General features: G+C 33.5%; 1 protein-coding gene and 1 long non-coding RNA gene across 2 annotated transcripts; both read right to left on the reverse strand.

Moving 5' to 3' along the window:
- Positions 1 to 14965: 14965 nt before the first annotated feature.
- On the reverse strand, positions 14966 to 37046 carry LOC110640092 (uncharacterized). Its single transcript, XR_002492012.2, has 3 exons — positions 36717 to 37046; positions 36534 to 36633; positions 14966 to 15181 (listed from the first exon to the last, which is right to left on the reverse strand). It is a non-coding gene; the product is annotated as an uncharacterized LOC110640092 (long non-coding RNA).
- Positions 37047 to 45811: 8765 nt separating this feature from the next.
- LOC110640090 (anthocyanidin 3-O-glucosyltransferase 5) lies at positions 45812 to 47352 on the reverse strand. The gene has a single exon (XM_021791269.2). It carries the CDS (start codon positions 47209 to 47211, stop codon positions 45991 to 45993), a length of 1221 nt encoding a protein of 406 aa, XP_021646961.1. The 5' UTR covers positions 47212 to 47352; the 3' UTR covers positions 45812 to 45990.
- Between the last annotated feature and the right edge of the window lie 24737 nt (positions 47353 to 72089).

Raw genomic sequence — 72089 nt, forward strand, 5'->3', positions numbered from 1 at the left:
TATAGACTTTTTTTCAACATGGAAAGATAGTCCACTTTCCCTTTCTCTTTGAAACCCTATAGCTACTCCATGTATATTTTCAGCTTGCAAACATAGTCCTCTTTCCCTTTCTCTTTGAAACCTTATAGCTACTCCATGTATATTTCTTCTTCTAACTGACCAAGAAGGAAGGAAATGTTTACATCCATTTGCTTAACCTCTAGGTTAAGACTAGCCATTAATCCTAGCCATAAGAATGGATGTCATTTTCACCACCATTGAAAAAATATCATCAAAATCATACCCTTTCTTTGGCTAAATCCTTTAACAACTAGTCTTGCTTTAAATCGCAGATGAAGACTATGTCTTCATGTTTGATCTTGAATGCCCATATATTTTCTAAAGCTCCCTTGCCTTTTGGCAATCAGCTCAAATATTTTATTCTTAAGCAAGAATTTCATCTCATCTTGCATGACCCCAATCCATGTCTACCTGTATTCATCATCCATAGCTTTTTAAAAGCTTTCAAGTTCTCCCTCTTTAGTTAGCACCATATACTAATCACTAGGGTATTTGGTAAAACATTATCTAGTCCAATCAAATCTCCTTAATGGAGCTGGAAAAGCTACAGGCGTTAGTGGTTGAATGTGAACAACTTCATCATCTAGTTCATCCTCAATGAGAGCATCATCAGCATCAGGTTGATTTTCCTAAATGTCATCTCCAACTTCTCTTAGGACTATTATTGAAGGGATCAACTCTAATTTGTAAATTCACTATTAGATTTTGAAATAGCTTTTTGAACCTTGTCAATATCGTTAATGGTTTGATCTTTAACAAACACAACATCACAACTGTTAAAAAGCTTTTTCTGGACCAGATCATAAAATTTATAGCCAAATTGATCTTGGACATAGCCAGTGAATACACACTATCGTGTCTTAACATCAAGTTTGGATCTGTCATCCTTAGGAACATGCACAAATGCCTTGCATCTAAACACTCGCAAATGACCATAGGAAGCATTCTTTCTTGATCAAACCTTTTTTAGAGCTTCACATTGTAGAGGAACACATGATGAAAGATTCAACACATGTACTATTGTAAACAAAGCTTCACCCTAGAAAGTCTTAAGCAATTCTACATGTAAGAGTAAATACCTTACTTTCTCCATCAAACTCTTGTTCACCCTTTCAAGTAAGCCATTTAGTTGTGGTGTTCTTTGATGTTGAACACCACGTCTAAAGTCCTATGTATTCTCCACCATTGCTTATCTAAAAGAATTTAAGCTTCTCAATTTGTCTCTCAATTAAGGCTAAAAATTATTTGAAGATATCTAACACTTGATCTTTTGACTTTAAAATGTAAGCTTACCTCTTCCTAAAATAATCACCAATAAAAATCACAAAGTATTAAGCACCACTAAGTGACTTTGGCATTGGTCCACATAAGTCTGAGTGTATTAGATCAAACACCTTATTTGTCACGACCTAACCTATGGGCCGGATCGGCACTAGGACCTAGGCCAGTCTAAAGCCCTCGAGGCCCGTAGTAAGCCTAATTATTCCTTAACCCAATCCTAAGGCCTATTTTAAGCCCAATTTCAAGAATTCAACCGGACAGAGCCTGACAAAAATATGGACTATACAACGAGGAGTTTTTAACTCACTGGACCTATAAGCACAATATATTATAATTTGGGGAGCTCAGCTTACCCTCCACATACTCATAATGACATAAAATCAAATGGGAGCTCAGCTCCCTCATCTAGTCCAATCACACACCCACATACATGCATTTAAAATGCTTACAAATTCAATATAATATTATATTACAGTCCCAAATTAATTAAAATACTCCTAACACATGCGGAGTTCTAGAATTTAGCTAAATTATAAAAAATACATTAAATATTACTAATTGACATATGAAGAAGAGGAGCAGGTTAGTCACAACAAGGAATCCTCATGTAGCCTAGAAAAATAAGGTGAACAGGAGTCAACTCAGAGAGTAAAATACCGATTTTAACCATAATTTCTATAGCTATCTAAAGCTAATGTATCCTGAAGAGTGGAATGCAACACCATCAAAATTTTCATACAAATCACATCATAACAGCAAAAAGGCAATTTGGAGCACTCACTATAACGCCCTCACTTTAGGTAGTCCGTACATTCTCCTGTTCCGATAACTAATGTCTGTTCGGACGACTAGGATGTCTAGAACTACACTCAAACTAGAGTGAGGAGCCATAAATTGATTGAATAAAGACCAAGAAAAATTAAGGAAAAATAAAAGAAGTGAATTGCAAATGAGTTAAATGAGCTGGGGTCACAGTGTTGGGTGACCGTATGGGGAAGCGACTGTGAAGACAGTTGCTGACCCTAGACCTAAGAGGAACCCTAGGGAAATAATTTCTGAGACTCCGGTAAAGAGTTATTGAGGGTTTGATGACAATAAGTTGCTAAGAAAACACAAGGAAAATCAACATAATCGGTACAGACAATTTTAGTCTATTAAGCTAAATGGAGGACATTTTGGTTATTTCGCCTTCAGAGACGATTTTTTACTAACTTGTCCATTTAAGTAAGTGAATTATATGACATAAAATATGAATAAATATTGATAGAAAATTAATTAAAAATGAGTAAAAAGGGAAAGAAAAGAAAATGAAATAAAAAGGCTTAATTATGACAACATGCATGTGTAAGCATGATGCCATTAAAAAGTTTTACCCAATTACCATTTGACAAACAAATTAAAGCGATAAGAGAGATTATAAAAGACAAAAATTTGACTAAGAATTCAGCTCACCTTCTTCACTTTCTCTCCCTCATTTGGCCGGCCACCACTAGAGCACAAGTCCTCCATTTTCATCAAACTTTGAGCTTGATTTCTCTAAGTTTCTTACTCCAAAACCCTAAACACCCTTCACAAAAATTAACCCCCACACTAAGAGGAAGCTTTTGATTATCATAAAGTGAAGAAATTTCAAGGTTTATATAAGCCAAGAAAGAGATCAAAGAGGTTAGTGCACTAAACAACTTTCTCTTCTTCTTTAACTAGTAAAAGCATGCCAAACTAAGTGTAAATCTTATGAAGATTAAAAGAAATCTTGAGAATATGGGAACTTAAATTTTCAGCAGCCATGAGGATTGTGTGAAATTGATAACTTTAATGGTTTTAAATTGGTTAGTGAGGACATGTGATGAGATTGTATATGTTAGAAATTAAAGTGAATGGGAATTTTATGTGTTGTGAACCTTGAGTTAGGGTTTTGATCTAACTATTTGGGGCTTTTGTAAAATTTTTTGAAATTGAGATTTTTTGATGATGTTTAGAAGTATTATGAATGACAAATTGTAGTTGGGAGTAAGGAGGAATGAATATTGGGAGTGCTTCTCTTATGCAGGAATTCGAACCTATGAGTCCAGTATACTTTTTGAGTTATAACTGAAGTTGTGTGGCTCCAATTGGTATGAGGCTAATTGAAGGTGAAACTTGACCCAAAATAGCCCATTTTTCATGAAGACACCATGCCCAAATTTCGTCAAAATCTTGACCAAATTACTATCCAAATCCGGATGACCATATTGTGAACCCAGAAAAATGACCAAATGAACATTTTGGCCATAACTCTCTCTAGACAGGTCCAAATGACCTGAATTTTATACAATTAGAAAGCTTAGACATAGGAATAAAACTCTCATTGAGAACACCAAGCCCAGAAATGCCTCTAACCAAATGAAATTATTGGCCCAAGTGAGGTCACTAAACTGACCAGAATCCATTCTGCCCAGAATTTTCTGGACATGAGCCTACCCGATCAGTTTTGGGAAAATGGCCATAACTTGGTCTATAAAAACCCAAATCCAATGAAACCAGTGGGAAAATTTCCATAAGACATAGATCTACAACATTGATGATTTGACCAAAAAACCAAAGAAACTAGGTCAATTTACTAGGTTAAGTCAGTATATGAATTCTGGAAATTAACTAAGTGACCATTTGACCCCAGAACACTCATTTAGTCATATATACCACTAGAAAACTCCAATTAGGATGATCCATACTGATCTGGAACCCTAAGAAATAGGGCTCCAACTTTGTTTTAGGCATGTTTTCAAAATATGAACATAAGAACCCTAAATGGGAGGTCGAAGTTACTGACCTGAACCTGGACCCTGAGGACACAGGGTACTTGAGTCCAGGCCAGTGATTTGGCCATAATTAATTCTAAAAAATTTGCAAAATTGTAATTAAAATTTCTAAGTGACCATAAGACATAGGATAATAACTTTTATGAAGAATATTACGCCTAAAAATGACTATAATATGTCCAATTAATTAGACCAAGACAGATTCCAGAATCTGTCTAATTCTGGACCCAGAAAGAGATAATGAACCAGTTATGGTTATTTGACCATAACTTGAGTTTTAAAACTTCAAATGACATGATTCAAAAAGGAAAATAAAGAAAAGACATAGAGGGACAACTTCTATGAAGGGAGTATAGCCAAACAGTGGCCACATCTTGGCTAATTGGTTAGATGAATTGAAGACACTAAATCTGGACCTTGAGAAAGGTCCATAAAATAATTGAGTATATGAGATGAAATGAATTAGAATAAATTGTAAACGTAAAAATAACATGAATTAATGAAATTATAAATACTTAATAATATTATTTTGCCTAAAGTACACCAAGACTCATTTATATAGTTTGGATCAATTGGTACACCAATTAGGGATTACATATTGCAGTACTGCCCACAGGATAATCATTGACAGACAACATATATTTAAGATGATTGTTCTACTGGCTTTATGCTTGCCCGATAGCTATAATGCCAATTTTCATTATTATTGGCTTATGCCTGCCCGCTGGCCTTGTGCCTGATATGATCGTTGTATACTGGGTAGACATATAGATGTCTAACTAGTATACTCCCGTGTATCCAGTCTTTATAGTCTGTCATAGGTTATTTGGGCACAGTTATGAGATAAAATTTTAAATTCAAACAAGTATATGAGAGAACCATTAATATAAATTATATAAGATCGAATATAATATACATGAATAAAAAGATCTCGATTAACTTAATTGCTTCCAAAGTTTTATAAACATGCAAAAGACTATAAATTCATATAATTATATATTTCTTTATAATGTTATACGCAGGATAATTATTTCAATTATTTTGATATTTTTATTTCAATTTATGCACCACTAAGTAATATGCTTAGCGTGTTGATTCATACCACACGTAGGTACTGGAGAGCAACAGCAGCAGTAGGGCCTAGACTGGACTTGGACCAGATCTGCTACAATGTGGGTTGTCACCTCATAATTTATTTTTGGTAGGGCTCATGTACATATTAGATTTTGTATTTTGGCATTGTATGTAATTAAATGAGGTAAATAATTTTGGATTGTATATAAATTGTAAATATTGTACTTGACTCTATATGAATGAAATGAGTTATTTTATTTTCTTGAAAATTTATATGAGCAAATGAGACAAGATGTGATGAATGAATAGATGAAAAGAATATAAATTATTTTAACAGGTAACAGGAAATCCACCAAGCACTAAAAGAACAGAAGAGACTCTACCCGAGTCTCCATAAAAAAAAAAAAGAAATGGGATAAAAACAAAAATTTTTTCTATACGTAAGATAATATAATTAAATTACTATTGTACACGATAAAATAGGATAGGGTGCTCCGGCATCGAATGTAGTACACCATGCTCGGCTACACTGTAAACGGGTAAGGGGTGTTACACTCACACACCCAAAAATGTTCAAACAGTACATATATGGGAGTTGATCCCCTATACAGCTCTCTTAATCCAACCTCTATCAGTGAGTGTCTCTCAAGTCGGACTTTCACTTGATAAACCAAATGCGGGGGCCAGCAAGATCATCTCGAGCCGTGCCTACCGCGACTTATGCATAAAGGACTGAGTCTCAGCGAGTGTCTCTTAAGCCATGTCTATCCGTCCTATCCATATCCAATACTACACACCACACACATGCCAACGCACGCACACTGCTCTAAATTACCATAAACAATGTCCATAGTACTTCATCAATTAAGAATGCAATATAAAACATGTCTAGTGTTTAACTACATAGATACATATTTATAAGTGATGCATGGGTATGCTTGAATATATAATAATATTAAAATTATAATTAAAATTAATATTTTACTCACAGACTTGAACTGAGGTCACTAAGGCGGCTGGGAGGAGAAGGAAGGCTGTCTCGGCTCACCTGACAATTTGATTACAATTATTTAATATATTTGACTCAAAACAAGTTTAGAAAGGACTAAAGAAACCCTAAGTCGTGCCAAAAATTCGGTAGAGTCTGCCCTATACCTATGACCTACCCAACCTGCAAAAAGGCTCAAAATGCACTTCTATATCTATAAGTCACACATCCACAACTCAATCACATCACATAGACCCTCCTGGGCTCATCCAAACAGTCAACAACCAAAATTTGAAAAATTATAATTTAGTCCCTACAATTAACCCTTTTGCAAAAACTACCAAATAAGCTCTAAAAATTCTAAAATTTTACCCTGCGGTCCTTAGCAATATTATTAAGCTAATGCGAAAGGAATTATAATTTTTTAACCTACCATGAATGTTTTATAGATTTTTAATAGTAATCAAGCACTAGATAATTAAGAAAAAGTAAGGTTCAGGTATACCTATGCCAATTCTGACCTTGAGGACACGTCCGGAACATTTGAAAATAGTGGGGTAGTCTATAATTTTGACCCCATTCTAAAACTTTTTTAGTAGCCTGCCTGCCTAGCCCAAAATTGTAGACTCAAGCAACTATTGAATTTTCGCGAATTGAAGGTACCTACGCGAAGCCCACAATACTAGGGGTTAGACTAAAATATTTATATTTACATATAAAATAATTATTTAAAAATTAGGGGTGTTACATTCTCTCCCCCCTACAAAAAATTCATCCTCAAATTTTATACAAGGCAGAATAAGGAATTACAAGATTACATAGTGGACAAGTATGGGTACTTATTGTGCATGTCTTGCTCTGACTCCCAGGTACACTCTTCTACCAATTGGCTCGTTCACAAAACCTTAACCATAGGGATCTGTTTTGACTATAGCTGCCTCATCTGAAAGTACACTATGGCTATTAGCTGCTTCTCGAAGGTTAGGTTTTCCTTCAACTCCACTGTATCGGGTTGTAACACATGGGAAGGATCAGGTATGTACTTCCTAAGTATGAAAATGTGGAACACTGGGTGGACGTGAGAAAAGCTTGGTGGTAACTCCAATTGATAGGCCTCTGCTCCAACTCTATCAGTACTCTCAAAAGGCTCGATGTATCAAGATGCGAGCTTGCCCTTTTTCTCAAATCTCATAAGTCCCTTCAACAGAGAGACCTTCAGAAGTATATAATCGCCCACTACGAACTCTAAATCCTTTCGCCTAGGATCTACATAGCTTTTTGTCTGCTGTAGTGTCCTAGCTATCATCGTCATTTCATAGCGAAACTTGTACCTCAAATCACTCTTCAATCTTTTTCTAACATCTTCAGTACTCACTATGCCTCCACTGCGCTTGACTTGATATCTCATAACTTCAATCAGCTTTAGTGCTTACCTCTCCTTCATTGTGTCTTAATGTATCTCTTAGTCCCCATTCCTTTGTTTTAACAATCTCTACTTCTCAAACACATAACTTATGTTCCTTATCCTATAGTATTCTATGAGATGCTTTCCTGTAGCACCTGTCATAGGCATCTCATTCGAAATTTTTACTTATTCTATGACCTTAATGGTCAATACCTATGCATCTTCTCACTCCCATGATACTTTTAATTTCCAATCTCCTTTGTGTCATTACTAAGGTCCTTAGACCAACTCCTGTCCATCTTATGCAACTAGTCATGTAGAGTTCCATTGAAATTCCAAGTGTACCTACACCAGCTATGCTTCTTCTGTACTCTGATATGGTATCCTGTAGCACTAGCCTTTGTTCCCCTTTATTACCAATCTCTGTAGTGTAAGAATGTGACTCATATTGTCTGTTTTACAACGTCTCATGAAAAACCCTTCTGAAATAACTACTTTTGCATGCACCTTACCCAATCATTGCTAATTCTGTTGGCCATTGAAGCTTTAGCTAGATCCTTCCATACTAAAAACATTTTTACCTTCCTAATTCCATGATACTGCAAGCTTCTAACTTGCTTTGTCACCAAATAGTTCCTTGTAACAATTTCTACCTATCTTAGGTAATTAGTTATGTAGAGTTCCACCCAGTCAACACTACTTATCATAGCCTACTCATTTTTTGAAAAAAGAGTTCCTTGACTTCTACTTGAAACTTCTTACTATCTAACGTGCTTTTGGACACATTGGTACTTAAATTGAGGCTCCATCATTCGTTTAGTCTATTATCTCACCATAACTTGTTTTAAACATCTATTAGTGTGTCCCTAGCATACTTATTCCTTCTTATTCTCATCATTGTAACCAACTCTACCAAGCTTTTTTTCCTATCCTTTAGATCTTATCCACTTCCTTTTTCTGTTTCTGCTATTGTTGATATCTTTTCAACCTACTGTACTTATTCTTTAACCTTTGTCCTCTCTCATTCTTATACTTTTTCCTTCAAGGATGTCCATGCCGTCATCAATTTTAACCTTCCTTTTATTTCTTAGTCCTATCTTGATTAATAGTTCCATTACTTCTGGAATTCTAACCTTACAATTGGCTCCTACTAGCACTTCTTTCACATTATGTAATACTTATAATTGACCATAGAAAATTCTTCTTGTACCTCCTTCTCAGCTTGACCATTAGAACATTACCATTCCCTACTACCCTTAGTAGGAAATTACTCATCTTGGTTAGATAGGAGCCCTAGAAATTATAAGTTCCATCTGAACTAACATAGCTGTAGGGAATGTGTGCTATGCCTTAATTCCAAACAAAATACTTCACGTGTTCATTCTCCCTAATATAACCACATGTACTGCCTATAGATTTCCAAAGTTCAGCCTTAAATTTATCCACCCGCAACAATTTCATCCACTAAAACTTATCCACAGCTAGCACTTCCTCCAGCTTATAGTTCAGAAGGGTTGCAAGCCCTGGTAACTAACTCAACTTAATTCCTATCACTACTATGTTCGTCTTTCATACTTAACATCAGGTACACACTTACTGTTATTTTCTTTTTAAGAAGAATGTGAACAGACTGGTGCTTATCAAGTTCTTAAATACTAGGTCATCTCAACATTATTTCCCTTGCTTATGTACACTTCCAGAGCCAAAAGTATAATTTAAACTTGAAGAGAAGGAGAAATCTCCTCCTACTAACATCAGTACGCTATTCATGTCTTTTGGTCTTCTCCCTGAAATTTCATCGTCTCTCTATAAGATATCAACTACAACAATCCTTTTGTTGTACCATCGACTTGCCTGACATGTCATCTTAAAATTTTCTATCTCTAGTTGTACTCCATTCCTACCTTTTTATGCCTACCTTAACTCTTTTGCATCCCTATATCTTACTGTATTCAAGAAGATACCTCTCACTAATAGACTCTTCCAAAATGGATTCCAATCATGCTTACTATTATGACTCTCATCCTCGCGCTTCTCAGTGACTTGTGACTGTCACTCAAACATACTCTTCCCGCTTTATCTCTTACTGTCATTTTGTCACTTATTTTCATTCACGTTTCCTTTATGAAATGACCCTATTGGTCATACTAAAAATGTTCATCTAACCCTTAATCATAGACCTTATAATTACTATCTCACCATTTCTACTTGTGACCTAAGCCTATATACCATTTTCCACCATCCCTTTTACTTGTTATGTCTATTTGAACCATTAGGTTTACTTTGATTTAACTTACTACTTATTAATTCACTCCTTCGCTTGATAAGACAGTTTAAGACACCATTGCACATCCTATAACTTTTACGTGCTTTGGTTGCATTCCTCAACTAACTTTCTTCATACTGTTAGAAATTTAAATGGATTTTATCCCCTTGCTACCTACTCCATTCTGGGAATCGGAGTAGACAGTGATCCCTATCTTGCAACTCTGAACTCCATGTTTTGGCTCCTGATATTACCCAAACTATGACCTGCTCTAAGTCCTGCACTTCTGGATTCCATAACTTGGTAACTATCCTCACTCATATAATCTCGTTCTGGGGTTTCTAATATTACTTTTCAGTTCATCCTATTTACTTTGCTCAGGATAGCACTTTATATATTTTATATCTCACTTTGAACTTCCTAATCTTGTCCTATTCTTGGCTATTTGGTTTGCTATTTAATTCATCTCTTTTATCTTACTCAAAATTTGCTCTTTAATTCATCTCTTTTATGTTACTCAAAATAGAATCTTAATTACTTAATTCTCTAGCTTCATTCTTCTTTTTGATCTGACAGCTATGCTAGATAACTATACTTTTCAGTGTCTTCGCTAGGTCATCTTCACCTTTTCACTACTCAAAATTGGTTCTTCGACTAATCTGATTAGCACTTCCACTGTCGTTCAAACTTCTCTCCTGTCACATCTGAAACCGATTATCTAAAGTTTCATTCCTATATTTCCTTTTATCTAATGATATCCTATGACTTATTGTCACTGACTTATAGTCATTGTCCTTTCCTATGCGTAACTATAAACTACCCTCAAATACCTTAAAAGAAGAAATCTACAGGGATTCTATTTGCTTATATCCACTCGATTAGTCAAAACTTATGATACTGGGTACCATAAACTGTCCTTCAATTCACTAACTTTTCATCCATCATGATCCAATCACCTATGGTTTCCACACTGAAACTTATACCCTCTTTAGAATACTTAAGCCAACTACTCACTAACACACTCTATAATCTCATCTGGGACACCATTCTTTAGGTCACCATCACTAATAGCATTCTTCTATCTTTCCTGAAAGCATAAGATCATACCCTACATCATAACTGATTGCAACAGGGTTACTTTATCTACTACCTTACTAAAACCATGTCAGATCATTTACTCTCTTATCATGTCATAACTCTTTAAATTATCATTTCACAAACTATAAACTTTATTCCTAGCCTCCGGTATTCCCTAGGGAGAAAGGTTATACTTGACATCTTGCTAACACATGAGGGATATACTATTCTTATAAATCTTTAGGCAAAATATTTCTTGTAATGCCAAAACTGTCCAAAACCCCATATTAAAGACCAGATGATCCCACTAAGTAGGTGGCATCGCTACACTGCAACCATACTAAAAACCTCCAGTCTCGTGCCACTTATGCTATAACTCTGCACTCAAGTTAAGATAACCAAGTTACTGACTCTAGTTATCATCCAACTGTGACCTTTCGATATTCTAACTCTAGACCCCTAACTAGGAGTTCCAACTCCGCTGCAGATATAGAACTCTGTTCTGGCATAACTATACCAAAATAGAGGCCATCCGTAAATACCTTCATTATGGAGCACTAAGGGGATGCACGCAACTCTACATAATAATCTCATGTCAGTACTGTATTCTGCAGCTTACAACACAAATATCGAGAATATTGTATAGTTACTATAGTACGTCCCACATACGAGATTTTCCGATCCTCTTATCTCTCTTGAACTCACTAATACTATACACTTACTCTGATTGGGCTATCCACTGATGACTATTAGCAGTGGTACCCTCACTCCCATCTAAGGCAGTTATGCTATCATAACTCACCTTTAAATACTAGTACCTTGCGCTAGATGGGCACATCATTAGCTCCATGCTGATAAAAACACAACATTCTTTGGAGTACGTATTCCCATGGCAGACCTCAACACGTCTGCTAATTCTACTTCACATCTCTGTGTACTCCACGAAAATTAAGACACTAACTGAAGTAGGCAGAAGCTAGAAACAAGGAGATGCACAAGAAGACGAAATAGGATCCTATACTCTGCATGTGACCTTCTAACAAGACTCTTTTTACATTCCCAATTATACTCTTTCCCATGAATCTGGAGCCTAAGCTCTAATACCACATTTGTCATGACCCAACCTATGAGCTGGACTGGCACTAGGACCTGAGCCAGCCTAAAGCCCCCGAGGCCCGTAGTAAGCCTAACTATTCCTTAACCCAATCCTAAGGCCCATTTTAAGCCTAATTTCAAGAATTCAACCGGACAGAGTCCAGCCATAACATGGACTATACAATGGGGAGTTTTTGACTTGCCTGACCTGTAAGCACAATATATTATAATTTGGGGAGCTCAGCTCACCCTCCACATACTCATAATGACATAAAATCAAATGGAAGCTCAGCTTCCTCATCCAGTCCAATCACACACCCACATACATGCATTTAAAATGCTTACAAATTCAATATAATATTATATTATAGTCCCAAATTGATTAAAATACTCCTAACACATGCGGAGTTCTAGAATTTAGCTAAATTATATAAAATACATTAAATATTACTAATTGACCTGCAAAGAAGAGGAGCAGGTTAGTCACAATAAAGAATCCTCCTGTAGCCTGGAAAAATAAGGTGAACAGGAGTGAGCGTTCGACTCAGAGAGTAAAATACCAATTTTAATCATAATTTCTATAGCTATCTAAAGCTAATGAATCATGAAGAGTGAAATGCAATACCATTAAAATTTTCATACAAATCACATCATAATAGCAAAAAGGCAATTTAGAGCACTCACACACCCAATAATGTTCAAACAGTACATATATGGGAGCTGATCTCCTATACAGCTCTCTTAATCCAACCTCTGCCAGCAAGTGTCTCTCAAGCCGGACTTTCGCTTGATAAACCAAATACGAGGGCCAATGAGATCATCTCGAGCCGTGCTGACCCTAACTTATCCATAAAGGACCAGGTCCTAGTGAGTGTCTCTCAAGCCGCATCTACCCGTCCTATCCATATCCAAAATCACATAACGCACGCACGCCAATGCACGCACACTGCTTCAAATTACCATAAACAACATCCATGGCACTTTATCAATTACGAATGCAATGTAAAATATGCCTAGTGTTTAACTATATAGATACATATTTATAAGTGATGCATGGGCATACCTAAATATATAATAATAGTGAAATTATAATTAAAATTAATATTTTACTCACAGACTTGAACCGAGGTCACTGCGATAGTTGAGCAGAGGAGGAAGGTTGTCCCTACTCACCTGATAATTTCATTACAATTATTTAATATATTTGACTCAATACAAGTTTAGAAAGGATCAAAGACACCCTAAGTCGTGTTAAAAATCCGGCAAAGTCTCCCCTATACCTATGACCTGCCCAACCTGTAAAAGGGCTCAAAATGCACTTCTATATTCACAAGTCACACTTCCACAGCTCAATCACATCACATGGCCCCTCTTGGGCCCATCCAAACAGTCAATAACCATAATTTGAAAAATTACAATTTAGTCTCTACAATTAACTGTTTTGCAAAAACTACCCAAATGAGCTCTAAAAATTCTAAAATTTTGTCCCGCGGTTGTTAGCAATATTATTAAGCTAATGTGAAAGTAATTATAATTTTTTAACCTACCATAAATATTTTATAGATTTTTAATAGTAATCAAGCACTAGATAATTAAGAAAAGTAAGGTTCGGGTTTACCTATGTCAATTCCAACCTTGGGGACGCGTCCGAAACGTCTGAAAATAGTGGGGTAGCCTATAATTTCAACCTCATTCTGAAACTTTTTTTGTAACCTGCCTGCCCAGCTCGAAATTGCAGACCTGAGCAACTATTGAATTTTCGCAAATTAAAGGTATCTACACGAAGTCCACAATACTAAGGGTTAGACTAAATATTTATATTTATATATAACATAATTATTTAAAAATTAAAGGTGTTACATTATTCATTCTGGAAAGAGGGGAAATCTTGAAGGTAATTGTGTTATGCCTTATTCATTCTGCTTTACTTCAGATAACATATTCATCTTTAGTAATTATGTCATCCCTTTCTCACTCACAAGCCTGAGTTGTTTGCGCCAAAACCAATTGTGTTATCATTCTCCATTATACTCACAACATAATTGGAGAGCTTTGCCAGCATCACATAAAGCTTTGAGTGCTTTATGCCTTTAGCCACTACCAAGGAATCTTTAATTAGTTTTCATTATCCATTTATGAAGTGTTGCAGAAACCTTCATCATTGAGTTTGCCTCTAGATATCAAATTTAGTCCCCAATCTGGAATATGCCTAACATATTTTAAGACTAGCCTTATGTCATTCCCCATATCAAGCAAACATTTCCTTTGCCAATAAACTTTTACAAATTATCATTTCCACTTTTAGCGACACTAAAATCTCCTGGTGTGTAAGACAAGAATAACTCTTTTCAAGATGTGTGGTGTGGATGTTTGCACCATTGTCAATCACCCAATTGGTTTCATAGGTCATCAAATTGACTATATCATCATCATACACAACACCAAACTTAATGACAACATTTGATCATTCATCATCACTACTATCATCTTTTCTCACTTCCTTGCCTTTGTTCATTTCTTGATCAATATTTCTTGAACTTTCAGCAAAACTTTTTAATGTGTCCATTTTTCTTGCAATGATGGCATTCAACATTACATATTTTTTTGACTTTACTCTAGTATTATTTTTAGGCTTCGAACTCCTTAACTAGCTCCTTCCTCCAGAATTTATAATTAAAATGTCTAATTGTGATGAAGAGGTTGAATTTTGTGATCTCTATCTCATCTCTTTATTTAGAACACTGCTATTGATGCATTCCATACTTATTGCACCATTTAGTGCAGAATTTGTAAGTGATACTGTAGGGACCTTAATCCGGGGCCATTACTGATACTAGAACTTAGGTCAATATAAGGCTCCTTAAACCCGTAATAAGCCTAACTTACACTAAAATCTCATAATTCTCATTTAAGGCCCAATATTGCACATATAAATACTTTATTAAATATAAAATATAATTAAAATTCTTTTCTATTACAAAACACCAAGTGCAAAACACAGTAGCAAAATAACAAAATTACATGTCATCTCAAAAAGAAGTTCTACAAAATGCACATATATCTTTAAGCAAAATTGAGGCAATATCATCTGGGAATCAACTAGCAAAATTCGCTGACTATAACTTCTGTACCTGTCCCTAAAGGGAACACAAAGAAATGGGTGAACTGTGGGCTCAATAAGTAAAAGCCTACTTAAGAAAAATAAAACATTTAATAAAGAATTTAAGTGAAGCATATGAATATGCAGCAGTAACATATGATTCATAGCACAAACACATCAAGGTAATTCATGTCACCTATTAAACATAAAATATAATTAAAATTCTTTTCTATTACAAAACACTAAGTGCAAAACACAGTAGCAAAATAACAAAATTGCAAAACACAGTAGCAAAATAACAAAATTACATGTCATCCCAAAAAGGAGTTCTACAAAATGTACATATATCTTTAAGCAAAATCGAGGCAATATCCTTTGGGAATCATCTAGCAAAATTCGCTGACTATAACTTTTATACCTATCCCTGAAGGGAACACAAAGAAAGGGGGTGAACTGGGGGCTCAATAAGTAAAAGCCTACTTAAGAAAAATAAAACATTTAATAAAGCATTTAAGTGCAAGCATGTGAATATGCAGCAGTAACATATGATTCATAGCACAAACACATCAAGGTAATTCATGTCACCTATGGCTTCCCTACCATTTCATAGTCATCCTCATATGTCCAAGATGCCCAACCCATTATAAGTGCTCCTCAAGACTTCCTCTTACCATATCATATCAAACAATAGGGCTGAAAACACATAATTTCCTTACCCAGATTCCCTAGAGCCAGAGACATAGAATTGCCTTGTCCAGGCATACCATAGCATAAACATAGTGACCTTATAATGTATGCATGTCAAATTCTTTGCTTTACTTTACTTTCCTTTCCCAATGGAAACTACAACTAATTATGCATCATGTTCATGATATGCATTGCTAACCTATACAATTAACTATGCAATTATAATTAAGATACATTACATAACTACCTTGATGTATAGATGTGCATGGAATATGTCAAAGCAATTTAATAATTCAATTAAAAACATTTTAAGTAGGTTCTACTCACAGATTGGTTAACCCTTTACTATTATTGGATTTGCTAAGGCTGCTAATACTATTGGTTGCATTGACCTATGTTGAAATACTAACATGTTATTAGTCATTGATAATTAATTAACTTAATTATCCTATCAAAAATCCAGTAATCTTCGCTATAACTAGACCTACCTTTCCTGCAAAGTAAACTCAAACATAGGTTCTCAAGCTCGCAACAACAATATAATGCCCAGCCAAAAGCAATCCTAATCTAAGTCTAGTAGCTTAATTCTCTACTTAGGGTTCCTAACTACTCTATTGTCTAATTATCCTTGTTCTTTCTTTAGAAAATTATAAAAATATTCATGGAAGTCCTTTGCAATGTTCTCATGTTATTACAAATCATTTTACATAATTATTTTTTGCTAGGAATTTTATAAATTAATTAGAGAACCTTAACTTTAGTAAAACTGCCCAAGCTGAGATTGGGCTTACTAATTCCGATTTTGCTACCTAGAATATGTCCAAAATATCTAACAACCCTAGGATTGACTGTTAACACAACCGTGTTCAGGTTAACCCACCTGGTGTCCAAATTGGGTCGAAAAGTTAGTTCAAGTGTCGAAAGGGTATCGTCAACTCAATTGTATCTCAATGAAGCCCAAATGGTATTAATAATTATCATATATTTATATTTAATAAATAAGGATTGAAAAGTTTCAAAAATCTAGCTGCACAACCTGGACCATTCGATGATCGCTTTTCCAAACTGTGTCTGATTAGAGCCGGATTGGTTCCATCTCGAAGATGCGCTGAGTTCATTGTTGGGCTCAGGTCGTAGATCCAACGGTCGAATTGTCCGTCATCTTATCAAAAAAGTTATTGCTCAAATTTTCTCTTTTCTTCTTTGAAAAGCGTGTTTTTAGTAAGGATAATGATAACCATCACTCCAGGCTTACCATCCTCTAATGAGTTAGTTGGGCCAAGTATTTGACCATGTTGTGGCTAGTTGATGGGAATCTGATGGTGAGAATGCAACAACATCTTTCTCCCCCTTCCAAGGTCATTCCTCCCATTTTCAAGCTGCTAAACAGCTGCTTGACATTGCCGAAGCTTGCTTGATGTCACTGGTTCGCAGGTAGCTCGCCTTTGGTCTAGGCTTATGGCCAAAGAAGGAAGGCAGCAGGGTTGGGGGGTTCTTCTTTGTAGCTTTTGTGTTAAGGAGAGGGAAAAGTAAGGGTGTACAATGAAACTACTAAATCGATAAACCCAATCAACTCGAATGAATCTAAATTGAAATTAATAGTTTTATACATTTAAATATTAGTTATGGATTGAAAATAATTATAAATTGAATTTTCGATTTAGGTTATGAGTTAACAGGGTAAAAGTTTAACCCAAACCAAATGTGTGTGTGTGTGTGAGTTAGGGGTGTGCAGTTTTCGGTTTAAACCGAAAAACCGAACCGAACCGATTAATTCGGTTCAATCGGTTCGGTTTTAAAATTTAATCGGTTCGGTTCGATTTATAATTTTGATAATTTTGGTTAATCGGTTTGGTTCGGTTATTTTCATAAAAAAAACAAAAAAACCGAACCAAACCGAAATTATTAATATATATATAGGAAATAAAAAAAATCGAATCAAATTGAATCGAACCGAACCGAAATCAAAGAAAACCGAACCGAACCTAAAGATTTTTTAGTTTTGATTTCTAATTTTTTTTTTTTTTTTTTTATGTTTTTATTATTTAGATTTAATGTTAAAAATATGAAATTTTATAAATTTCGGTTTGATCGGTTTAAAACCGAATCGAACCGAAATTTATCGGTTCGATTCGATTCGATTTTCTATTATTAATCGGTTCGATTCGGTTTTTAAAATTTTCGATTTTCGATTTTCGGTTTTATCGGTTCGGTTCAGTTCGGAACCGAACCGACCGTTTGCACACCCCTAGTGTGAGTGTGAATAACCTTATTTCATTTTTTGTTCTTATTTACTGAATAATACATTTTGAATTATTTTTTTTTTTTAATAAGTGTATGATAATATTTATATGCTAAGGTTCAATAAGAGTTGAATTATAAAAGCCTAAAAATTATTAAAAGAAGTAGAAAGCGTGAAAACCTAACCCAACCCGCATAATGTCAAAACTGAACATATGTGCTTTTATAATGAATTTGTTGGTTTCAAATTAAATATTGTCAAAACTGACGTCAGTTTTGGTTTGGCAAAATACAGTGAACCTTCCCAAACTGATTCATGTGCAGCCTAAAATATATATATGTTTCTAAAATATTATAATAGTTGGGTTTAAATAAAATAACAACAACTATAATACAAGTTTTAATTTAACCTGTAATTTAAACTAAAACATTACTTAATCCAAAAACATCATAATATTATAAAAAGATGAAAATCTATTTTTTTTTCATTTATTATTTACTTATTAATCTTTAGTAGTCAGAAATATGTTAAATATTCCGTCTTTAGACGGATATTCTGAGAAGCTTCCAAGAAGGGTATTGCAGATACCTTCAAAGTCTCCCAAAACTTTAGTAAAGAAGCAAGCACCATAAGAGTGAGCACTTCATTGTCAAACTTTATAACCATTCTTGACAATTGATTCATGATCCGTTACTTTTCATTCAAGTGATTTGCTACAAAAGTACCTTCATAATATTTCACTTGCATAAATTTTGTGAAATAAAATAATTTGTTGTTTCTAGTGTTTCAAGCATACAACTTCTCAAGTTTGTTCCATAGCATCCAAACATGAGTCTTATTGCAAATTTAAATGTACACACTATCTTCGATAGTGTTGGATGAAGCCACACACTCGCTCATGCTTAAATGCTCATTTATCATTGTTTTGTCTTTAGGGTAAACATTGATAAATGCAATTTCATCACAAACAAGAGATCCTTCATCGTGTTTCTCCATATGTGGTAGTTTGTGCCATTTAAATTGATTATCTTATTTGTCTTTGCCTCTAATTCTGTAGTACTACAAGAACCAGTAGCTTTGATACTACTTGTTAGGGAAACACCATAATTTAAGTAGTGGAAATTAAATATTACTATAATAATTAATAAATGGCACACAAATCTTAATGTGGTTAACTTAAATTTAGGCTACATCCACGGGCCAAACACCTATTAATACTTTCACTGTTAAAAGTAGTAGGCACAAAGAAAGTCTTTACAAATGAGATCTACCCAAAATGTTTCCTAAAATATCCACAATAATTTCCTTACTATTTTTGCCACTACCATTTTTAGGAAAAAAAGGTTCTAAAAGCTCACAAAAAAGCTCTCCCTCAAAATTTAAAAGCTATAAGCTTTGGATTTCTCTCTATAAGAATTTGAACACAGAGGAAGAACCCCATGGTTGAGGAACCCACACTCAACAACCTATCATGAAATTAAGGGAAGAAAAAAAAGAAAAAGAAAAAGAAAAAGAAGAAGAATACAAGAGATAGAAGAGAAGTAGAAGAAAAACAAAAAGAGTAAGTTGATATAGAAGGAAAATGAAAATTTTGTTATATTATTCAATGAATGTAACAAGACAATGTATCTCATATATACTTTCTTTATATAATTTTTCTCTCATTTTCTGTTACAACTAATTATTCAACTAACTTCCCTTTAACTCATCTCAGCTCCACAATGAATTTAGTGTGCATACTATCATCATGAGAATAGGAATATATCAACTAAAAAAAAATAATTAATTAATTATTCTACACAATATCTAAAAATCAACTAAAAAAGCTTGAGATTTTTTTATAAAAAAATTTAAATATAAATCCCATTCAAAAGCAAAAAAAAATTACATTAAAAGAAAATTAATATTTTATCATTCAGAATCAAATGAATAAAAAAAATTAATTATATATCAATTAGATTTCAAAATACATAACAAAATATCACAAAAATAAATATTCTCAACGTAATTCTTCATAAGGTTTAAGAACTTTAAGGGCGAATTTTCTTGCCTTAGATATCCCTTCTCTGAATTTTAGTTTTGGATTGTCGTACAAATTTGGGATTAGCCTCTTTGGTATATAGTAAAAGATTGGAATGAGTCAAGACGTCTTCAGGGTGTATGCATGAAGTATACTAAGGCCCCATTTGTTTGATACATAGATATTTTTTGTAAAATAAATGAAGCCTTAGTTTAAAAATAATTTTATAGGAGTCTGGTCATTATTTTAATAGATTACCACATTTTTTTTTATCAAAATTTGCTAAAAATAAAATGTATATGTAACCCATTAATCAACATAACAATTCCACATATCTAATAATTAATTTATTCAATTATACAACCCATTTTATTTTTCAGAACTAAATATAATTCATGTTCCAAATTAGTGGCAAAACCTTATTTAAAAAAAATATTGATTTTTAATTAATATTCAACTCAACTAAGCCTTTATCCCAAAAATTTGGGGTCGGCTATATGGATTCGCTTTCTCCACTCTAAACGATTTTGGGTTAAATCCTCAGAAATGCGTGATGTTTCTAGGTCATGTTGTACTACTCTCCTCCAAGTCAATTGAGGTATACCCATTTTTTCTTTCTATCCTCTAACCTAATATGCTCTACTTGTCTAACTGGAGCCTCCATATGTCTACGCTTCAAATGACCAAACCACCTCAATCTCCCTTCTCTCAACTTATTCTCAATTGGTACCACTCTTACCTTTTCTCTAATACTCTCATTACGGACTTTATCTAGTATAGCATGGCCACTCATCCACCTTAACATTCTCATCTCTGCAACTCTTATCTTAAATGCATATGACTCCTTTAGTGCCTAACACTCACTACCATATAACATAGCCGGTCGTATGGTTGTATGGTAAAATTTTCCTTTCAACTTATTGGGAATCTTGCAATCACATAAAACTCCCGTGGCACGTCTCCACTTTAACCATCCGGCTTTAATCCTATGACTAACATTCTCCTCACATCCCCCATCTACGTAAAGGACTAAGCCGAGATATTAAAGTGATTACTTTGGGACAGTACCACTCCATCCAAACTAACTCCTTCCCTATCACCAGTTTGGCCTTCACTGAACTTGCAATGCATGTATTCTGTCTTCGTTCTACTTAACTTAAAGCCCTTTGACTCTAGAGTACTTCTCTAAAGCTCTAGTTTTCTATTAACTCCTTCTCGCGTCTCATCTATCAGAATAATATCATCCGCAAACATCATGCACCAAGGAATACTCTCTTATATATGTTTCGTCAATTCATCAAAAACTAATGTAAAAAGGTAAGGGTTTATAGCTGATCCTTGGTGTAATCCAATTGAGATCAGAAAATCTCTTGTGTCCCCTCCCACTGTGCGCACAATAGTAGTTGCTTCTTCATACATATCTTTCAACACTAGTATGTACCTAAAAGACATCCTCTTTTGTTCTAACACATTCCATAAGACATCTTTTGCAACACTATCATAAGCCTTCTCCAAATCAATAAAAACCATGTGTAGATCTTTCTTCACATCTCTATATTTCTCCATCAAGCTTCTAATGAGAAAGATCGCTTCCATAGTTGAACGACCGGGCATGAAGCCAAATTAATTGAGAGAGATAGAAGTATCATGATGTAGTCGATGCTTCACAACTCTCTCCCACAACTTCATAGTATGACTTATGAGTTTAATTCCTCTATAGTTTGAGCAACTCTATATGTCTCCTTTATTTTTAAAAATAGGTACTAAAATACTCCTCCATTCATCAGGCATTTTCTTTGAGTTTAGAATCTTATTAAATAATTTAGTTAACCAAGCCACTCCCATATCTCCCAAACACTTCCACACTTCAATTGGTATTCCATCTGGTTCACAGGCTTTACCTACTTTCATTCTCTTAAGTGCTTCCTTTACTTTTAAAGATCTAATCCTTCAAGTATAATTCACATTCTTTTTTATTATTCTATAGTCTATATTTACGTTATTACCATTTTGACTATTATTAAAGAGATCATTAAAATAATTTGCCCATCTTTCTTTAATGTCCTCATCTTTCGCCAAAACTTTTCCTTCTTTATTCTTAATGCGCCTAACTTGATTGAGATCTCGACATTTCCTTTCTCTCCTCCTTGCTAATCTATAAATATCTTTCTCTCCTTCTTTAGTTCCAAGTTTCTCATATAACTTTTCAAAGGCCTGTGCTCTTACTTGACTAATTGCCTTTTTTGCCTCTTTCTTTGCTATCTTGTACTGTTCATATGCTTCATTATTATCACATTTAGGTAATTTCTTATACCATTCCCTTTTTCTCTTCACTGCCTTTTGTACTTCCTCATTCCACCACCATCTCTCTTTTGAGGGTGGTCCATGTCCTTTAGACTCTCCAAGTACTTTTCTAGTTACTTCTCTAATCTTTGATGCCATTTGTATCCACATATCATTGGCCTCCATATCCAGCTTCCATGCTTTGGACTCGAGAAGTTCATTTTTGAACTTCACTTGCTTTACTCTTTTGAAGTCCCACCACTTTGTTCGAGCTACACTATTTCTTCTGACCTTACTTGAATTGTTCCTAAACTTGACATCCAAGACCACTAACCGATGTTGACTTGTTAAAGCCCTTCCTGGAATGACCTTGCAATCCTTGCATAGAGCTCTATTTGTTTTCCTAGTTAAGAGGAAGTCGATTTGGCTTCTTTATTGCCCACTTTTGAAAGTCACTAAATGTGACTATCTTTTTATAAAGTAGGTATTTGCTAGTATTAGGTCGTATGCCATAGCAAAATTCAGGATGCTTTTTCCCTCCTCATTTAGACTGCCAAAACCAAAACCTCCATGAACATTCTCATAACCTTGCCTATCACTTTCTACATGTCCATTCAAATCTCCACCAATGAAAATATTCTCTTTATTTGGTATGCTTTGTATTAAATCATTCATATCTTCCCAAAACCTTTGTTTATTCTCACTATCTAGTCCTATTTGTGGGGCATAAACACTAACTACATTTATTGTTTCTCCTTCTAGTACTAGCTTTACTAGTATAATTCTATCTCCTACTCTTTTCACAGCTATTACAGCGTTTTTCAATGTCCTGTCTATAATTATGCCCACTCCGTTCTTGTTTCTCTCCTTTCTAGTAAACCACAGTTTATATCCTAAATTACCCACTTCCTTACTTTTCTCTCCTAGCCATTTAGTCTCCTGAATGCAAGCAATATTCACTCTTCTCCTTTCCAAGGTATCCACAAGCTACATTAATTTTCCTGTAAGTGATCCAACATTCCAAGTACCGACCCTGATCCTCCTCCTATCCTGTTTCTTCCTAATTAGCCTCCTTCTATGATATCTTTTATTGTTTTTTATGTCTATCTTGTGTTCTGTTCCATTCTTTGTTCTACTATCTGTCCTATGGATTAACTTCTTTATCCACACGCATCCATGATGTGGGAACCCTTGCTCACTTAACATCACACCCGGGCGCCGATATGGTGCATCGCTTTCGGTGAATGCCCTACGCCCTACATATATTATATTTATAAGTAGGGAAGCTATTATTCAGATTCTACAACATTTTACAATGTGAGTTTCATAATCCTATCTAACACCTTACTTTGCAGTAGAAAAAAAAAACTTTTTAATGCACCATGGCAACAATTTAACCATTGCTAAAATGGTACAGTGGATATTAGAAACTGCCATAAGTCAGTGTCCAGAAGCTAACAGCTGCAGTACACATCCAATCCTTTCAAAGATAATGATTGATTGCTTGAAACCCAATTGTAGAAACTAATGATGTGAACTTATTTATAAGAAGCACTGAACTTATAAACCACTAAAGCGTCACTCAACATAAAATGATACCAGCTCCATAACAAAAAGCAAGCTTACCAAACAAACAAAAGTATTGCATATCACACTGATAGCATATGAGAACACTACTTTGGAATAAGATTTTGATGCAAATTTCAAAACATTTGAATAATAGTACTTAAAAATAATAGATAAGTTTATGACAACATAATTGAAAGTGTAACGCCCTCACTTTAGGTGGTCCATATATTCTACTATTCCGGTGACTAATGTCTGTCCGGACAGCCAGAATATCTGAAACTATATTTAAAGTAGAGTAAGGAGTTATAAATAACCTAAATCATGACTAAGAAAGATTAAGGAGAAATCAAAGAAGTGAAATGCAAAGAGGTTAAATAAGCCGAAACTCCGACGATGAGTAACCCTAATGGGAAGCGACTGTGAAGACAGTTGCCAACCCTAGATACGTGGAGAACCCTGTGAAATAATTATTTGGGACTTAAGTGAAGGATTATTGAGGTTTATATGGCAATAAAATGCCAAGAAAATGCAAGAAAATCCATGTCAATTGATACAGATAATTTTAACACGGTGAGCACTAAGAAGGGCATTTTGGTCATTTCACCCTTAGAGATGATTTTTGACCAACTTTTCCATTTAAGTAAGTGAGATTTATGTCATAAAATATGAATAAATATTGATGAAAATTTAATTAGAAATGAGTAAAAGAAAGAAGAAAGAAAAATAAAAACAAATGATAAGTAAAAGAAAGAAGAAAGAAAAATAAAAACAAATGAAATTTAATTCCAATTTATTACATAAGTATGATGTAAAAGTGATGCAATTAAAAATGTTAATCCAATCAAATTAGACAAGCCTAAGTATAAAAGATAAAAATGAAATAAATAAACCAAAATTAACATCATCTTCTACCTCCTTCCATGCTTGGCCGAAACCCCATTTGAAAGACCTCCACCATTTTTGATCTTGTGAGCTTAAATTTCTTCCTATTCTCACCCCAAAACTTATAATTTTCTTCACTAAAAATTCATACTACACCTTGAGGAAGCCTTAGGCAGCAAAAAATTTAAAGAGAAATTGAAGTTTTAACGAGCCAAAGATTGGTCAATTCAAGGTTAGTGCCAATTCTCACTCCCTTCTTTCTTTATTCTTTGTTAGGATCTTGATTTAAGGTAGAAATTGTTGAAAATGAAATAAAATAGACATGTAGAAGCACACATGAATTTTGGCAGCCATGAGTAGGGAAGTGTTTTGATGATTTTAATGGAATTAAAATTGCTTAGTGATGATCTTTGATGAGTACATATGGAGTAGAGCTTCAATTTCCATATGTGGTAGGAAATTGAGACATTAGGAATTAGGGTTTTAAATCAAAATTAGGGTTTTGTCAAATCGTTAATAAATTAGTGCTATTAGGGTCAATTAGTGACCATTTGATGTGGTTTGACCTTAAAATGGAATTGGTTATGGAATTGAATTGTGAATTGGATGAGTTGCCTTTATGCTAGAAATTCTGGACTTTGAGTCCAGTAGCTTTGGGCAGCCATAAGCAAAATTGTGTAGCTTCAATTGGTGTAAGGCTAATTAGAGATGAATCTAGGGACATAATGCCACATTTTTTTCATGAAGAGACACTGCCTAGAAAACCAACACAAAGTGACCTAAAATTGGCTTGAATCTGGATAACCAAAATCTAGACCTGGAAAAAACGACCATATGAATAGTGATTGTTCAAATGGGCATAAAATTACTAACCAAATGTTAGCTCATCAAAACTGCCAGAACCAAAACTGCCCAGAAAATTCTGGACATTGATTAATCCGGCCAGTTATGGTAAAAATGCCATAACTTGAGCTACAAAACTCCAAATGGAGTGATTCAAAAAGAGAATTAAAGTAGAGACATTAAGGAACACCTTTGATGGAGAAAAGTTAGTCAAAATCCCACTGTAAATTGGTCCAATGGAATAGTAAACTTAGATTGCAAAAATTAAAAATTTTGAAATGCTTCTAGGAAGACTTGAATTGTGGTTGACAATTAATTCCAACAACTTTATAAACCAAAATGTGGTTTTAGCATGTATTTGGAAATTGTGTTCCTATTATTTAGGGAATAATAAAAAATTAGTGTGAATAGTAACCATTATGATACAAAATGTAAAGAACAAATACCTAAGATACAAATATGCCCATGTATGCCTAGTTATGATTAGTTTGGATAGGTTAGCATGCCAATAGGGTTCTGACTATAGTACTGCTTATGGCTCTATGCCATTTCGTGATTTATAGTTTTTGGCCATATTATTATTCTTTGACATACATGGCTTTATGCCCGATTGATATTATGGCTTGTTAGCCATTCAGTTGCACACCTGGCAAACACTATGTGATCGATAGTGTAACGGTCCGAGGTACTTGGTACCCAATGCCAGTTTACCCATTTATCCAGTCCAGTCAACTAGTATAGGTTACTTGGGCAACTAAAATAAATCTTAAAATTTTACAAATAAGTAATAAAATGTAGAAACCAATAAATTAAATATAATCTAAATAATTATCAAAAAATACTTCCGGTATGGCATAATAATGTAATTTTTTTATTTTATATTTTATAGTTAGACATTAATTTTGTCATGTAAATTATGAACTCATATAATTATTTGCAAATTATATAAATTAATGAAATTTGAATATTTTATTTTTGAAATTGAGTATGATTTTATTTATGTATGGAATGAATGAATTAGTGAGTTTGAGATATTGAGATAAAGCATTGAAATTTTGAAAAATTTACATTATTGAGAATATTATTAAGATTTAAACAGGTGGAAAACTGTCAAATTGTGAATAAATTAGGGAAAACTCCATCGGTTTCTCTGATTGATTAATTTGACTTAAATTAATAAAAATTAACTGTGATTAGTAGGAAATGTAATAAGATAAGTTAAGGTGCTCCAGCACTGAGTGTGACATGCCTTGCTCTGTTACATTGTAGACGGGTGAGGGGTGTTACATTTAGTGGTATCAAAGCACCATTTAGACATTTTTGGACCTAGATAGAGTGCAAACCATGCATTGCATTTGTAAGAGTTGAGGTGACACTAATGCATATCTTTTTGTCTTTAGTTATTTTTGGTTAAGATATGGATTTGGCATCGCAGAGAGCCATTGAGGAAGAGGTGGAGAGTCATGCTCCACCCATGGCTAAAGCTAGAAGCAAGGGAGAACCTGCTCCACCAGTGCAAGAGGTACCTACACAGCCTCAGCAGGCACTATTCCAAAAAATGACAGAATTCTTTAGGTAGATGACTGGGGCTATTCCACAACCTCAGCAGCTACCACAAAAGTTTCATTTGGAGAAACTCAGAAAATACGAGGCTATAGATTTTATGGGTAAGAAAGAAGATGATCTTGCAATAGCCAAACATTGGTTAGAAAGGACAGAAAGGGTCCTTCATCAGCTTCACTGCACCCCGGAACATAATTTAGAGGGTGTTGTGTCCCTACTTCAGGAGGATGCTTATCAATGGTGGGACAAAGTATCAAGGGAGGTGCAACCAATTTAGATAACTTAGGATTTTTTCCTTGTGGAGTTCAGGAAGAAAAACATCAGTAATGTGTATCTGGAGGAAAGGAGGAGGGAATTTATCAGCTTGAGGTAGAGGCAGTTGTCTACAGCAGAGTATGAATGGAAATTTGTCAAATTGAGAAGATATGGAAGAGAAATAGTCCCCACTAAAGGTGAGAGATGCAGAAGATTTGAAGAGGGGCTAAATGACAATATTAAGCTACTCATCACAGCCCTGAGGATTACAGATTTTGCACAGTTGGTTGAGGCTGCACTGAAGGTTGAGAGGGTCAGAATAAATGAACAGAACAGAAGAGATAGGCAGCAAAAGAGAGGTTCAGGTCAGACTAGTTCCTCCTCTACACCTAGTAAGAAATTCAGAGGTCCTCCGGCTCAGGGCCATAGTCAGACACAGAGTTAGGGCCAGTCCCAAAGGCCCAATTCTCAATTTGCACCTAGGAGAGGTCAGTCCACACCATCAGTGGGCAACTCTCTAGGGACGATGTTTAGGGGACCAGCCCCAACAGTTTCTTCAGCGTGTCCACACTATCATAAGTGGCACAGAGGTAAGTGTTGGCGATTGACTGAGGGGTGTTTCTAGTATGGGTCTACTGAGCATCAAGTGAGAGATTGCCCATGGAGAAATATTATAGCTACTCCAGTACAAGCAGATAGACCTGCCCCTGCAGCTCAAAGGGATAGAAGACCGGGTAAATCTGAGGTAGCTGGTACTTCACAGAGGCCTACATCAAAATCAATTGAGAGGCCAGAGGCAAGGGCACTAGCCAGGGCCTATGCTATGAGAGCTCAAAAGGAGCAGGATGCTTTGGATGTCATTATGGGTACGTTTCTACTCTATAACATACCTATGCATGCATTGGTGGATCCAGGATCCACTCATTCTTACATTTGTATTAAGTTGCCCATAGAAAGGGGAATTCAAGTAAAGGAAAGTGACTAAGACATCCTAGTCACTAACCCACTAGGCCACAATATAGTGGTAAATAAAATGTACAGAGGTTGCCCATTGAGGATTCAGGGGTATGAGTTCTCGGCAGACCTAATTGAATTACCCTTCCACAAGTTTGATGTCATCCTTGGGATGGATTGGCTATCACATCATTAGGCAATAGTTGATTATAAATTGAAGAGAATTACTTTGAAAACTCGTAAGAATGAAGAGATTATAGTTGTGGGTGAAAGGACAGATTTCCTATCCAATGTCATTTCAGCTACTGCTGTAAGGAGACTGATCAGGAAGGATTGTGAAGCCTATCTGGCACATGTTGTTGATAACAGAAAGGCTGGGTTTAGTCTCCGTGACATCCCCACTGTATGCGTTTACCCTGATGTCTTTCTTGAAGAGTTGCCTAGTTTGCCACCAGAAAGGGAAGTAGAATTTGCCATAAAGGTAATGCTGAGTACAGCGCCGATCTCAATTGCTCCTTATAGGATGGCACCTACTAAATTAAAGAGTTGAAAATCCAGTTACTAGATAAGGGGTTTATACACCCCAATGTCTCATGGGGAGCTCCAGTGCTATTTGTGAAGAAGAAGGATGGGACCTTGAGACTGTATATAGATTACCGACAGTTAAATAAAGTAACTGTGAAGAATAAGTACCCATTACCCAAAATTAATGATATGTTTGATCAATTGAAGGGAGCAGGTATATTTTCTAAGATTGATCTCAAGTTAGGGTATCATCAGCTGAGGGTAAAGGATGCATATGTGCCTAAGACTGCATTCAGAACCCGGTATGGGCATTATGAATTTCTGGTGATGCCGTTTGGTTTGACAAATGCACCAGCAGCTTTCATGGACCTTATGAACCGTATCCTTCATCCATAATTAGATCAATTTATAGTGCTCTTTATTGATGACATTCTGGTGTATTATAAGAACAGAGAAGAATATGATGAACATTTGAGGATTGTTCTACAGATCCTCAGAGAAAAGAAACTATATGCTAAGCTGTCCAAGTGTGAATTCTGCCTGAATGAGATTGCTTTCTTTGGAAACATAGTATCAGCTGATGGGATTAGAGTAGATCCCAAAAAGATTAAAGCTATAATGGAATGGAAGCCTCCCAGGAATGCAACTGAATTTAGAAGTTTCTTAGGGCTAGCTGGGTATTATAAAAGGTTTGTGAAGGGATTTTCTCTGATAGCTGCTCCACTGACTAATTTACTGCATAAGAATGTAAAATTTGACTAGAATGACAGGAGTCAAGCTAGTTTTAAGAAGTTGAAGGCTATATTGACAAAGGCACCAGTGTTAACATAGCTAGTATCTAGGAAGAATTTTGTGGTCTACAGTGATGCTTCTCATAATGGGCTAAGGTGTGTTCTGATGCAAGAAGGAAAAGTGATCGCCTATGCTTCCAAACAACTAAGGCCACATGACAAGAACTACCCTACTCATGATCTGGAGTTAACAGTAATTATCTTTGCATTGAAGATATGGAGGCATTACTTGTATGGTGAAAAATGCTACATATACACAGACCACAAAAATTTGAAATACTTGCCAACCCAGAAGGAGCTTAACCTTAGACAGAAGCGATGGATTGAGATCCTGAAGGATTATAATTGTGTGATAGATTATCATCCTGGGAAGGTAAATGTAGTTGTTGATGCTTTGAGTAAGAAGTCTATTGCAGCTTTGAGATCATTGAATGCCTGTTTGTCCTTAGCTCAAGATGCAGCTATTTTGGCAGAGTTGCAAGTAAAGCCAAACCTGCTACAACAGATATAGGAGGCACAGAAACAAGATGAGAAATTGGTGAACATCATGGGCAGAATCAAAGAGGGGAGAATTAAATATAAGCTGAAAGAAGATGAGAGTTTGTACTACAAGGGAAGAATGTGTGTACCAGATGATGAAACATTGAAGAAGAATATTTTGGAAAAGGCACACAACAGTGTTTATGTTATGCACCCAGGAAGTACTAAAATGTACCATGACTTAAAGCCTCATTACTGGTGGCCTAGTATAAAGAAGGATATAGCTGACTATGTGACAAGATGCTTGACATGTCAGCAAGTCAAAGCAAAGCACCAAGTTCCATAAGGTTTGTTACAGCTTATAAACATACCTAAATGGAAATGGAATTGGGTCACCATAGATTTTGTTAGTGGTCTACCTCTCACCCAGAAGAAACATGATGCAGTATGGGTGATAGTAGATAGATTAACAAAATCAGCATATTTTCTGCTAGTCAGAACTGACTATTTACTGGAGAACCTAGCAGAGTTGTATATCAGTGAGATAGTTAGACTACATAGAATTTCAATTTCCATTATATCTGATAGAAACCCGAGATTCACATCTAGATTTTGGAAGAAGTTGCAAGAAGCCTTGGGTACACAACTCTATTATAGTACGGCTTTTCATCCTCAAATGAATGGACAGTCAGAATGGGTGATTCAGGTAAACCTTAAAACTTATTGAATTATTATAAATATTAAATATGTGATAGGTGCTTGAGGATATGCTGAGGAGTTGTGTCATAGAGTTTGAGGGAAGTTGGGACAGATACCTCCCATTTGCAGAATTTGCTTACAACAATAACTACCAAGTTAGTATTCAAATGGCTCCTTATGAAGCCTTATATGGGAGGAAGTGTAGAACACTGCTGTGTTAGATAGAACTTGGTGAGGACAAGCTTGTGGGGCCAGACCTAGTGAAATAGACTGAGGAGAAGGTGAAATTGATTAAAGCCAATTTGAAAGTTACCTCAGACAGACATAAGTCCTATGCTGACTTGAAGAGAAAAGATATAGAATATGAAGTTGACGACAAGGTATTTCTCAAAGTATCACCATGGAAGAAGGTATTGAGGTTTTGGAGAAAGGGTAAGTTAAGCCCTAGGGTCATTGGCCCATATGAAGTCATTGAACGTGTCGGCCCAGTAGCCTACAGGCTAGCTTTACCCCCAAAGCTGGACAAGATCCATAATGTGTTTCATGTGTCTATGTTGAGAAGATACCGATCAGACCCTTCACATGTCATATCAATGGAAGAAATTGAAATACAACCAGATTTAACAAATGAAGAGGAACCAATATGGATCCTGACTCAGGAAGTGAAAGAATTGAGAAATAAGCAGATTCCACTAGTGAAAGTGCTTTGGAGGTACCATAATACCAAAGAGGCAACCTGGGAAAGTGAAGAGACAATGAGGCAACAATTCCCTCAGCTGTTTACATCAGGTAAATTTTGAGGACGAAATTTTAATTAGAGGGGAAGAGCTGTAACGCCCTCACTTTAGGTAGTCCGTACATTTTACTGTTCCAGTGAATAATGTCTATCCGGACAGCCAGAATGTCTGAAACTATATTTAAAATAGAGTGCGGAGTTATAAATAACCAAAATCATGACTAAAAAAATTAAGGATAAATTAAAGAAGTGAAATGCAAATAGGTTAAATGAGCTGAAACTCTGGCGATGGGTAACCCTAACGGGAAGCGACTGTGAAGACAGTTGCTAACCCTAGACCCATGGGGAACCCTGTGAAATAATTATTTGGGACTTAAGTAAAGGATTATTGAGGTTTAGATGGAAATAAAATGCCAAGAAAATGTAAGAAAACCCATGTCAATCGATATAGACAATTTTAACTCGGTGAGCAGTAAGAAGGGTATTTTGGTCATTTCACCCTCAGAGATGATTTTTAACCAACTTATCCATTTAAGTAAGTGAGATTTATTTCATAAAATATGAATAAACATTGATGAAAATTTAATTAGAAATGAGTAAAAGAAAGAAGAAAGAAAAATAAAAATAAATGAAATTTAATTCCAATTATTACATAAGCATAATGTAAAAGTGATGCAATTAAAAATGTTTTGCCAATCAAAATTAGACAAGCCTAAGTATAAAAGATAAAAAGGAAATAAATAAACCAAAATTAACATCATCTTCTACCTCTTTCCATGCTTGGCTGAAACCCCATTTGAAAGACCTCTACCATTTTTGATCTTGTGAGCTTAAATTTTTTCCTATTCTCACCCCAAAACTTATAATTGTCTTCACTAAAAATTCATCCTACACCTTGAGGAAGCCTTAGGCAGCAAAAAATTTGAAGAGAAATTGAAGTTTTAACAAGCCAAAGATTGGTCAATTCAAGGTTAGTGCCAATTCTCACTCCCTTCTTTCTTTATTCTTTATTAGTATCTTGATTTAAGTTAGAAATTGTTGAAAATGAAATAAAATAGACATGTAGAAGCACACATGAATTTTGGCAACCATGAGTAGGGGAGTGTTTTGATGATTTTAATGGAATTAAAATTGCTTAGTGATGATCTTTGATGAGTACATATGGAGTAGAGCTTTAATTTCCATATGTGGTAGGATATTGAGACATTGGGAATTAGGGTTTTGAACCAAAATTAGGGTTTTGTCAAATTGTTAATGAATTAGTGCTATTAAGGTCAATTAGTGACCATTTGATGTGGTTTGACCTTAAAATGGAATTGGTTGTGGAATTGAATTGTGAATTGGATGAGTTGCCTTCATGCTAGAAATTCTAGACTTTGAGTCTAGTAGGTTTGAGCAGCCATAAGTAGAATTATGTAGCTTCAATTGGTGTAAGGCTAATTGGAGGTAAAACTACGGACATAATTCCACATTTTTCGTGGGGAGACTCTACCTAGAAAACTAACACATAGTGACCTAAAATTGGCTTAAATCTGGGTAACCAAAATCTGTACGTGGAAAAAATGATCATATGAATAGTGATTGTTCAAATGGGCATAACTTTGTGTAGAGAGGTCTAAATGACCTGATTCTTGAACCCATGGAAAGCTTAGACATAGTAGAACAACTTTCATGCAGAACAAAAACCCAAATTTTGACCATAACCTAATCAAATTGCTAACCAAATTTAGCCCATCAAAACTGCCAAAACCAAAACTGCCCAAAAAATTCTAGACATTGACCAATCCAGCCAGTTATGGTAAAAATGCCATAACTTGAGCTACAAAACTCCAAATGGAGTGATTCAAAAATAAAATTAAAGCAGAGACATTAAGGAACAACTTTGATGAAGAAAAGTTAGCCAAAATCTCACTGTAAATTGGTCCAATGGAATAGAAAACTTAGGTTGCAAAAATTGAAAATTTTGAAATGCTTCTAGGAAGACTTAAATTGTGGTTGGCAATTAATGCCAACAACTTTATAAACCATAATGTGCTTTTAGGATGAATTTGGAAATTGTGTTCCTATTATTTAGGGAATAATAAAAAATTAGTGTGAATAGTAATGTAAATAGTAACCACTATGATACAAAATGCAAAGAACAAATACCTAAGATGCAAATATGTCCATGTATGCCTAGTTATGATTAGTTTGGATAGGTTGGCATGCCAATAGAGTTCTGAATGCAGCAATGCTTATGGCTCTGTGCCATTTCATGATTTATGGCTTTTGGCCATATTATTATTCTTTAACATACACGGCTTTATGCCTGATTGATATTATGGCTTGTTAGCCATTTTGTTGCACACTTGGCAGACACTATATGACCGATGGTGTGACAGCTCGAGGTACTTGGTACCCAGTGTCAGTTTACCCGTTTATCTAGTCCAATCAACTGGTATAGGTTACTTAGGCAACTAAAATAAATCTTAAAATTTTACTAATAAATAATAAAATGTAGAAACCAATAAATTAAATATAATCTAAATAATTATCAAAAATACTTTCGGTATGACATAATAATATAATTTCTTTATTTTCAATTGTTTAGTTTATTTTTATATTATATTTGCATCACTAAGCTTTATGCTTAGCGCGTCGCTTTTTGCCATGCGTAGGTACTGGAGACCAGGAAAGAGAGCCCAATAGACCATAGACTAGGATTATTTTTTAGAGTCCAGATCTGCACATGAGTCTAGTGTCACCATCCTCTGCTGTGCATTTTGGTAGGACCGCTAGGCTTTATTAGTAATTTTGTATTTTGTAGTTAGACATTAATTTTGTTATGTAAATTATGAACTCATGTAATTATTTGCAAATTATGTAAACTAATGAAATTTGAATATTTTATTTATGAAATTGAGTGTAATTTTATTTATGTATGGAGTGAATGAATTAGTGAGTTTGAGATATTGAGATGAAGCATTGAAATTGTGAAAAATTTGCATTATTGAGAATAATATTAAGATTTAAACAGGTAGGAAACCGTCAAATTGTGAATAAATTAGGGAAAACTCCGTCAGTTTCTCTGATTGATTAATTAGACTTAAATTCATAAAAATTAACTGTGATTACTAGGAAATGTAATAAGATAAGTTAAGGCGCTCCGGCACCGAGTGTGACATGCCTTGCTCGGCTACACTGCAGACAGGTGAGGGGTGTTACAAAAAGTGTAACCAAGAAATTGATATTCTAAAAGGGTTTCAAAATTCAATGCATTAAAAATTTAAAACATTAGCAATTAATTAGAAACTTACATCTTTGTAAGAAGAGGCAAGAGTCATCATTATTGATTTGGGTAATCAAGCAATAGAACTTCAGGTCTATTAGGTGTGATAGTGTAACACCCCTTCCTAGCCCATGGATAGTATTGTCCGCTTTGGCCCACTGGACCTCACGGCTTTGTCCCTTGAACCCCTTCTTTAAGGCCCAAAAACACGCTATCCAGGTTAGAAGGCTTGCCACTTATATAGCTCATCACTTTCTGCTCTCTTTCTGATATGGGACTAAATTCATTCCTGCCCCCTTGCCAGCAAGCCATGTCCTACCGAAGGATCGCTCTCAGCTGGGTGCAGGATGTTGCAGGCCCACCAGCTTCTGCCTAGTTCATCCCTGAACCACATCGTACTGAGGGAGGTCAGCTCTAGTACCATATGTAACACCCCTTCCTGGCCCATAGATAGTATTATCCGCTTTGGTCCACTAGACCTCACGGCTTTGTCCCTTGGATTCCTTCTTTGAGGCCCAAAAATGCGCTATCCAGGTTAGAAGGTTTGCTACTTATATAGCCTATCACTTTCCTCTCTCTTTCCGATGTGGGACTCGGTTCATTCCTGTCCCCTCACCAGCGAGCCATGTCCTCCTAGAGGATCACTCTCAACTGGGTGCGGGATGTTACAGATAGAAAAGGCCTACCTAGTTAATGAGTACCTTATCGCAGTTTGCTAAACTTATATAATAGGAGAAGAAATGAATACTAAATTAATAAAAAAAAAACAAATTTTGGGAGTTAACATTGGGTTATGAAGCATGGATATAATGTGATGCACTATTAACACAGCACACAAAGGAGTTCCCAAATGTTCAAGTTGTGTTTATGCATGTATTAGAGAATCCAAAAAATTATTAAATAAATCCATACTCCATAATTATATATCCAGTGTTTCAATTCGTAAAAATTTCTAATTATCTTATTTAAAACAATAGGTAGCTCAAAAGCAATGATATATGGATGACGTTTAAATTGTTCAATTTGAAAATATATTGAATTAAGGGTATTTTGATTATTTTTATTATAATTAATAATTAAGTAGATAAAAATTAAGTTTTGTAAAATTTTAAGAACTAAATTATTGATTTTAAAAATATAAAAATTAAATTATAAATTTTACTAAATTTAAGGGACTAAATTTTACTACACACAAAGAATACAGTGTGTAGATGCATGAGGCTTCCTACATAGTGGGCTTTGAAGGCTGTCCAGAGCCTTCCTCTTGCACTGCAAGAAGGTTTTTATGCCCTTTGTTTTTAATTTGGGACCTCCAAAACATGTGCTCACACAAATGCAACATTAATATCTAAAATAGAGATGGGAAAATTGTTTCAATTCAATACCTTTGATGAGTAAATCGCATCAACAGCAATAGTTACACAACCAAATGTCAAAGGAGCTAAGAAAGCTAGAAATCTCTAGGGAAAAAAGAACATTAACTTGCTTGTTTGCCCAACAATTAAAAAGAGACCACAAATTAATAGAAGAAGAAGATGATGATGATGAGGATAAGGATGATGATAAATGTAATCTATCTTGAGAAAAAATACCTGATTCGAGTCTTTTATTGCACTCAGATATTTTCCATCTAATGAAACATTAGCAACTGAATTCAACAGATTCTCCCTGGGTATTCTCAGATAATTAAACCTAAGGGAAAAATAGATCTTGTAAATTGTCCTCATTTTCATTTGGGTAAAATAACAACTAACAAGAAAATGTGCGGAAAGTACCAGATTCGAGGATTATCAACACCAACAAGGGCAATTTTATGACCACAGTCAGCTATACGGATGTTAGGGCATATGTTTCCATCTGCATCCTTGACCTGAGCTATAAATGCATGGACTCCTTGAATCGTTTTTTAGAGGTAGATGAGAATGAATGTTTGCTAGAGGGTTTCATTTGCCATCGTCAGACAGAAAAAGGGGAAATAGAAATAGGAGGACAGTTATGTAATTTTACATATAAGCATCCCACTGTCCTCTGTGCACTCTTATTTTCTCTCTAATTTGGAAAGACAATACACAAAGGAAAATAAACCAAAATTTCCTTCCCTCAATTATTTTCTCACCTTTATCCAAACAGGGGAGAAGGTCTTATCAAAATTATTTTTCCTTGCTTATTTTCTTTCCCCTCCTTTTCCTCCTTTCCAAATAGGGTGTAAAGTGAATAAATTATTATTGTTAATACATTAAAAGTAAAGATGGTGGGCCCCTTTTCTTATTAATTGAGTGATTTTAAAAGGATATACAGGTTTACACTTTACAAGCATAAAACTGGAGAAAATGGGTCTGTTAGGAAAATTATTATTTAATATATATATTTTCAAGAAATTAATTTTTTAATTTTTATATTTTAAAAAATATATTATTTGATTTTTATATTTTATTTTTGTTAATTTTTTTTTAATTTTTCATTATTCATACTATTTAAATTATTATTTAATATCTCTATTTTAAAGAAATTAATTAATTAATTCATGTATCTTAAAAAATACTATTGTTTAATCTCTATATTTTAATAAAATTAATAAATTGGTTCATATATTTTAAAAAATTGCATTATTTTAAAAAATATATTCTTAAATAAAAATAAAAATTTTACAATACGGATACTAAATATGAATTTATATATATATATATATATATATATATATATATATATTTATTTATTTATTTATTTATTTAAAATTTTCAATCCCTTGGACATCATTCTGTGTTTTTTCTACTGGGAAGTAATTTTCTTTGATTACCTAGAAATTTAAGGAAACTAATTAACTTTTTAGTGTAATGAGCTTGTATTATTTTTATTAACTGTTGAAAATAAAGAGAGAATGAGAGGGAAAAGGGTGTGTGACACCCCTTACCCGACTACAGTGTAGCCAAGCAAGACATGTCACACTCGGTGCTGGAGCACCCTATTTTATCTTACTTTATTCCTTTAAAAATTTTGTTCTCGTTATATTTTAATATCAATTATCTTTCTATGGAGAAACCAGCGGAGTTTTCCCTGTTTCTATTACCATTTAGTGTATTTTACTATTCACCTATTTGAAATTCAATAATATTTTCAAAATAAAATCTCACAATCATCTCATATTTCAATATCATCCATGTATTTCAATTCTCATATTTATTTCCATCCACTTTCCTTCATACACCATTCACATATCAAAATTCTCATATTTCCATCAATTTATATAATTTGCAAACTAATTAAATAAATTTATAATTTACATGATATATAAATTAATTACATATGAACTAATTAATTTATTAATTTATATCACATAAATATTACTTATAAATTCTTAGTTTACAATTCTTAGTTTACATTATAACATACAAAATATTTATAATATACAAAATACATAAAATGACTTATATGGGCCCTATCTACATGTATTACTGAGGAGGTGACAACATTGAACCGTTCTGACACTTCTGCAGATCTGGACTTCAAAATCCCAGTCTAAGATCCACTGGGTTTTGCCTTCAGTACCTGCGCGAAGGAAATAAATCCATCGCGCTAAGCATTTCTATTTAGTGGTGCAATAATATAACAAGAAATAATGTATATAAATAAAGAAAGAATCAATCATTCTAAATATTCAAGCATCAATTTGATTTAAAATGACATTTCTAGTATTAACTATTTTATATGCTAATTCATTCCTCTTTGGAAGTACTGAGTTTATAGCCTTACAGTAATAATATTCAATATACATTTTATTCTAGGAGTATTGTATTTGAGGTCTCTCTACGATTCTGCAAATTGTATTTTTATTATGTTTCTATTGCTAATATCTTTTTCACATTTTATTTAATACTTTCTAATGTTTTTAATTGCTAATATGATTAAATAATTTCAATAATTTATACTGCCCAGGTAACCTATGATAGGCTGACTAAACTGGATAACGGGTCATTGGCACTGGACACCGAGGCACCTCGGGCCGTCATACCATGGGACGCGGAACGTCAATCACGTATGCAGTCACTATGGCTAAAAAGTCATGATAATATATAATTAGGCATAAAAGCCATGAGTGCGAGCATAAAGCCTTTCGCAGTACTGCTAAAACAATACCCTATTGGCATGACAATCTATCTAATCTGACACACTTGTCTAGGCAATAAATGGGCACATAGTACCATTAAATGTTAATATATTGTGTTTTTTTACTTCATTATTTCATGACAAATTCTATAATTTATACATTCATTTAATAATTTATATGATCACAATTCTCATCAATGGTTCTCATGCACCATTGTACTTAGAACATTCTTCTATGTTTTGGGGTTATTCAAATTCAAAAATCACAATTCACTAATCATATTATATATTATCAATCATAATGGCTTTTTTAATTTCTTTTATTATTCCTTATGTTTTTAGAGTTACTATTCACACATTACTATTCACACATTACTATTCACTCAATTTGTTAACTTTTTCATACATAATATGTTTACAAATTATAGATACATAATTATATCACATTTTGAGTTCTAGATTTGTTGGTACTGATTGCCAATATCATTTCAAAACTTATTTTATGTTATTCAAAATTTTTAGATTTCATGCCTTAAGTTTACTGTTCCATTAGTCATTGTTACAGTAGAATTTTGACAAAACTTTCTTCATGAAAGTTGTTCTTTTATGTGTCTTCTTTAATTCCATTTTTGAATCACTCTATTTGGAGTTTTGTAGCTCAAGTTATGGCCTAAATACCATAACTAACCGGATTGGTCTTGTCCAAAAATTCTGGACAGAATTTGGTTCTGCCAGATTTAGTATCCTCAATTGGACTAGAAATTTCAATTGGTTAGGTTCAAAATTTAAGTTTGTGTTCCTCATAAAAGTTGTATAAGCTTTCCATTGATATAAATTTCAAGTCAATTGGACATTTCTACAGTGAGTTATGACCAAATGAATGAACACTGTTCATTTGGTCATTTTGCCCAGGCAGAATGTGTGTTACTCGGATTTGGTCAATTTTTAGCACATCTTAAGTTCGTTTTCTGGACAAAGTTCCTTCATCAAAGTTGTGTCATTATGTGTCTAATTTCATGTCCAATTAGCCTTACACCAATTGAACTTACACAACTCCAGTTATAGCTGCCCAAACTTGCTGGACTCACATCTAGCACTGCAGGTCACTCAAGGCAGCACATCTAACCTCAATTCCCATGTCACAAATCACTTCATTTCCTAATCAAACATAACCAAATGGTCATTAATAGACCATTAGAACTTCCTTTCACCAATACATGAGCAATATCCCAAATTTGGTGTCCCAAACCGTAACTCCAACAACTTTAATTCTCCATACATGCAATCAATGAATTAAGACATCAAATTCATGTTCAATGGCAGCCATGTACAACTATATTTCAATCTAATCAATGAAACCCTAATGTACCCTAAGGTTGCCAAAATTTCATGTGATATAATCATGCATTTTTTGTTCAATTTCTATCAATTTTTCAACTTAGCTTAAATTCAAGTTTAGAAGGAATTAAGAACAAGGACTATGGCACTAACTTCTTGGCTGATTTTCTAGCTTGTTCACCCCTCACTTTCTTTCACTTTCTCTTCTTCTAATTGCTGCCCAAGTCTTGCTCTAGTGGTAAGGGAGATTTTTTGTGAAGAGAGGGTGAGGTTTTGAGGTGAATTGAAGTGGGATTCAAAGCTTATGGGAGCTTTAATGGTGGAGAGGGGTTTGGGGACTTGGTTCAACGGGATAGAGCTAAGGGAAGACAGAAAATTTTGGTTCATTTTCTGCCCATTTGACTTCTTGAATTGGGTTTAGAATGAGGTGTCACAATGTGATTGGGTGGAGACACACTAATGACACCATGTGATGTCATAATTTTCAATTTTCTTTCTTTTTCTTTTCTTTTCTTTTCTACTCATTTTCAATTAAATTTTTAGCAATATTTATTCACATTTTATGTCACATAAATTATTTATTTAACTGGACAAGTTGGCCAAAAATCATCTCTGAAGATGAAATGACCAAAATGCATTCCGTTTGGCTTATTGAGCCAAAATCATCTGTACCGATCCAAAAATTTTCTAAGCATTTTCATGGCATTCTAATGCCATTGAAACCTCAATGATTCTTCTCTGGAGTTCCAAAAATTATTTCATGAATTTTCTTCCGGGTTTAGAGCTTCTAGCTGCGAGGACCGCAACTTCACACTGGGTTATTCATCACTAGGCACCCGCTCATTTAACTTCATTATAATTTATTTCTAAAATTTTTCTTATCATTATTTAAGTTATTTATGACTCATCACTCTAGTTTAAATATTTTTCCAGACGTTCTAACTGTCCAGACCGACACTGGTCATCGAAATAGTAGAATGTACGAAATTGCTACAGTGAGGGTGTTACAGGGTATAAGTGTAGAGGAGGAAAAAACATTAAGAGAGTGAAATAAGGGAGAATAAAGAGAAATAAAGAGGAGAGGATTAATGTAATTTAAGTATAAAAAATAATTATGAGATTAAATAGTTAGTAGAGTCAAATTATAAAAATTAATTAATATGTTTTTTCAAAATATGAGAAAGAATTAATTAATTTTACTAAAATAGAGAAATTAAATAATAATTTAATTAATATTGACTAATGAAAAAATTAATAAAAAGATTAAACAGTTTAATGAAAGTAAAATATAAAGATTAAATAATATATTTTTTTAAATGTAAAAATGAATAGTTAAAAAATATATAAATTAAATAGTAATTTATTCTTAATAAATTAAAAATACAACTAGTTTGTTATATTTTCACGTCGCACAACAAATTTAGAACCTTTGGTCCAAAAATCAGTTCTTATCGTCGCTGTGTCCAGATTACTAAAATTTGATTCACGTACCTGAATTCAAATTTCAATAATTAAAATCAAAAACCAAATTAATAAATTAAATAATAAAAAAATTGAGAATCAAGATCTGGGTTTTGAAGAAAAATACTGATTCGTCATCAAGGTCTTCCCAACACTGCCAGATTATAATAAAAATATAGGAAAATCAAAACATGAATCTCATTATATAGAGAACAGCTTAAAACTCAAATTTTAATTTAATTTATTTTTTAATATTTTATCTAAACTAATTTAAAATTTTAATTTAAATTCAATTTAACTCCGTAATTAAAATTTATTATCTAAATTTTAACACATTATGATGTGCTCTAGTGAGGGAAAAAAAAACTCAATTGAATTGAATAAAAAGAAAATTCGAATTAAGAGAAAGAAACAAGAAAACTAACATTAAACAAATAGGAAATGAATAAAAATCAAGGAAGAACACTCAAAACACAAGAATTCAATTCTGTGAGATTTTAACTCTTTTGGTATTTTTTGGTTTTATTTGTAACAAAGTAAAAAAGAAATGATAAAAGAAAATCTTTTTTGTGGTTTTGATGTTTGTGAACTGAAACTAAGAACAAAACAAGAAAGATAAAAGGATAAGCATAAGAGATAAATTCTTTGATAAGTTCACAATGCCACAAAGAACCCAATCTTCAAAGATAGATGCCACACAAGGAACCTTGTGATAAGTTAAGTAATTCACCACAATCAAACTAGATTGATAAGAATTGAAATTTGGTAATACTTATGTTAAGCTTTTCTCTTTATTCTCTGAAGTGTCTAAAGTCTCGTAATTGTGTTTAAGTATTACCTATGTGAGCCTATCTATAGGCAACGATAAGAAACTAAAGAAGAAAATTACAAAGATATTAAAGAAGAAAATTACAAAGAAACTAATTAAGAAATAAAGAAATACAAATCTAGAATAAATCTTAATAGAATAAGAAAAGAAAAGTAAAAATTCCTAATTAATAAAGTGCTAGCCAATGCCTTCCAAGGTTGTAATAATCTCCCAAGGTTGTATTCTGAGTTGACAAGTCAAAATTCGTCCATATTTTTGCTGGCAATAATCTTTGAAGATCTTGGAGAATATTTGGTAGTCAAATATGCCAAAATGACTTCCAACCCATATAGGAACATAAAAGGCATCCTAAACACTAAAATCCCCTTAATATGAGCTTTCAAAAGTGAATAAATAATAGCATATTATGGACCCAAGAATTTTGAAGAATAAAAGCCCACCACAAGGCAGTTCAATACATGCCCCATTAGTACGCGCCATTTGGGCCTAATTTTCTTAACTCCAAATAGACTTAACTCTTTTGCTTTCACTAAGCCCATGCAATCATAAAGAAACAATTTTCCATGTGGCTTTCACCTTACATGCTTGTGGTGAACGTGCTTCAAGGTACTTAAATTGATGAAAATTCTTAACCCCCTTGTAGGCACATCTTAGCCCCTTTCTTGAAAAGGATTTGTCCTTAAATCCTTGCCAAGGACAGTAAGAACAAGATTTGAAAGGTCCACTCTTCTTATTTGTTTGGATACAGTATGATCTCTTTGGGGTAGAGGAACAAAAGTGTCAAACACTTTTGGTACCTTGATTTGCACCTCTTGGAATCTGCAATTTGACAAAGACAATGAAACTTCATTGGGAATTGTTATTGATAAAGTCATTAATTCCTCAGGTTCATTATCTTGTGCTATGGAATCCAAGGATAGCAATTCTCCTTCATCAGCATACACAACAATTTCTTCCATAATGTCATCTTGCTCCTTCTCTATCAAGAGTACTTCATGCTTATTCTCAACTTCTTCTTGAATAAGTTACAAGCTCATCGCCTCTTTGAGGTTGGAATTTGATGATGTAGAAGCTGAATTGGTATTATGCATGCATTGCCATTCCGCCTGATATGCAAGTTAAATTAATTCATCCAAAAAATCAAACTACTACAATTCAACTATTCTTGCAATGTCATCCCTCAAACATATAAGAAATCTCGCAATTATTTGCTGTTGAGGCTCTTGACAATCATAGCATTCAACGAACTCCATCAAATATTCTTCTACACACTTGTCACCTTGTTTCAATTTGAACAGCCTAGTCATACTCTCTGAAGCATGAATGATGTTGTGAAGTTGTGACATAACATCTTCATAACCTATTGCAAGCATTTTTTTATGTATAGAATACTCAATTCACACACTCCGTCACGTGTTTGCACTCTTAAGAACACCAAGTGCTGCCACCTAAGCTCTGATACCAAACTTATATGCCTTGGTAAGGGAGGAAATAACTCAATTGAATAGAATAAAAAGGATATTCGAATTAAAAGAAAGAAACAAAAAAACTAACATTAAACAAATAGGAAATGAATAAAAATCAAGAAAGAACAGTCAAAACATAAGAATTCAATTCTATAAGATTTTAACTCTTTTGGTATTTTCTGGTTTTACTTGCAACAAAGCATTTTTTTTTATGTATAGAACACTCAATTCACACACTCCCTCACATGTTTGCACTCTTAAGAACACCAAGTGTTACCACCTAAGCTCTGATACAAAATGATGTGCCTTGGTAATGGAGGAAATAACTCAATTGAATTGAATAAAAAGGAAATTCGAATTAAGAGAAAGAAAAAAGAAAACAAACATTAAACAAATAGAAAATGAATAAAAATCAAGGAAAACACTCAAAACACAAGAATTCAATTCTGTGAGATTTTAACTCTTTTGGTATTTTCTGGTTTTACTCGCAACAAAGCATTTTTTTTTTATGTATGGAACACTCAATTCACACACTCCCTCACATGTTTGCACTCTTAAGAACACCAAGTGCTACCACCTAAGCTCTGATACCAAACTGATGTGCCTTGGTGATGGAGGAAATAACTCAATTGAATTGAATAAAAAGGAAATTCGAATTAAGAGAAAGAAACAAGAAAACAAACATTAAACAAATAGAAAATGAATAAAAATCAACGAAGAACACTCAAAACACAAGAATTCAATTCTATGAGATTTTAGCTCTTTTGGTATTTTCTGGTTTTACTTGCAACAAAGTAAAAAGAAATGATAAAAGAAAATCTTTTTATGGTTTTGATGTTTGTGAACTGAAACTAAGAACAAAACAAGAAAAATAAAAGGATAAGCATAAGAGACAAATTTTTTGATAAGTTCAGAACGCCATAAAGAACCCAATCTTCAAAGGTAGACCCCACACAAGGAACCTTGTAATAAGTCAAGTAATTCACCACAATCAAACTAGATTAATAAGAATTGAAATTTGGTAGCACTTATGCCAAGCTTTTTTTTTCATTCTCTGAAGTGTCTGAAATCTCTTTATTTAAGTATTATATATGTGAGCCTATTTATAGACAAAGATAAGAAACTAAAGAAGAAAATTATAAAGAAACTAATTAGGAAATAAAAAAATATAAATCTGAAATAAATCCTAATAGAAATAAGAAAAAAAAAGTAAAAGATTCATAATTAATAAAGTGTTAGCTAAGACTTTTTAAAATAGTAAAAATTTTCCAAGATTATATTCTGAGTTGACAAGTTAAAATTCGTCCATATTTTTATTGGTCATAATCTTTGAAGATCTTTGAAAATATTTGATGGTCAAATATGCTAAATTGACTCCTAACCCATATAAGAATATAAAAGGCATCATAAAAACTAAAATCTCCTTAATATAAGCTTTTAAAAGTGAATAAATAATAACATATTATGAATCTACAAATTTTGAAAAATAAAAGCCCACCACAAAGTAGTCCAATACATGCCTATTAGTACGTGTCATTTGGGTTTAATTTTCTTAACTCTAAATAGATTTAATTATTTTATTTTCACTAAGCCTATGCAATCATAATGAAACAATTTTTGATGTGTTTTCTACCTTACATGTTAGTGATAAACGTGCTTTAAAGTTCTTAAATTGATATAAATTCTTGGCCCCTTGGCAATTTCATCTAATTAATTCATTTAAGCAACTACTAAATCCAATACAGAAAATAATAACAAACATTTCGGCATCCATTACAATTGCCATTAGAGGGATGTCTCGATCAGGACCTGGTTTGAGGTACCGGTATTTATTTCATTTGTCTTCTACTACTACAATGTCAGTGTACGCCTCTGGGCTCTGCCATTCCAGCTTTTCTCCAACTCTTTACCCAATACAGACATGTAATTGTACGATGAACCACCTTCACTTACAGCCTTCTCTGCACTTTCTTTGAGTTCTCGAACTCTCGTTCTTATTTCCCTTCCTTCTTCATCAACCATAATTCTTCTAATCATCCTCTCTATCTCCTCCCTCTTCACTACTTCTTTCGCCGGTATATTCTTTGGCCTAACTGCTATGCCAAGCTCCTCCGTCAACAGCGTCGCGTTCAGCCTCTGCTCTGCATATAATGGCCATGCAATAATAGGCACTCCTTCGGTGATGCTCTCCAAGATAGAATTCCAACCGCAATGTGATAAAAATGCTCCCACTGATGGGCGGCTCATGATCTGAACTTGTGGGCTCCATTGTGGAACCACCTGACCTAATTTCTGGATCCTGCTCAAGAACCCATCAGGGAAGTACCCTGACATGTCATCTTCACCGCCGCCTTGAGTGAAAAATGCTCCATCTCCTGTCTTTGTGGTGGGTGGGCGAACCACCCAAATAAATCTCTGCTGGCTCAGCTCAAGACCCCAAGCAAGCTCCATCATTTGCTCCGCAGACAAAGTCCCACCACTTCCAAATGACACATAAACCACCGACTCTTTGGGTTGCTGGTCTAACCAATCGAGCAACTCACAATTTGAGCCACACGGTCCGAGAGGAGAAACAAACTCTCCCTCCACCTCTTTATCTAGGGTTGGTACATGTAAAGTAAGAGCTAAAAACCATGCATTAGAAGCCATGTACACATACTTTGGGATGCCAAGTTCTTTAGCTACCTGCAAAGATTCAGTTCCAAAGATGTCCACGATTATGGCTGCCGGTCGAAACTTGAGAGCAAATACTGCCGATCGGAAAGCTGGCCTGATTTCTCTCATCATAACAGCAAGTTGGGTAACGACGGTGGCTCCAGGGTCGATCAGGCCGGAAATGTTAACTGGTGGGAGTTGGATGATTTCGCAGAGTTTTGGGATCATGGCTGACTGGAGAACTTGAGTTTCAACTGGAGATGTGTGAGTTTCTACCACATATATAACCACATCAAAGTTGCAGAGTCTGACTAGACTTTTTCCCAGTTCGAGAATCGGGATCAGGTGACCCAAGCCAGGGCTTGATAGTAATATTATATGGGGTTTAGGTTTTGCGCCTACGGTCGCCATGGCCATGAAACTTGGAGGGAACTGTGGAAATAGAGATGAAAAGGCAGTGGAAACACTGCACTTGAAAAGTAGGTTAGAAGTTGAGAGAAAATTATAAGTAACTCTCAAAATCACAAATTATAAGTTACCCTCAAATTATAGGTTAGAAGTTGAAAAGTATCCCATAGATGTACTTTTCATAACAAAAAAAAAATAATTTTGGAAATTTAATTTCGACAAAAGAATGGTCTACGGTCTACCTTCTTTCGAACACGTAATGGATGCGGCTGATGCGCGCATTCTCCATATACAGAGAAAGTTAATAATTTTGTATTTAAGAAAACAAAAAAGCTTTAATTATATTTAACGTTCTAATTATATTTATTAAAAATCATATTTATTAAATATTGTTATGTAATTACATCAATAACCTTTAATTTGGGTCAAGGTAATATTTTAAAGCATTTAATTAAAATACTTGTTTCCAATGAAATATCTTTTTTAAATTTATTGATTATTATTTTTTATTTAGTTAATTTATTCATATTATATCCATGAAAATTAAGGGACCAAAAATCAAATCATGTTCCTCCTAATTTCTTGCAGTACTTTGTAAATATTTCTTTTTCATAAAACTTAATTTATCTTTGTATTTATTAGAAATATTCAATTTAATTCAATTTAAACTTTTAGTTCAATTTATATAGTTTAAAATTTTTAATTTATATCTAATTTAACTAAAAATTGATGAATGTACAACTCGCTCACCAAAGTGGTGCATAAGTTGCTTTTTTTTAATATTTTAAAGTTAATACTTTGTTAATTATTTTTTAATGTTAATTAAATAATTATAATTAGTTAATTTTTTATATTTTACTTTTTCTAATATTAATTAATAATATGGAAATAAAAAATTATATTTTATATTTTTAATTTTATTTTACTATAATTTTTTTAATTTTAAACTAAAACATGAAAATATAAAAATAATATTTTCTAATTTAAATAATTAAAATTAATTATAGTAACAATTTTAATTTTTATTAATTATATGAAAATAAAAAAATATATATTTTTATTAATTCTCAATTTAATTAAGTGTAATTTTTATAATTTTTATTTTTAATTAATTTTATGAAAATATAAAAATAATGTTTGTAACGCCCTCATTATAGGTAGTCCGTACATTTTACTGTTCCGATGACTAATATCTGTTCGGACAGCCAGAATGTCTGGAACTACACTTAAACTATAGTGAGGGGGCATAAATTGATGGAATAAATGTTAAAAAAATATAGAAAAAATTTAGAGAAAATAAAATAAAATTTAGAGAATTTATTAATTGGTACAAAAATAATAAAAATAACCCGATGTGTACCATGAATGGTATTTTGGTTATTTCACCCTCACAAGTGAATTTTGACCTAAATGTCAAAAATTTAAAATTTAAGAGAATTAAAATAATTAACATAGATTAAAAACTTTATGAATTGAATTAGAAAAGAAAAGAAGAAGAAAAGAAAAGAAAATGGCTTAGGAAAACTTAAAAATGTAAAGTACAAAAATTAAATATATAAATAGACACAAGAGACAAATCTCCATCAACCTTTTCTTCTCCACTTCTTCTCTCTCTCTCTTTCCCTCCCATGGCCGGCTGATTCCTCCATTTTTCCAACATTGTTGTCATGCTTTAAAGCTTGATTTCCTTTTCATTTACCCATCAAAACCCATAGCTCACTTCACAAAAAATTTAGCCCACTCCATAAGAAAGCTATTGATAGTAGTAAGAAGCAAAAAGTTGAAGTTTGGGAAGTTCAAGTAAGGTTAGTGCACTAATCCGTCTTTTTAAGGTTAGTGCACTAATCCATTTTTTTCTCTTCATTAAACATGAAGAGCATGTTTAGCCAAGTATAAATTTCATGAAATTAAAAGGAAAATCTTGAAAAAAGAATCCCTTGAATTTTGGCTGCCCTAGATGAAGCACGAAATTGATGATTTTGATAGTTTTAATTTAGTTAGGGAAGTGAATTAACAAGGTATTATATGTTGGAATTGATTTGCATAGACATATATGTAATTAAGATTTTGAAACTAGAGTTTGTGTACATGATTTGAGGATTGTTGTGTAATTGTTGAGATTGACTTGGTTGAGACTATTTGTTACCAAATTGAAGTGTTATGTATGCAAATTTAAGTAAGGAAGATGGAGGAGATTAAATTTTGGGAGTGTCATTTTTCTGCAGGTTGGGACTCAATGAGTCCAGTGTGTTTGTTGGACCATAACTGAAAATGTGTGACTCCAATTGGTATGAGGCCAATTGGAGGTGAAATTAGACTCAAAATAGCCTATTTTTCATTTAGACACTATACCCAAATTTTGTCAAAAATTTGACCTAAATACTGCCCAAATCTGGATGACCCTACACAAAACCTAGAAAATGACCAATCATTTGGTCATAACTCCCTCTATACTAGTCCAAATGACCTGAATTTGATACCATTGGAAAGATTAAACATAGGGCTACAATTTTTATGAAGACCACAGAACCCAGAAATGCCAAAAACCAAACCAAATTGCTAGCCCATGTTGGATCACAAAACTGTCCAGAATTAGGTTGTCCAGAAACTGCTGGACATAAACTCACTCGACCAGTTTTGGCAAAATGGCCATAACTTGGTCTACAAGAACTCAAATGTATTGAAACCAGTGGTAAAATGTCCACAAGACATAGACCTACAAAATTAGTATTTTGACCAAAACCCAAAAATTAATAGAACTAGGTCAAATAGTTAGAATAAGTCACTACATCAAAACCTGGAATCTGACCAAACTTCACTTGACCCCAGAACAGTTTCAGTCATAACTCCCACTAGAAAAATCCAATTGGGATGAGCCATACCTTTCCAGAAACCTAAGAGATAGGGCTACAACTTTGTTTTATGAACCTTACTCAAATTATGAATTTAAGAATCTCAAAAAGTGACCTGCATTCACTAACCTGAAGTGAACACCTGTTAGCACAAGGTATATGAGTCCAGGTCAGTTAATTGGCCATAAATAATTCAACAAAACTTGAAAAATTGTGATTCAAATTTCTCAATGATCATAAGACATAGGACAACAATTTCTGTGAAGATCACTATGCCTAAAAGTGACTGCAACATGTTCCATTAATTAGGTAAACTCTAAGTCCAAAAGCTGCCCAGTTATGGAACCAGAATTTAGAAATGAGTCAGTTATGGTTATTCAACCATAAATTGAGTTTCAAAAATCAAATTGACATGATTTAAAAGGAAAAATAAAGATAAGATATAAAGGAACAACTTCCATGAAGGAAGTATAGTCAAACAGTGGCTACAAACTAATCATATGGATAGGTAAAAGTAAGACACAAAAATTAAAACCAAAGAAAGGTCTATGAGATAAATTATCTTATGGTAGGAATTTAACCCTAACAAGCCGTTAAACACTAAATTACATGAAAGAGGTATGTGGGACCTATTTTCCCACTATAAAGTGATATGTACATTTCAAAGAAATAAGTAATAATGTGTAATTGGTCAATTTGATATATAAAGTCAAAGCAGTGAAACTGAACCTAAAGAAAGGTTATTGAATTAAATAGTTTTTAGTAAGGACTATTCCCTAATAAGTCACTACATGCTAAATTACATAAAATAGGTATGTGGAACCTACTTTCCCACTACAAAGTGACATGAAATCAGTTAATACATAAAATGTAAATTACCTAAATGGTTTGTTAAACACATAAGTTATATGAAAACACACTTGGAACTTATGTTTTCATCAAATATGAAATACTAATACTATGAATATGTATAGTATATGACACAAAATAATGAGAGCAATAAATACATAAGTTATATGAATATGTACTTGGGACCTATGTTCTCATTATAATGATAAGAAAATGGTATAAAGCATAGACAGTGCATGAAGTAAATTAATAATATGTTATGAACTCTTAATAGTACATAGCATAAAATAATAAAACTATAAGTGCTTAATAGTACTGAATTGCCCATAGTAAACCTAGGCTTATATTTATATAGTTGGATCGATTGGTAACCAATTAGGGACTACAGATAGCAGTACTGCTTATAGAGCGAATCATGAACTGATAATATATGTCTGATATGATTGTTTTACAGGCTATATGCCTACTTATTGGCCATTGTGCCTAACCTTAATTCTGGCTTTACAAGCCTGACAGCTGGCCTCATGCCTGACAGCTGGCCTCGTGCCTGACAGATGTATACAGGGTAGATATATGGCTGTCTAACCCATATACTCCCGTGTATCCAACATTATAGTTTGTTATAGATTACTTGGGCACAAATATATAGATATGACATGAAATACATCGATATGACATAAAATACACTGATATAATTCTTAAAAAGCCAGAGAATGAAATTAAATGAACAGAAAAGATACTGATAATTTATTTATTTCCAAAGTACAGAAAAGTCAAGAATGACATAGATTATATAAGAAATGAACAGAAAAGATAATGATAATTTATTTATTTCCAAAGTACAGAAAAGTCATAAATTACTTAGATTATATAAGAAATGAACATAAAAGATACTGATAATTTATTTATTTCTAAAGTACAGAAAAGTCATAAATGACTTAGATTATATAAGAAATGAATAGAAAAGATACTGTTAAATTTAACTGTTCCCAAAGTGTAGGAAATTTATAAATGTCATAGAATTGATGACAAATTCACTGATATGAGTTTAAGGAGACTGAAATGAGATATGTGCATAGATAAGATCCTGATAAATATATTGATTTCAAAGTGCTATAAAATATGGAATTGACCTAGAATTATGAAATTTTACATATTATTGTCATTTTTAATCATTTAGTTAATCTGCTTTAAGATTATGCACCACTAAGTAATTTGCTTAGCGCGTTGGATTTTCCATCGCATAGGTACTGGAGATCGGCAGCTGCCACAGCAGCAGCCACCATAGCAGCAGCGGCTATAGTAGTGTTCAGACAGAGCTCCGATCATATCTGCCACCGTCAAGAGTCACCTCACCAGTCTTTTATATTTTGGTAGGGCCTATGTATAGACTAGTATTTTGATTCATTGTGTATAATCATGATGTAATTACTAGTTTGTGATGTAAATAAAAATTATAAATTTATTTTGGGTTGTGAATAAAGTTATGAATTTCTGCATATAAATTCCCATATGAATGAATGAATGAAAAGTATATTCGCTTGAAATCATATGAGAAAGAAAAGATATGTTATATGACAAGATGAATGAAACAGAGATGATATTAAATTATTTTGACAGGTAACTATTGGAACCCACCAGATGCCAATAAAACAGAGAAGGCTTTGTCCGTGTATCCACAGAAATAAGTTATGAAAAAAAAAATTCCACATGTTTTCTATAAAGTTTAAAATTAACAATAGACATGACAGGATAAGATAGGGTACTCTGGCGCCGAATGTGGCACTCATCGCTCGGCTACACTGTAGACAGGTGAGGGGCGTCACAATGTTTTTCATATTTTCAGTTTAATTAATAAAATTGAATAATAAAATAATATTTTTGATATTTTTATTTAATTAATTATGCAATAAAAAAATAACAATTTGATATTAAAAAATAAAAATAAAAAAAAAATATTAAAAAAATAGCGCACGTAATTAAATGAGAAAATTGAGCTGATTTGAGCTTAAATTAAAAATTTTAAGTTAAATTAGACTAAAAATTTAAAAAAAATTAAATTAAATCTCTCAGATAAATATAAGGGCCACATTAAGCTCTTTTTTTTTTTTTCTTTTGAAAGATGTACCATGTGTATCCCAATTGTATGGTACAATTTAATAAATGCTAAACTGATTGATTTTGACAATAATGGAGCATATTTTAGCTTATAATAAAGATAGAAAATATAATTAAAATATTGATTTACTAATATTGTAAATTTTTTTCCTTAAATGTAATATTAATTAAATATGAAATAATGTATGAATTAAATCATATGTTTAAATCATATGTGCTATGCAAACACTATAATATAAGCTAAATCTTTCATCAATTGCTCATTATAATTTAATTAGTATTTAAATTAATTATGAAGCATTTTATAATTTAATGTGTTATATATACCTTAGCATCATTTAATTAGTATATAGCAACATAATTATAATTTAAATCTTTTATCAATTGCATCTATTAATTAAATTAATACTTAAATCAATCATGAAACATATTATAATTAAATATATTTTATCTCCATATAGTTAATACATATCACTATAATATGTGATAGATTGTCACACCTTACCCCTCCGTAAGGCGCAATATGATCTCGTAGTATACCTAATGAATTACCGAATTTCACCTACCGATAACTCATTAAATACACTATAATGGATTTTAAATAAATTCAATTCATTTTAAAATTATAAAGTAATGTTAAAGCATATTTAAAAGCTTTTAGTTGGAGTTTATGTTATAAACAAATAACTTGATAAATAGAATTTTTTGCAAATTTTATAAAAATTTCGACAGAGTGCCATCTGTATTTTAAGAAAATAGTTCTTTAAAAACCTGAAAAGAAAGCACCTCCAATATAGTTTTAACAAACCTAACTCCAATATTGTTCAAGTCAACACAATCTCAATACATTCTCAATATCCATCACATTTTAAACTAAAAATCAATTTCATTTAATTTGATTTATATACTCAGGTCTCAGTTCAAAGGAAAGAAAACTAGAAATAATATTATTACAAATTTTACTGTACAACTGCTCAACTAATACAAAAGATACATATGAACAAAAATATTTACATCAAAAGTGATTACAAGGGTATAAACAATTTACCCGTACAAAAATCCTCAAAATGTCCTCCTATCACTAGAGCAGCTTACTCTGCTGCTTTATCCTTTCCTCTATCTATAATAGCAAATAAAAGTCATTGCTGAGTAACTTTTACTCAGTGGTGCACAATAAAAATTTAAAGTAGCTGAACATAAAAGCATACATTGAGCAACGCATCTTTAAATCCTTTCACCATCACATTTTATGAAATTAGTGTCAACTTTTACAATACCATTTCATTAAAATAATTTATAAATCACACTGTTGCCAATCAATACACAACTTATGTAACAACCAAAAAAAAAAAAAAAGGAAGGGGGATGGGACTCCTTCATATCGCCAATTAAAAAAAAATTCAAACAAAAATCGGAGGAGCCCTCAAATTTTCTCTCTCCTCTCCTCCCCTCTCTTCTTCTTCTTTCCTTCTCCGGTGACCGGCCAGTGACCTCCCAAGCAGCTCCCCACTCGGCCAGCGACCTCCCAAGCGGCGGCACTAGCCCAGAATACGGCCAACAGTAGAGAGAGAGAGAGAGAGAGAGAGAGAGAGAGAGAGAGAGAGAGAGAGAGAGAAAAAAGGTTCCAAACTTTGAATGCTCGTATCCGGCGATCCCGACGTCCGATTGGAGTGATTCCTGCGGTTATGGACTCCTAAGAGCGAGCCCTTTCAGATGAGACCAGCCTTGCCGGATTTGGTGGCCATTTGCAACGCCGGCGAGGAGAGAGAAAATCAGTTTTTCTTTGACTTTTCGACGAGATTTCTGATGATCCGACTGTTGGATTGACGATCCGAGACCACCTATGGATTGAGGGAGAGGAGAGGAACATGATGGTATGATCAGATCCGGCAAATGTCGTCGGCGACCAACGATCGGCCACCGTGTGCGGTGGTTCCAGTGGTAGCTCCGGTAGGCTTTGGAGATGATTCAACTTCCAGAGACTTCCTCATAAATTTTTGAAATTTTTGAGACACAGATAAACTTCGAGTAAGACTATTTTCATTATTTCTCTGTCTGTGGAGCATAAATACAGTGTTTCTTAAACAGGAAAATTTGGAGAAAAATTTTAAGAAAAATATATATTGAAAGTAAAATTATTTGGAGATATTCTATGGTGTTTGTTAAAATTTTTAGTGATTGTAGAATATTTTTGAAAAGTATAGATGGATTTTAGTTAGATTTTTAGCATATAGGCATATAAGATTATTTGAAATTAAGATATTTAAATTTTATATGATTGGTTGAAGCTTGAGGATGGAGGTTTAAATATGTGAATATTGAATTGGGTTGAATTAAGAATATGTTAGATGCTGAAAGCTTATGGAATTGAGTAATATTCTTGAATAAAATATTCGTGGTAGCTTAGAAAATTATAATTCCTTTTGTATTAGCTTAGTAATATTGCTAAGGACCGCGAGGCAAAATTTTAGAATTTTTAGAGCTCATTTGGGTAGTTTTTGTGAAAGGGCTAGTTATAGGGATTAAAACGTAATTTTTCAAGTTTATGACTATTGTCTGATTTGGAGGGCCCAGGAGGGGCCATGTGATGTTGATGAGATGTGATTATGAAAATTGAGAATATATAAGTGTTATTTGAATCTTTTTGCTGGTTGGGTAGGTCCCAGGTATAGGGAAAACTCTGCCGGATTTTCGGCATGAATTAGGCTGTCTGTTGCCTCTTTAGAGTTTTATTTTGACTTAGTACTAATAAATTTATAATTTAATTATTAAGTGATTGAGATCAGCTATTTTTCTACATCCAGCAGCCACAATAGTTATCGGTGTACTGTGAGTAAAATATTAGTTTTAATTGTAATTTTGATATTATTATATATTCAAGCATGCCCATGCATCACTTATAAATATGTATTTATGTAGTTAAACACTAGGCACATTTTATGTTGCATTCAAAATTATTAGAGTGCCATGGATGCTGTTGTGGTAATTTGGAGCAGTGTGCGTGTGGTATGGTGTTGGCTATGGACAGGATGGGTAGACACGGCTTGAGATCTTCACTGGGACCCGGTCCTTCGGGGTAGATACGGCTTGAGTTCTTCGCTGGAACCCCGATTTGGTTTATTAAGTGAAACTCCGGCTTGATTTCTTCGCTGGCACAGGTTGGATTAAAGAGAGCTGTATAGGGGATCAGCTCCCATATATTTATGATTTGACATTACTGGGTGTGTGAGTGCTCCAAATTACCTTTTTGCCGTTATGATGTGAAAATATTGCTGATGTTGCATTTCACTCTACAGGGTGCATTAGCTTAGATAGTTATAGAGATTATGGTTAAAATTGATATTTTACTCTCTGAGTTGAATGCTCACTCTTGTTCACCATTTTTTTTCAGGCTACAGGAGGAGACCTTTTTCAGAATAACCTGTCCCTTTCCTCTCAGGTTATGAAAAGATTACTTAATTGTATTATTATTCTCCAAAATTGTAATTTAGGACTCCGCATGTGCTAGTAGAAGCATTAAGCCTGTCAGAGACTGCATGAATTTAAGTTTTCGTATTAATAAATGAAAAATTTTTTTTATGAGTTTTAAATGGTTGTAAATGAGGTAACAAGGTTGAGCTGGGTTCCCATAATTTTAGTTTCTGATAATTACTGGATTAAGTTGGCCCAAAATACAATTCTAACAGTTTAATTTAAATTATTTTATATGCATATTAGGCCTAAATTATGGGCCTAGTCATGGGTTTGAGAACAGTAAGGCTTACTATGGGCCTCGGGGGCTTTATGCTGGCCTAGGTCCTAGTACCGGTCCGGCCCATAGGTTGGGTCATGACAAAGTTGGTATCAGAGCTTAGGCTCCAGATTCATGGGAAAGAATATACTTGGGAGTGTAAAAGGAGTCTTGTTAGGATGTTACATGCGGAGTATAGGATTCTGTTTCATCTTTTTTTGTAATTCTTTGTTTCTAGATTCTGCATTATACCTCAGGAAATATAAGAGTACCTCAGTTAGTGTCTTGATTTTCGTAGAGTACATAGAAACATGAAATATATTTAGCAAACTTATTGAGGTCTACCATGGAAACACGTACTCCAATAAATACTATATTTTTGTCAGTATGGGTTTAAATGGTGTGCCCATTTCTTGCAAGGCACGAGTACATAAAAGTGAGTCTTGAAAGTACAGTTGCCCTAGATAAGGATGAGGATACCACTACTGGCAGTCATCAGTAGATGACCCAGTCAGAATAAGTTTGTGATAATAGAAGATTCAAGAGAGATAAGAAATTGGGAGACCTAGTCTATCAGGACATATCATAGTAACTATATAATGTTCTCAATGTCTGCTCTGTAAGCTGCAGATTACAGTACCGATATGAGATTATTGTGTAGAGCGGGGATGTCCATAATGAGGGTGTTTGCGGATGGCTTCTGTTTTGGTACAGTTATGCCAGAACAGAGTTCTATATCTGCAGAGGAGTTGGGAACTCCTAGTTAGGGGTCTAGGGTTAGAATATTGAAAGGTCACAGTTGGGTGATAACTAGAGTCAGTGACTCAGTTACCCTAGCATGAGCCAGAGTTACATCAAAAGTTGCCATCAGACCAGAGGTTTCGGATTAGTTGCAAAGTAAACGTGACACTTATAGAGTGAGATCATCTAGTCTTCAGTATGGAATTTTGGATCGTTTTTGTAGTACAACAGACATTTTGCTTAATGTTTAGTGAGATTAGTATACGTTGTGTGTATCAGTAAGGTGTAAAGTACAATCCTACTACCTAGAGAAGGTCAAAACTATGAATTAATGATTTATAGAGCCATGATATGATAAAAGAGTCATTAACTTGACATGGTTTTGGCAAGGTGGTAAATGTAGTACCTTTGTTGCAGCAAATTAGGGTATAGTCCTATCTTTTCAGAAGGGATCTTACTGATAATGATGACTTATGGAATAGTGTCCCAGATGGGACTGTAGAGTGTGGTAGAGAGTAGTTGGCTTGGGTATCCTGCAGAGAATTCAAGTTCCATTATAGGAATCATATATAATCAGATTACGATGGATGTAAATTCTTTGAATTGGATGACGGGTTTGGGTGCCCAGAATCTTAAGTTTTGGCTAATTGAGTAAACATGAAAAATAATAATAATAAAAAATAAATAAAATTACTGCAGAATCAGTTCTCGAGGTAGTAAGGGTATTATGTAAGCTAAAGGATAAGAATAGAAATCATACGATAAAGGTATGACTGCAATTTTCTGAGTTCCTTTCTAACTTCTTATTGTTCAAAACAATAGTGTAATCTAATTATAATAGTGTAAAGAGTAATAAATTAGCAAAGATAAATCATAGAAGGCCAATGGATAAAGAAAGTGCAGAATGAAAGTTTGGACAATTGATTGCAGGTGCAATATAATCTAAATGCCAGTGGAAGTACTAGCTAGAGTGGTCAAAGGACCAAATCTGAGTAGCACAGACATATGATAACGTGATAGAGACTCTGAAAGATATAGTTAGCAATTACAGCTGTCATGTTAGGAAGAAAAAAGGAACCAGGGATAGAATAGTCAAGTTCTATTTTGGGTAAGACAAAAGAAATAAATAAAAGGACAATCTGAAGGGCGCATAATAAAAGGATCAAAGTTAAGATATAGGGTAAGCTAAGTGTTATTCTTGGCAAGGTGAATAACAAGGATGGAGAACCCAAAATGGGACCACATTAGTGAGGATAGTGATGGAGGTGTGGGATCTAGTAATGTGATACTCATAGCATGATGTAGTTGAGGTAGTGCCAAGGGCTAAAATATAGAGCTTGGAGTTACATAATTGGATCATACTTTATCTATTCCCTATTCCTAAAGTGAAGTGAATAGCAATGGGGCAAGATTCTTTTAACTTGTTAACAGTATCAAGAAGATTAGGCGAGGAATACAATAATAATGAGCAAAAGCTAAAAAGTGTGCGATGGTATTGCGGACTATCTAATTAGGCAGAGAAAAAGAAGTTAGTAAGTAGTAAGTTGAATAAAAGTTAATCTAAGGGATCAAATAGGTATGATGAGTGGAAAGAATTATAGATAATGACACATAGGCTTTAGGTTAGACTTTTGAGATAGTGAGAAGGTAGTTAGAGGTTCGTTATGAATGTCAGGCAAACATTTTTAGTGTGATCAACAAAATCACTTTATAGTGAAGCAATAACGACAGGACAACAGTAGGGGTAGAACGAAAAGTGACAAGTCTAGATGGTTATAAATCACTAGAAAGTTCAAGGATCAAATTAATGACCATAGATAAGGGTGGAATTAGTGTTGAAAGAATCTATTAGTGAGAGAAATCTTTCAGGAATCAACAAAAGTTAAGGGCACAATATAAACGATGATAGATATGAATCATAGGTCGAGTATAAGTACAGTTAATAAATTATAAAATATTATGTCAGGAAGGACAATGGTACGGTAAAGGGTTCATGCAGATGATACCTTATAGGTAGAGCACAATTGTGCTAGGAGATAATGAAATTTGGAGAGAAAAACCAAGAAACATAGGTTAAACATTATTATATGGACAATCAGGCGTAGTTGAATATAAGAGAATATTTTTCTTTCTTTTCAAGTTTAGCTCGTGTTTTTTATTCTAGAGCGTTATATAAGGAACAGAAACTGAGTCAAGGAGACTTAGTTATTTAAGAGTTTGGTAGGCACCGATCCATACACAATTTCTTGATATGAGAATGACAGTAAATGCATAGTTAGTGTTAAGTATAAAAGAACGATCAGAGTAATAACAGGAGTCAATCGAACTAGTTACTAGGGCTTACAACCCTTTTGAACTATAAGCTGGAGGAAATGCTAATTGCTAATGAGTTACAGTGAATAGAATTATTGCTAATGGGAAAAGTTGAGACTAAAGTTTGGAAAGCTATGGGCAGTATATATGATTATATTAAGGAGAATGAACACGTGAAGTATCTTGTTTAGAATTAAGGCATGGCACACATTTCCCATAGCCGTGTTAGTTCAGATGGAACTTTTGGTTTCTGGGGCTCCTATCCATCCAGGATAAGTAATTTCCTACTAAGGCTGGTAGGGAATAATAATGTTCTGATAGTTAAGTTGGAAAAAAGGGGATGCAAGAAAAATTTTCTATGGTTAATTACAAGTGTTACATAAGGTGAAGAATGTGCTGGTAGGAGTAAATTGTAAGGTTAGAATTCCCGAAGTAATAGAACTAGTAATCAAGATAAGACTAAGAAATAAAATAAAAGTTAAAGTTGATGATGGGATGGACATCCTTGAAGGAAAAGGTGTAAGGGTGAAATAGGATTAAGATAAGGAATAAGTGCAGCAGGTTGAAAAGATATCAACAATAGCAAAAATAGGAAAAGGAAGTGGATAAGATCCAAAGGACAGGAAGAAAGCTCGGTAGAGCTAGTTATAATGATGAGGATAAGGAGGAATAGGTATGCTAGGAACACGCTAAGAGATGTTTAAAATAAGTTATTATGAGATGATAGATTAAAGAAGTAGTAGAGCCTCGATCTAAGTGCTAATGTGTCAGAAGTAGGCCACAAACTAAGAAGCTTTAGGAAAAAGTCTAGATATTCTCATTCCAGAGGAGGAGTGAGAATTGATAAAGTCGTATGTATTGAGTTGTCAGGGAATATAAACACTTTTGTTACCTAGAAGGAGAGACCCAGTTCACTTTCCAATATTGATAAATGATACACTTGGCCCTTGGAGGAGACTCTACCTGACTAGTTACATAAGATGGACAGAGGTTGGTCTAAGTACCTTAGTAATGACACAAAAGAGATTAAAAATTTAAAGTATCATGGGAGTGAGAAGATTTATAGGCATTGACCACTGAGGTCATAAGAAGAGTGAAGATCTCGAAAAAGATGCCTAGATTAGGTGCTACAGGAAAGCTACTCATAGGATACCATGGAATAAGGAACATAAGTTATGTCATTGGGGAAACAGAGATTATTGAAAAAAAGGAATGAGAACTGAAGTCACCAAGAGACATGTTAGGGCGTAATAAAAGTGAGGTAAGTGCCAAAGTTTATTGAAGTTATGAGACATCAAGTCAAGAGCAGTGAGGTATAGCGAATACTTGAAATGTCAGAGAAATGGTCAATGAATAGTTACAAGATAAAAGCCCTCTAGAAAGAGATGATGACAAATAGGACACTATAGTAGAATCAGAGAGCAGTAGAATGTCATATATAATATATGAGGAGTTTGAAAAGTAAATGTTTTACTAATCTCTGCATAGCTGGAGGATTAATGATTGCACTTATTCTAATAATCTTCTTTTTCTTATTTTCTGTTTATTCAAAAATTTGAGATGAATTTTTTTTTAAGGGGGGAAGAATGTAACAACCAAAAAAAAAAAAGGGAAGGGGGATTGGCGTGTGACTATGGATTTCCACTGTTACTGCCAATTTAAAAAAAAAAAAATTCAAAACAAAATCGGGAGGACGCCCCCCCCCCCCCCCCCCACAAATTTCTCTCCTCTCCTCTCCTCCCCTCTCTTCTTCTTCTTTCCTTCTCCGGTGACCGGCCGGCGACCTCCCAAGCAACTCCCCACCCGGCCAGCGACCTCCCAAGTGGCGGCACCAGCCCAGAATTCAGCCAACAGTAGAGAAAGAGAGAGAGAGAAAAAAAAAAAAGGGTCCCAAACTTTGAATGCTCGTATCCGGCGATCCCGACGTCCGATTGGAGTGATTCCAGTAGCTATGGACTCCTAAGAGCGAGACCTTTCAGATGAGACCAGCCTTGCTGGATTTGGTGGCCGTTTCCGATGCCGGTGAGGGGAGAGAAAATCAGTTTTTTTTTTTTTTACTTTTCGACGAGATTTCTGACTATCCGACCATTGGATTGACGATCTGAGACCACCTATCGACGGAGGTAGAGGAGAGAAACATGATGGTATGATCAGATCAGGCAAATGTCACCGGCGATCGACAGTCAGCCAACGTGCGCGGTGGTTCTGGTAGGCTTTGGAGATAATTCAACTTTCAGAGGCTTCCTCGTAAATTTTTGAAAATTTTGAGACACAGATAAACTTCGGGTAAGACTATTTTCATTATTTCTCTGTCTGTGGAGCACAAATACAGTGTTTTCTAAACAGAAAAAATTGGACAAAAAATTTCAAGAAAAATATATGATGAAAGTAAAATTATTTGGAGATATTCTATGGTGTTTGTTGAATTTTTGAGTAATTGTAGAATATTTTTGAAAAGTATAGATGGATTTTAGTTAGATTTTTAGCATATGGGCATATAAGATTATTTGAAATTAAGATATTTAAATTTTATATGATTGGTTGAAGCTTGAGGATGGAGGTTTAAATATGTGAATATTGAATTGGGTTGAATTAAGAATATGTTAGCTGTTGAAAACTTATGGAATTGAGTAATATTCTTGAATAAAATATTCGTGGTAGCTTAGAAAATTATAATTCCTTTTGCAATAGCTTAGTATATATTGCTAAGGACTGCGAGGCAAAATTTTAGAATTTTTAGAGCTCATTTGGGTAGTTTTTGTAAAAGGGCTAGTTATAGGGATTAAAACGTAATTTTTCAAGTTTATGATTATTGTCTTATTTGGAGGGCCTAGGAGGGGCTATGTGATGTTGATGAGATGTGATTGTGAAAATTGAGAATTTAGAAGTGTTATTTGAATCTTTTTGTAGGTTGAGTAGGTCTCAGGTATAGGGGAAACTCTGCCAGATTTTCGGCATGAATTAGGCTGTCTGTTGCCTCTTTAGAGTTTTATTTTGACTTAGTACTAATAAATTTATAATTTAATTATTAGGTGATCGAGATCAGCTATTTTTCTGCATCCAGCAGCCACAACAGTCATCGGTGTACTGTGAGTAAAATATTAATTTTAATTGTAATTTCAATATTATTATATGTTCAAGCATGCCCATGCATCACTTATAAATATGTATTTATGTAGTTAAATACTAGGCATGTAATGGCCCGGCCCACTAGTGATATTGTCCGCTCTGGGCCTAAACCTCACGGTTTTAAAACGCGTCAATAGGGGTTACGAACCATCAACTTATAAACCCAGCATCTCTCCCGTGTTTTGTCGATGTGGGATTTGCCTAGGGTGTTACAATCCACCCCCCTTATGGGACTCAGCGTCCTCGCTGAGGTTTGCCCCACCATCGCTCAAGGTTGCACGCGGAGCGGCTCTGATACCACAAATGTAACGGCCCGGCCCACTAGTGATATTGTCCGCTTTGGGCCGAAGCCCTCACGGTTTTAAAACGTGTCACTAGGGGTTAGGAACCTCTATCTTATAAACCCAGAATCTCTCCCGTGTTTTGTCGATGTGGGATTTGCCTAGGGTGTTACAAGGCACATTTTATGTTGCATTCAAAATTATTAGAGTGCCATGGATATTGTTGTGGTAATTTGGAGCACTGTGCGTGAGTTAGCGTGCGTGTGGTATGGTGTTGGCTATGGACAGGACGGGTAGACACGGCTTGAGATCTTTGCTGGGACCCGGTCCTTCGGGATAGACACGGCTTGAGTTCTTCGTTGGGACTCCGATTTGGTTTATTAAGCGAAAGTCTGACTTGACTTCTTCGCTGGCACAGGTTGGATTAAAGAGAGCTGTATAGGGGATCAGCTCCCATATTTTTATGATTTGACATTACTGGGTGTGTGAGTGCTCCAAATTACCTTTTTGCTATTATGATGTGAAAATATTATTGATGTTGCATTTCACTCTACAGGGTGCATTAGCTTAGATAGTTATAGAGATTATGGTTAAAATTAATATTTTACTCTCTGAGTTGAATGCTCATTCCTATGCACCATATTTTTCCAGGCTACAGGAGGAGACCTTTTTCAGAATAACCTGTCCCTTTCCTCTCAGGTTATGAAAAGATTACTTAATTGTATTATTATTCTCCAAAATTGTAATTTAGTACTCCGCATGTGATAGTAGTAGCATTAAGCCTGTCAGAGACTGCATGAATTTAAGTTTTCGTATTAATAAATGAAAAAAAATTTTTTTATGAGTTTTAAATGGTTGTAAATGAGGTAACAGGGTTGAGCTGGGCTCCCATAATTTTAGTTTCTAATAATTACTGGGTTAAGTTGGCCCAAAATATAATTATAACAGTTTAATTTAAATTATTTTATATACATATTGGGCCTAAATTGTGGGCCTAGTCATGGGTTTGAGAATAGTAAGGCTTACTACGGGCCTCGGGGGCTTTATGCTGGCCCAGATCCTAATGTTGGTCCGGCCCATAGGTTGGGTCGTGACAACTTAAGTCATGACACAAAATTTTCGATCAATGTCGTGTTGTACACCACGACAAAGCAATCTCAACCCTACTAATCGAAATCAATGAGGGTGGTGGCTAGTTAGCTATATGAGTACTCATCCGATCTCAACCTCAACTGGCAAGCCAGAGAGGGAGTAAAATAGTTTATATCAACCCCATAAATGAAGGAGGAATACAATGACACTATCATGCTAAGTGTGAATCCAAAACCAATTCAAAATTAAGTTATTCAAACATTTCATTCAAACATTAAGCAAATTTTCATTTCAAATTTCAATTCACAATTAGGCAACACAGCATTTCTCGAAACCCATAATTAATACAAATAGTTCACAATGTACATCTAAATAAGTTTTCAAATAGAAAACAATAAATCAAAATGTATTGCGCACAAACCTCCTATGAGTCGCCTCTAGGCCTTGACTCACTTTTTCCTTATCCTTTCTGGTCTCTTCTTCTACTGAAACACAAAATTAGAAACGTCTCAATACTCATCTAAACCATTTCCCACAATTAATTCAGCACTAATTATATGCATACTAAATTTCTCTTATAATTTTTCCCTAAGTTTTGAGCTCTTTGTATGTGGTATGTTGATGATTACTATTCATTTGGCCAATTGGTCAAAATATTGACTTTTTCATACTAAGTAGGTTTTCTAACTCTAATTGCACCCACATACCACATTTTGGGTCACAATTATATTGGCATTGATTGCCAATTGAATTTCTAATCTCCCTAAGTGAAACTTCAAATTTTCAGTTTTGGGTCACTTGATTGTACTGTTCCATTTGTCTTTCTACAGTGGGAATTTGGCCAACTTTCTTTCATCAAAGTTGTTCCTTAATGTCTTAGCTTTAATTCCCTTTTTGAATCACTCCATTTGGAGTTTTTTAGCTCAAGTTATGCTATTTCTAAAGTGGCTGGCCGGATTGGTTCAAATCCAGAATTCTGAGTACCATTTTGGTTCTGGCAGTTTTGAGCAACCAAATTTGGTTGACAATTTGACTTGGTTATGGGCAGAATTTAAGTTTGTGTTCTACATGAAAGTTGTAGTACTATGTCATAGCTTTCCAATGGTTCAAAAATCAGGTGATTTGAACCTTTCTATACCAAGTTATGACTATTTGAACAAGTATTATTCATATGATTATTTTTTGAACAGTGGCAGTGTGCATTACCCAGATTTGACCTAATTTTACACCACTTTGTGTTTAGTTTTAGGGTTGGGTTTCTCCATAAAAATTGTAGCTTTGGATCTTAATTTTCATCTCCAATTAGCTTCACACCAATTGGAGCAACCAATTTTCAGTTATACTCATTTGAATGGGCAAGGGTCAAGCTGCCAACATTGACCCTTACACATTCACCATCCCATTTTACTTCTAACCATTCAAACACACTCCATTTCATGCCAATTGATTATTTCAAACCTCAATTAGGTCAAATTGCATCAATTTACCATTTTTCCCAAATTTTCCCCCAATTTCCCTAATGTCAAGAACCCTAATTCAATAGCTTCAAATCATGAAATCAAAGTATATAAACATTATCTACACATTAAATCAAACTTGCCTATATCTTTAATTCAATTAAATTCAATCAAATCCCATGAACCTCAAGCTGGCCGAAATTTCACTATGTCCCTTAATATGTTGTCTGTATTTCATTTTCATCAATTCTAACTTAGTTCAATTTCCTAAGCATGAATTTAGATGGAAATTAAGAAGATTATTACTAACCTTAATTTGTGAATCCCAACTCTTCCAAATCTTCTTTCTTTCCTCTTCTTTCTTGATCCAAGCTTCTCACCAAGACTCAAACATAGGATTTAATCAAAGAAACTATAAAAATTATGGTGGAATTTAGGATTAGGGAAGCTCTCAAGTGAGCTTTAATGGAGGACTTAAGGGAAAGACAGAGAGACGAAAGAGAGGAGTGGACGACTTCTTTGGAGAAAAAGAAGACTTTTTTATTTTCTTTTAATTTTTAACTCTTTTAAATTAATAATTATCCCACAATTTCAATTTTTTAAAATTAGATTTTATTGCACATGCTCACCTAATGGATGATGTCATAAAGCTTTTCATTTGTGAATTTTCCATTTTATTTTCCTCTCCTTTTTTTCACCTCTTCTCTTTAAATTTAATTTTCAGTATTTTAATTTCCTACATTTTATTAGACATTTAGGCCAAAAGTCACCTCTAAGGATGAATTGACCAATTTGCTCCTTACCGGTCTGATTCAATTTTCCAATAACATTAAATTGCTTCCTAAACCCTGATCTATTTATTTGACCTAATTCTCAATCATTTTCTGTGATTTTCACAATTCCTCTAGCTTCTCAATAATTTCTAAGACTGCGGTGTCACAATGTCCCATACGAAATTAGGGTTGCAACTAACCTCGCAGTCACTTCCCAGTACGGTCACCCATTGCTGTGACCCCGACTCATTTAACCCTTTATATTATTTTTTCTTCATTTCCATTTTATTTTCATGTAGTTGCTATTAATTTTCATTCATGGTTTTTCTAGATGGCTTAAATATTGTCTTAATCCTCTTAACTGTCCAGACCGACACCGATCACCGGAACAGTGAAATATACAGAACTATGCATGTAGGGGTGTTACATAGATCTTTCATTATTTGCTCATTATAATTCAATTAGTACTTAAATCAGTTATTAAATATATTACAATTAAATTTGCTATGAACACCTGAACTCCATATAATTAGCACACAACAATATAATATTTGCTTTCATTAATTGTTCCTCATGATATAATTAATACTTAAGTTAGCATGATAATTATATATATCATTGATCCATATTATTCAATTAGAGATTAAATAGTATTAATTCAACCATATAATTATTCAATTGCTCAATATAAATAGAAAAAAAAGGAGAAAATAATGAAAAATGTTTAGTTGAATGGGTGATATTTAAATGTTAAAATTGTTTCATTAAACACAGCTGTTTTGATTCGTTTTATATTTTTTAATTAAAAAATTGCTTAGAAAAAAAAGCAATTAAAGTATCGAATCTGAAAGAGAAAAAAATATACAAAAGAAGAAAAAAGCTAATCTATCAATCACTAGAAATTCCTAGAGTTAATGAACTAGTCTCTCTTGATGGCAAATAATTAAAAGTATCATGACACGTATTTTGTAACATTCATCAAGGTTTTTAAATCTAACTTGATTAAAAATCAATAAAGGCAGATGATTAAGAGTTTATAGTTCACTTGGATCAAATTGAATTTTAATTAAAATAATATTAAATAAATATTAATTATATTATAAAAATAAAATTTTCTTTGATAATTATAACATTACATATTATAATTGGTAGCTTGATATATCATATAAATATTAATTAAAATAATTTCTTTAAATTTTACCATATAAATATTTTAAAAAATTTAAAATTTTTATTTAAAATTTAAATTTTATTTAATAATATTTTATAATAAAAATATTTAGATTTAAATATTATAATAATAGATTTTTTATTTCAATAAAAATAATTTTAACAAATTAAAATTTTATCAAAAAATAAATAGAGAACATTTATATTAATTTTTGTAACATAAAAAATAATAACATAAAATAAATGAATGCAAATAAATTAAATTAATATAAGAAAATTTTTAATATATATATATATATAGAGAGAGAGAGAGAGAGAGAGAGAGAGAGAGAGAGAGAGAGAGAGAGAAATCACCGTATTGTATTGGTGTAGAGCTTCAAAACCTCTGTCGGTCCATTAGGTTCCCCACGCTAGTTGCAAGAATATTTTTTATGGGACAACACTAGCATTTATTCATTCTTTGGCATGTAGAGCTTCAAAACATCTGTCGGTCCATTAGGTTCTCCACGCTAGTTGCTAGAATATTTTTTATGGGACAACACTAGCATTTATTCATTCTCAGCCACCCAAACTAGAATTACACAACTTTACAAGAAAACAATAATAAAGGTTAGGATTTTAATTTCAATCCATTTTTAATGCATTAATATAAAATTTAATAATGTCCCATTTAATTGAATTAATTTAATTTATTTAATATTAATTGAAAATAAAAAATTATTTTTAAATGCTCTTAAACTAAGAGTATAACAATGGGTAGAGTACTTATGAAAATCACTATATCTGAATTCGAACCCAATTAATACTATCAAAATCCGAACTCGTTCCAAACCTACTTAAAATTTATTATCAATTACCCGAATCCGTTCCAAATCTAATTATTATTACACGAAAAAAAATAAACATGTTTTATTTTATATATTTTAATTAATATTTTATATAAAAAAATTATTTTAATTAATAATTTATATTTTAAAAATTTAATAATTTCATAAAATATTTAAATTCTATTTTATATAAAATAAAAAATATAAAAATTTATAAATATTATTATAAAAATATATATTTTATATTTAATTAAGTATTTATGTAAATAGGTTCGGATAATGAATTCCCAATATATAAAATTCGAATTTGATCCGAATCGGCCACGGATATTATTTTTAAATCCGAACCAAATTATATAATACCCAAACTCATCTAATTGGGGTTAATCGAATCGAGTATCCACAAAAACCTGACTCGTTGCCATTCCTTCTCTTAGTGTACATAATAATTTTTTCTTTTGATAAAAAAAATCCTCCATCTAAATTTATCTTGCTTATTTTATTTTTAATTTAAAATAATTATATCATTTAAATTTTATCTTATTAATAAGATAATGATTTCATTTAAATTTTATATTTAATTAATTATTTATTATTAAATATAAAATAAATAATATATCATTATTTAAATATAAAATATTTAAAAATAATTAATTAGAAAATATTTTTTTTCTAAATTTTAAATAATATATTTTTACATAATCTATAAAATAATATATTGTGTTGGACAGTGGCACATAATTGTCCCGGACATTAGTGAGTTTAGATGCATTGTGTAATGAATATAAAAGTTTTCGTCACCCAGTGGCTTGAATGTGTAATCATTGATATGCATTTCAATTGCCAATTCTAGGGCAATTTCATCCTGATTTATGTGACTTCATCCTTATCGGATCAATTCTTGCACCAATAATGTTGTTGACTTTTGGTAGTTGTGGCATTAATTGTGGAGAATATATAACAGAGATTGACGTGGAGCCTGGTGGCTCGTAGCGTATAAAAACCAAAATTGAATATGAGCGCAGTGATGGGTGGTGAGGAAGTAATGCTGATTGGAGACTTTTAATTCCATTCAGAATTCAAAAGAAAAGCAAGGTCGGAACCATCAGGTTAATCATGGTATGCTGCTTTTGTCAATTCAAAAATAAAACGGGGGTACAGGATTTGGGTTATATTGGATCACAGATGACGTGGAACAATAGAAGAAGTGGTGATAATCACATCAAGTAGCGGCAGGACCGCTATCTAGCATTCTCTTTTTGGTTGTTCTAGTATCCAAATGCTAGAGTGTTTCAATTTACTGTAAAAATAATTTGTTTTACAAATAGCTTGAATGCAGACATATTAGACATTCAATGTAATGATCATGGGATTATGTTTTTTTAATTTTTAAATTAAATAATTATGAAAATTAATTAAACTGAATGTAACTTCACTCTTAAATATATCATGAGTGTGAAAAATAATTAGAATTGAAAAGTAACACTGTATTGATTACTGAAGAAAATTACAAGGCTTTTGAAAAGTAAAATATAACAACTTAAAAGTTAAAGATGGCTTGAAATTAAAATTGACAATAACTATAAATGACAAATTAACTGCTAGAGTCTTTGATTGAATGAATTGTGAGAGTCTAGAATTATTAATTTGTGTTGTTGGATTGAATTATTTGGCTAAGTTATTGGGTTGTTGTTAATGTTGCTGCTTATCTGATATTTATAACTTTCATTGTAGGTATCTGAAAGTATTTGAAAGTTACTTGCCGACTATATGTAATCTCTCTTAATCTCTCACAACTTTTCCAAACTGCTTCTACCCATTATCTGCTAACCACCCATAATTATCTAATAAATGATTTTCAGACCTTTAATTAATTAAATCAATGAAATAAAACTAATTAAATTAATTTTATGAAAAATTAATTTAATTAATCTTAAGCATAAAAATAATTAATAAGCTAAAAAAAATTATTTTGGTGCAAACAATTGCCCCGCACATTGATTAGCCTAGTTAGGCCATTCTAATGTGGAGATTAATTTTTCCTTGGCACCTAAATTCTCTTACTCCTCTTCTCTTCAATAATTTTAGCCAAGAGATTCTCAGAGATTCCACATCTTCTTTTTTGAGAATTCAAAATTTAAATAAACTCTATCCCAAAAAGTATCATACTTTCCATAGATCTCTAAGTAATATCCATCAATCTTATATTTCCTATGCCATTAATGACAACCAATTAAAAATGATTTTTTCTCTCACAACTTTTATCATTCTACTTCATCTTCTTTTTTACTGTCAAAAATTTCCAACAACTCCATAACCAAGCTAAAGCCACCATACCTAAATTCTTCAATCACCACCATCAAAGTCTACTTTCTCTACCAAAATCATCATCCACCATCAAGAAATCATAAACCCATAAATTTGTTTTCTGTCATTTCGCTTTTTTTATCCTCTTTTTTTTTTCCCTTTCAGTTCTCCTTCACCTCGCGCATTTCCTCCTTGCGCAATTCGAATCACCAACGCTAGCCATCCATCACTGTCGGCCACCTGCTCATGTCTTGCTATCAGTTTGGATCCACTATCGGCTATTAGAAGGCTTACAAGTCCTCCCTTGCTCATTGCCTAGCTTTTTACTCAAGTTTCACATTTTTTCGGTCTACACTAAATGCCATTTTTGTTACATTTCCTTCTCTTTACCTTACTGTAACACCCCACCCATGTAGGATAAAGTTTTCTAAGAGTGAGAGGTGAGGAGAAAGGAAGAAAACTCAAAGAGGTGACTTTCTTTAGCAAAAGGTTATTTGAGATAGCCGAAGTTGACTTTCGGCAATCGAAAGTCCTTTTATTAGTGAGGTATGTATAGAACCTCTAGTTAAGAAAGGTAGAGAGAAATTGGCAAGTTTCTCTCCTCCCACCTTAGTTTCAAGTTTTCCTTTCTTTTGTACGCCTCCCAACTTACTAATCAAAATCCTTGATTTTATGAATTTGACTTGGATGTGGCTTAGGGGATCTTTGAGTTTTAACACTTTCAAGGAGGGAGTTTTGGTTGAATTCTTGAAAGAAGGAAATCGTTGTTTTAAATGGGTGTTAATGCAACTAAAGTGGTAAGAAACTCCTTTTCTTCTGACTTTCCAAAAGATGATCTTTTGTTTTTCTTTAAAAAAGGGTGTGTTTGTGTTCACGTCATTTACATGTCAAAATCCTATGAAATTGATGTATGTGGTTCAATTCCATGTTTTTATATCGTGATTAAGTTAAGCATATGAGTTTTAAACGTCTTTGGTTCGTTATATATATATATAGTTATAGTTGCATGGAAGTTGTAAGAATTTTGCTATGGATGAAATGTTAAATGGGTTATGAAAATGAAGTTTGATCATGGTTTATGATTTGTTTTTATTTGAGAAGTTTTGTGGATGCATGTGGTGTTTTTTAGTCCAAAAGTGTTGGTTGTTGAGCTGATTGCTTGTTTTTATGTTCATCTTGAGTTTTGGAGTGTGGAGTGTTTGTTCATTGAGTTTTGGCCTTAGGGTTTCTGCAAAATTTGAATTGGGA

The sequence above is a fragment of the Hevea brasiliensis genome, chromosome 7 (assembly GCF_030052815.1).
Source record: "Hevea brasiliensis isolate MT/VB/25A 57/8 chromosome 7, ASM3005281v1, whole genome shotgun sequence".
NCBI lineage: Eukaryota > Viridiplantae > Streptophyta > Magnoliopsida > Malpighiales > Euphorbiaceae > Hevea > Hevea brasiliensis.

Excerpts from the sequence above, each read along its gene's own strand:
- LOC110640090 (XM_021791269.2), bottom strand. The coding sequence starts at position 47,211 with ATGGCCATGGCGACCGTAGGCGCAAAACCTAAACCCCATATAATATTA.